Genomic DNA, 61,386 nt, shown 5'->3' on the forward strand with positions numbered 1-61,386 from the left:
AGCAGCGGTGTGATGATAAAAAGAAAGAGGACAAGGCCTTCAAACTCTGCCTCCCCTGCAGAGCTACACCTCAGCCGCCACCTCCCACGCGGCCCCCACAGCCTCCGGCTGTGAACCGCTGTGCCTAACCAGACCAGGGCAGAGCCAAGCCCCAGGGAAAAACCCTAGGCCAGCAGGGTGACCCCCCTCCCAGGCCTTGAGGTAACATGACCTTTGCTGCGGCCACAGCGAAGAAACCATCACTCACATCCGCTGACCCCAAGTGGAAGCAGCCTGCCTTCCCGGCTTCCCCGCGGGCGGGCTAAGTCCATGTTCTGGGGCGACCAGCCCCGTGGACACATGTTCGTCTCCCCTCTCCAAGAAGAGAAGACTTCAAGTTCAGGTGGACGGCCCCTCTCCCCCCAGGGGTCCCCACCCCTATGTTCGCTGTGGTCAGGGCACCAGTTCCCATGTCCCCCAGCCTCAGTCCCCCCTCTCAATGCCCCAAGAGGGAGACTCTGTTCAAGCCACACAGGCAGTGTTACCCACATTCAGTGTGCAGAACAACACTAGGCCATTTCTAATAAAGGCTTCCGCCCTGAAAGGCCAAAAAATAAAAAACTTTGTGTAAAGATTCTCTTTTAAACACACAAGGCCTCCCCTGGCTTCGCCACTAGGTGGAGCGCCGACACCATTATTCAATTTGGCCTCACCCAGCCAAATTTCCCTGCGGTCCTCACGAGCCCCATCGTAGCTTGGCAGGCTGCGTCAGCCCCAGAACGGGTGCTGAGCACAATAGCCAAAGGCTACAGACTCCAGTTCGGAGTGAAACCACCACGTTTCAACTGAGTCATTTACTCTCGAACCAAAGAGAGTACGGCCCATGTTTTAGAGGAGGAAATCTCTTCTCTCTTACACAAAGGGGCGATCCATGTGGTTCCGCGAGATCAAGCTCAACACAAATTTTATTCTCGCTACTTCCTGGTTCCAAAGAAGGACGGCCCCCTACGTCCGATCTTGGATCTCAGGGTGCTAAACAAACATTTGAGGCAATACAACTTCAAAATGTTAACATACAGCACTCTTCTACGCTCAATACGTCAGAATGATTGGTTCACATCAATCGATCTGAAAGATACCTTTTTCCACGTAGGCATCTATCCCCCTCACACAAAATTTCTCCGCTTCGCCCACCGCGGTGTTTGCTACAAATACACAGTTCTACTCTTCGGCCTCTCCCTAAGCCCACGGGTGTTCTGTCTGGCTCCGTTGAGAGTAACGGGAGTCAGAATTCTGACTTATATTGACGATTGGCTCATCATCGCCAATTTGAAAGTCAGAGTTGTGCAGGACACACAGCTAGTCCTGACACATCTGTCGTCTCTTGGTTTCAGAGTGAACCTCCCCAAGAGCAATCTCTCTCCATCCCAGAATGTAATGTTCTTGGGATTGGACCTAAACTCTGTGACGATGCGAGCTTGGCTATCAGCAGACCGCATTTTATCACTCAGAGTCTGTCTCTCTCAGTTCAAACCAGGCTTGAGAGTACAGTACCGCACATGCCTCAGGCTGCAAGGGCTGATGGCTTCAGCCTCTCAGGTCCTTTCACTGGGGCTATTAAGAATGAGGGGCTTTATGAGGTGGATTTCATCCCTCCACCTCAGCCCCATGGGAGATCTCCATCGCCACCTCTCTGTGACACGCGAGTGCTACCAAACTCTGCATCACTGGGAAAACACAGACTTTTACACTCAGGGAACCCCTCTCGGGATCGTTCTCATGAGGAAAGTCGTGACAACAGACGCATCCCTCTCTGGGTGGGGTGCCACTCAGGAGGGACGTATTGTGGATGGGACGTGACCGATCCAGGTACGCTCAGCTCTCATCAATTGTCTGAAGCTACTAAGCATTTGGATAGCTCTCAGATATTTTCTCCCCCGTCTAAGGGGACATTATGTGCTAATCCGCTGCGACAACACGACAGCGGTTGCATATGTAAATCGGCAAGGTGGCATGCGCTCTCTCCAGCTCCACTGTCTAGCCCACAGACTGCTGGTCTGGAGCAGCCGTCACTTTCTGTCGATACGCGCGACCCATGCTCCAGGCATTCTGAGCACGGGCGTGGATCTGTTGTCAAGGGGAAACCCACTTTACGGGGAATAGCGGCTGTATCCCCAGATTGTGGAAATGCTGTGGCAAAGATTCGGCCGTGTGGCCGTAGATCTCTTCACTTCGCACGAAAACGCCCACTGTCCTATGTATTTCTGGCTATGGGGGGAGGACGCGCCTCTTGGCGTGGACGCACTGGCCCATCCGTGGCCCGATGTGCTCCTTTATGCCTTTCCTCCCCTCGCTATCATCTCTCCCACTCTAGCCAGAGTGAGAGAACAGAGCTTGACACTGATCCTGATAGCACCCAGGTGGCCAAAATTGCAGTGGCTGGCAGAGATTATCCCTCTCCTTTATGCACAGCCATGCATACTCCTGTTACGCACGGACCTACTGTCTCAGGCGAACGGGGAAATACACCACCCTCGCCCGGAACGAATAGCTCTTTGGGCTTGGCCCGTGAGAGGTATAATCTTATCTCATAAAAAACACGTTTTCAACGTACAAAAATGCCAAGTTACTCAAAAGTATTGATATCAAAATGACGCCAAGTTACGGTACTACAAACAATATAGGCTATCTTGCCTCACCCAAATGACATAAGATGTATTTCAAAGCAATGCTACCCAATATTTCCTCAGTTCTTTCAAGTCACTTGGCCCTGTGTATAAGCATGCACTACATGGACAGGCCAAACATATGTGTGGATGGCTCTCTCACAGTCAAGATTGATTGAATAGGTGTGTATATGTCCAATTTGTATTGGTATGTATGTATTTCGCTGCCCAGCCTTTCTGTTGCGTGAATGATAGTATGTTTCTTGGTATAAGTGTGTGTTCGTAAATGTGAATGTAACATGCTGCGAGGGAAATGTCCCCATGGGGATAAAGAAGTTCTCTATGTATGTATGTACAATATGTATTTTACATGCAGTATTTATTGTACGTAGCAAATATACAATAACTTGCACATGTACTCAAATTCAGTTCAGAAGCAAGTATAAACATGTTTTCTGGAGAAATATGCTTCCTGTAGTTACTCAGCAGAAGTTTTGTACTTTAATTTCAATGTGTTCCATGAGGCAATTCGAAATATTTGACTCTTTGATCTAACACAAAGTTTGCATGACATTGTAAAATGGTAAGATTACAAAACACAGGACCAAGTGACTTGAAAGAACTGAGGAAATATTGGGTAGCATTGCTTTGAAATACATCTTATGTCATTTGGGTGAGGCAAGATAGCCTATATTGTTTGTAGTACCGTAACTTGGCGTCATTTTGATATCAATACTTTTGAGTAACTTGGCATTTTTGTACGTTGAAAACGTGTTTTTTATGAGATATCATTTCTTTTTGCAAAGCGTTTTATTACGAGAGTGAGAAATGCGAAGTGACCCTGTAAGAAACGGTTGTGGATTATGGCTATCCTTGTGTGAATTTGTACAGTCTGATGAGCGTGTACCGTTTAGCAGTTTCGGTTTGCTATATATGTATAACAGTGGCTGTGACAAAGGGTGCGGTGGCATAAATGTAAACGCATCAGAAAAGGTGAAATATGGCCAGTGTATGTAGGCTACTCACAGATTTGACGGGCATCCAACGAGCCTTGATTGACAAAAGAATCAGCAAGTCAGTAGAATTAGAGCTGCCTAGGTCGCAACTTGTGTACCCTTCTGTCCTGCTCCGTTGTCTGTTATTTCGTGAAGATGCACTTTTAGTGTTTGTAAGGTTTATAAGGCATTTTGATAGGCTTATCTGCAGGTAGGAATCCTATTTGCTGTTTTGTTAAGCTAGAACCGGAAAAGTTGATAGTGGAGAATAGGAGCAGACGCATATGTCCCAGCAGGCTTTGCATATGAGAAAATAACAACAGTGTGAGATAAATTAGGCGAAATGATGAAATTGCGCAGTTGAAACAATATGTTTTTAACAGAATGGGCATGTAGGTGAAGGTTGACATGATCACAGACTATAGTGCGAAGCAAATGAAGTGACCATGAGCGAGCTTAGTTTCCTTATCGAACGGTATATATAACAGTCTGTATAAAGTATTAGTTGTTAAAGTGGAGGGTTAAGTAATGTGTGAAGTCTATTGCACCAATGTGCTTTTCTCATGTTCAGTGCTAGTAGTTATAATTATGAGTGAATCATGATTTTAAATGTAATGTTTTAATGGGGAGTTGCAGAACGTACATACGTAGTAATTGTTTGTATGTGGCTAGATAGAGTACAGGGCGAGGTAACATGAATGTATAAACGTGGCGTTTGCTGATAAGAAGGTTTTGTACGGTAGCCAAGTGAAGAAATGTAGTTAGTAGAAATGGCACAGCGGTGAACTGGTGTAACTTTTTAATAAAAGGAATACATTTGCCGTCATGAAATGCATATGGGTGGCCATGAGTGAGTTTTGGTAAAGCAAATATAAGCGTAAGAACGTTAGTGTAAAAGAGGAAATTATCTGCCTGAGGACGAGGCGGGATTCAATCGTTCAACCGGAGGTTTACCAGTCTGTCACTTTGTTAGGGCAGCACCATGACATAGCTATGCAATGCGTGAAATATCATTAGCAAACCTGTCCGTGGTTTTAAAGAAGAACACAGGCGAGTAAGCGCAGAAGAGCTCCCGTTGAATCCATATGGCTTTGCAATATTGTAGCCGGTTAACAATTGAACGTGCAGACGGTACGTCATAATACAGTGTATACGTTCGGGGAACGGCTGGTAGATATGGTGCAAAAGCAATAATTGAGAAGTAGTAGACAATTATTAGTGAGGGTAAAAGCAGGTTAAAGGAGTAACATGGTGGTTGAACGTGACACTTCCCAGTTGTCTTTAGGCAACAACAAAACATGTGCATAATTTTTTTTATTATTCAGTCATTTCTATGTACTTTAAAACGTATTTTTCTAAGCCTAAATTTCCCATTATGAAAGTTCACCCGAACCATCTGGGCGTGGTAATGAGAACTGTCAGTTAGCTATGATTGACAGACCGTGCCCCGTTACCATAGCTACCCCCATGATACGTGCTGTTTTTGGGAGACTTTTCACAAGCTAGCTAGCTTAGTAGTATATGAAGTATCGATAGATAGCTAAGGTAAGGACGTTGACTTGTATCCAATTATAATTTTTGCTATCTAGCTAGCCAAGTTAAGATAAAAGCGCAACTATAACGTCCTCATAAAAGCAAACTAGCCAGCTAACGTTATCGATAACATTGCCTTATGAAAGCAAACTACCTAGCTAGCTAACGGTAGCTAGCTAGCTAAATGAATATAACCAGAAATAATCTAATAGTCCTTAAAAGGCACTCTAATTTAAGTGAACCTAACGTTAGTCAAATATTTGCATTGTCTTGCCTGTAAGCCAGCGGCGCAAACTATGGGTCTGGAGTTATCTATGGGTTTACGGGGCGTGGAAAGGGGAGTGGTTACTGTGTTCGTGACGCACCAAGTTGACAACTTTCTCAACCGGTTGAAAATAGGACGATAAATTTAAAACGCGTATTTCTCCAAAAATGCAGAACGGACATATTTAATACTTTACTCATTGTGTTTCTTCAATGCCTCTTGTGCTAATAAAACCGAGAAAGTGTGAAAATCACCATCATACTCCTTTAAAGAAACACGTTCCTAGCTGGGCTTGAACCTCGGACCCTGTGTTCCCAAAACTGTAACCTTACCCACTAGGCCACAGACGGACTAGCTGTTTGTACTGAAAATGTTTCAGAGTAAAAAGGTATGGGTATTTTGTGTGTGTATGCAAGTTTTTCATTGGGTCGTGTAGGTGAAGATTTGGCGGGTGTCGGTAAAATGTCCAATGGGGAGACATGTTATTAGTGGGATAGGCGGCAGGAAAAATAAGAATGAGAAGAAGAAGAAGGAGAAAACGCAAAATCCCCTTAGTTTGGGACTTTATTGTGTGGACATGTGAAGTTGTTTATGAAATCTGTTTGTTGAAATGGGGTCAGAATGTACAGAATTTAATGTTTTTAAGGGCTGAGTGTCTGTGGCTGTTGTGGTTATTTCTGTGGGGAACCCTGAAAAGTGCCAAACTCTCGGTGCTGTATAGGTATGGGGCATGCCCCCGCCAAGGCGTAACTTGGCGGGATGGCATACCTGCCATCCCAATTGCATTAGGGGTCCCTTCTCGCGTTGCTGCTACCATTCAATGTGCGAGAGCGCCCTCTACCAGGTCACTTTATGAAAATAAATGGCAGGTATTTGAAAGATGGTTTGCCTCTCGTCAGTTAGTACCTTACCAGTGCTCTGTTACTGACGTGCTGTGCTTTTTACAGGACCTTATGGATAAAGGGAAATCCTTTTCAACCATTAAGGTCTACCTGGTAGCTATCACTGCTTGTCATGTTGGTTTCAAAGACTATGCAGTGGGGCAACACCCCCTTATGCAGTGGGGCAACACCCCCTCATTCGCAGGTTTATGAAGGGGGCTTGCCATTCTCTGCCTGTTGCTAAAAAGCACATCCCTCCTTGGGACTTATCACTGGTGCTGGAGGCTCTGTCTCTACAGCTATTCAAGCTTATAAATGAGATAGAGTTAAAATTGCTGTCTCTCAAGACAGCATTGCTGCTCGCTCTAGCTTCGGCTAAGCGAGTCAGTGACCTCCATGTGCTCTCAGTGCATTTCTCGTGCACAATGTTCTCCCCTAATATGGATAGGCTTTCTCTTAATTCCAATCCAGCTTTCATGCCTAAAAGCTTCCCAGCTTTCATGTGTGCGGTGTTGGAGCTTGCTGCTTTCCACCCACTGCCTTACCCCTCTCAAGAGGATCAAAGGCTGCATATGCTATGTCCTGTGCGTGCTCTCCACACGTATGTGACAAGGACTAAGGCTTTCAGAAAGAGCAACCGGCTCTTTGTCGCCTGGAGCCCACCCTGCAAAGGAAAAGCCATCTCTAAGCAGCTGTCTCATTGGCTTATGGAAGCTATTGCTGTGGCATATGACTCAAAGGGGATAACACCCCCCTCGGGCCTGAGGGCTCATTCTACGAGGGGCATGGCTGCATCGTGGGCCCTATTCCGTGGGGTCTCCTTGCAGGAGATTTGTTCAGCTGCAGGCTGGGCTTCTCCACATACCTTTGCTAGGTTCTACCGCCTAGACGTCACCAGGACTTCAGTAGCCCATGCAGGTCTGGGGGTGAGCTCTGTGTGAAGCTCATGCATCTGCCCTCACCTGCTTTGTGTTTAGTACTTCCTTACATGGGATGTGCCAGACATGCCCTCCCCTCAAGGGGAGAGGCTGCCCTTGCTGGCCTGACAGTTTCACAGCTGTGAGCATAGGGCTATCTGGGTGTTGTCCATATCTCCCCATAGGTGGATCTCGAAACGAGATCATGAAAGAGAACTTTAGGTTAGTAACGTAACACCGGTTCTCTGAAACATCGAGTGGAGAGATCCACCAAGACTGCCCTACTCGCCGCGCACGAGAAGCGAATATGTTCACTGATGAGTAGTAGTGCTGCAGTGTCCTATATGCTCTTACAGGAGGGCGGTGCCTGCTGTAGCATTGGATGCACTACTGTCTGTCAGAGCCAGACTTGGTGCAATTTGATGCTTCTGAGGAGTCATGACCAGATGTCATTCCCCATAGGTGGATCTCTCCACTCGATGTTTCAGAGAACCAGGGTTACGTTAGTAACCTAAAGTTTTAGGTTGTTTCAAATTACGCAAATGTGTTTCCCGATTTTACTGGGTGTCCTCTCCAACTTTGGATTCTGGTTCAATAAATCTGCAATGGTGGCCCTTAATGTTTTAAATGAATGTGTGACCTGGACATGGTCACATTATGCCCCAAGCAACTAGAATTTATCAACCATACCTGCCTGGTTGCTGAATTGCGCTGCTGTTGCTATTCTCCTGCCTCCTGGATGTGTCTGCCTTTGTCCAGTTTGCGCTCCTCCAGTGCCTGCCAGCTCCAGCTGCACCGACTCCTCCAGCCACAGTAGGCAACTTGGTCTTGCGGCTTGCTTGCCTGCCTGCTCTTCACCTAAGCTGCTGAAAGGTCTTCTCCCACCTAGCTACCTGCTTGTCCCTCTGCTCAGCCAGTTCAGTGGGGAGCTCTCCACTCTCCCGATTTGCTGACTGTGTGTCAGAGTTGAGCAGTGCTAGCCCAGGTGCTTGTCTGGTGCGCTAACTCTTATGGATCTTGGCTCTGTTGGTTTGAAAATTATTTATCAGGCAGTTTGCAGTGTGTGCAGGCTCAAGGTATACCCTCTAGCTCCCTAAGCATATCCAAAGGTGAGCCACAGGAATTGGCCCTGGGGGCCACTCCTTTCACTATTTATATTAACAGACATGTTCATAATGTATCCAATGAAAACATTTTCAATCATTTTTATGCTGATGTTGTTATGCATTGTTCTGCTCCTAAAAAGAATCAGGCTCGTCGGCTACAACTTGCTTTTAATACTGTTCAACGCATTTGTGATTTGAAACTTGTTTTGAATGCAGACAAAGCACAACTCATGTTGATCACAGATTCAAAGAAAAAATCACCAAACCCTACATCTATTATTGCCCTCCAGGGCAATGAGACTGAGTCTGTTTATTTGTATAAATATCTAGGAATCTTAATTGATGACTCTCTCACTTTTAAGCCTTACATTCAACAATTTGTGAAAAAAGTAATTCAGTGATAAGTCTTTTTTTCTTTTGAGGCTAAAGAGAATTGCTACTACTTTTGTACTCAATTACAGAGATGTAGTATGCGTGTGTCAGATATGTAATTCACCATTTGTCCATCCTCAGCCAAAGGAATCTTCAAAGTACTCGGCTAGCATAGCCAGGAGAGAAGTCACTGAACAGGAACTGGGGAGGAGGGGTGAATGTGTCTGTGTATGAGTTTGGGTCTGCCTGTTTGTGTCAGAGGGGGTATCCACCCCCACACCCCCCTTCTCTTTCACTAGATAAATTATGCTGCTTTCTTTTAGTTAGAAGTCAGTTTGAGGCAACCTGAGAAGAAGTTTGTAACAGTTAGTTGGAGGTGGGCATCTGAGTCCTGCATCTAGGTCTGGAATTCTACATTTAATCTCTGGTTCTTTTGGAATATTCTGCTGTCTTTTTGTTTTTGAATTTTGGATTACTTTGGGACAAATAAGCTGTGGTTTGGTACCTTCTTTCATTAATTTCTTGTGTGACTGCCCATGTCTGTAACCATTAGATTAAACGTGAATATTTGTTGTAACTTAATACATTTCTTAATTTTCATCTGGTTGTCAGTTACACATTTTGATAAAGGTTGAACCAATAGTTTAATTTATAATTGATATCTTTGATAATAATTACCTAAATAAATAAAATAAATATATTTTACATGCTGGTTAGTGAGGTGTTATAATGGTTGATGCACATGTGTTGGGTATTCAGAGCGCCATCAAACGATTAAAAACCGCTGGGTTAACAGTTAAAATTTCTGGGTTTGGAAAATTAAACATATTTCAATTAATGCTCACCTTGCTAACACATGCATGCATCGTCGCAGTGCCATCATACATTAGATACAGTCTATCATGGCGCATTGAGGTTTATAACAAATTATAAAGCCCTTACTCCCCATTGTTCCTTGTATGCTCGGGTGGGGTGGACTGCATTGTCCAACTGTAGACTTAATCATTCATATACTTTTTGTTTATAAGGCAATTCTTGGTCTGCTTCCTCCTTACTTATGTATTCATATACAAAAGAAAAGTGTTGAACATTACTGTTTATTCTCCCAGCAACTACTCTTTTTTTCATCAAAGCCCACACAGAATTGGGTTTATGTGTATGCTGCTTTGTTCGCTTGGAATTCGTTGAAGAAGGTTTTAAATCTCACTAGTTGATCTCATTAGGAGCTTTTAAGTCCAGGGTGAGGGATTTGGAGGCAGGTACAACAGGCTGTCATTGTTTTGTGTAAGCTACTTGCCTCTGTGTGGTTTTGCATTCGAATGATGGGTTTTCAGTTTGTACTACTGTGATTTTTAATTTTCTTTTTTTAATATAACCTTGTCTTCTGTAAAATTTGTCTATAAGTTTTTTTTTTACATTGTCTGTCTGCGACCATGTTATATGTGTTGCTGCCTGTCTTGGCCTGGACATTCTTGAATAAGAGATATTTAATCTCAATGAGGTTTTTCCTGGTTAAATACAAGTAATAAATAAAATAAAAATAAATTATTAAAATGTTTTTGATTGTGGCTGCGCACATACAGCTGCATTTGTCAGTTATTTTTCCTTGCAACAATACATAAGTCTAAATCAGACTATGAAAAAAACTATTAAAAGAAAACAAGAAAATACAGTAAGAAAGTTTATTCATCCAGGTTCACAGCAGGCAATTTATCGTCCACGTCCTTCATGGATTCAACACAGAACAATGATTTTACTGAGCTTTGAGAGACAATGCCTCCATCGCTATCAGAAGATGCACCCCAAACGGAGTCTTCACCGTCCATGAAGGCAGCTGAACCGGAGGCTAACATTAACCCAGACAAGCCATCCATGGCAGATGCAACTCAAATGACAAACTCAAATGAAAAAAATACTCATCTTTGATACTTGTTGAGGAGAAATGGCCTCTATTTTGTCAAACAAGCCATATTTGACACCTATCATTAGTGTGAGATGAATGTCTCCAAAGATATGGATAAGAGTAAGTGCTCCTATAGGGGAGAGCAGGGCAACATATAACACACACTTTTTTGGTTGATGCATTTAGCTTGAACAAGATATTAAAGGTTATACATGCAGAATAACCATCTCTTTGTTTCCAACAAACAGCGGGAGAGTTCAATAAATATTTCGGGAGATATTGCCAAAAAGGTTTTTTTTTTTTTACCAGTAGTGTTCAGCTACTGTATGGTGTATGTATGTCAAAGAATCCAAATGTATGTGATCATAAACTGTCGTTTAGTGATTAACAGATTGTATAGTTTTGATATAGCATACTAGCTTGCTCGAATTGCTAGCAAGGTAAAAGTGCAGACACCCCAGAGTTAAATCGAACAGGGTTGTTAGCCTGTTGTCAGTCAATTATTAATTAACCAATTGATTGGATTTGTTCAACTCAGACTGGATAGTCATACATTTATTTAATTCAACTTTAACTTTAGGCAAACGTGGTGACATCGGCTGATACAGCTGTTTGGATTGAACAGACATTAAATGAAAACCAGGAGTAATATACTGTGGAGGGGTGGTGTCGTTAGGGTGCCATCTGCGGGCGGAGAGGGAGCGATTTAGCCGGCACTGCAACCCCAGGTGTGTGCAATCACAATTAATTGCTAATTGTTTATATGCTCTGCCTGCAGTGAGACCGGGGCGCTGGAATGAGAGATGCACGCGGGAGCAACATGTCATCTAATCCCTGTCCTTATTGTGCGTGGTTTGTTTGGTTTTGTTTGTGTTTCCATGTTTTGTGTGAGCGCACAATATAAGTCGTAGTGCGTCTAAGAACAATGGATTGTGTAGTTTGTGGGGATAAGGACTGGAGAACTTGTTCCAAATACATGCTTGTGGTAGATTTTCACTGATATAGGTAGGCCACGAATAACATATAAATATGAGTGTGCTCCACTTGGTACACCTAACAGTCTTAATAGCTTTAAAAGTTAACACAAAGTAAGGCAATTCAATAAAATTCAATTGCCTTACTTTGTGTTAACTTTTAAAGCTATTAAGACTGTTCGGTGTACCAAGTGGAGCGTTAGTTTTTACCCCTACCTCAAGGTTAAATGTAACATTTCACTCTTGGTACTTTCGTTACTATTGGTACTTTTTGATTGCTAGTTAATGGTATGTCCCAGAAATTTAATTGTGGTGTGTAATCATAGCCAAAGGACATTTTATCAAAAAAAGGTTGTTTGTATCAAAAAATTGATTCATCTATCTCAAGTAATAGTTTCAGAATTGAGCCCCCGCTATCCCCAACTATATATACTGTATAGAACAGAATAAGTGCATGGTATACATGGAATATACCTTTCATGAAAAGTTTATAAAAGTTACTGTGGCTGCGTTTAATATTCACGGGGTCATGTTATAACAGTTATAATCATGCCATCGTTATGCTAGTTGTACTCCTGTATGGGTCAGTTTCTGCTTGCTAGTGTCATTTGTAAAAACTAGACTTATAACCCACAAGACAGTGTTTTAAATGACATACAGTATACTGTACCTGGAGTCTGTGGCATAAACGCATTATTAATTAATCAAAAAAACACTTTGGCAAGAACATTTACATGCATGCTGCTAAAAAACACTTTTAATAAAACTTTTGTTAATAACTTCTGGAGAAGTTTTCAAATCATCCCGCCACTCACACATGAGAAGTGTGTTGCCATAATACATGAAAACAAATACATAATTCTTGCTCAGGTATAACCACGTACAACATGCATTAGTTTGTGCTCCAGTCTCTCCTACCCTGCTGCCCTCATAATTGGAACCTGGCTACACAGCATGAGACCAAATGCTCTGTTGAAGCCAATAATTTCTTTAGTGTATTGAATAGGCTGCACACAATCTTGTTGAAATCAACAAATGTTTTTTAAAGAACTTTCCTTTGAAATTGACGTTTACTCAGAAACACTGTGGAATGCTTAGGAAAGGGAAACACTCTCTGCAGGGCTTGACACTAACTTTTTGACTCATTAGCCACTGTGGCTAGTGGTTTTTGAAAAGTCACTAGCCATTCAGCATTTTCATGAGTTTCGTATTAATTTAATTACTTGAACTTTGAAGCTCGACAATTGCACTTTTATTTCTTTTTTACTTTTACTTTAGTTATTTCCGCCAGGCAGGTTGGTCGCATGTGTGTGTGTGTTTGCGCGTGTGTGTGTTTGTGTATCTGTCCACAGCTAATCTCGCATACTACTGGGGCGATCAGCCTAATATTTGTTGTGCATGCTGACAGCAGGCCAAGGACCTGAATTATTGAATATTTCGCAAATCGGTCAACGACAAGTATTTTATTTGAATTAATTTCCATCATTGTCCATTGAAATACATTGAGTGCTAACTCCTCACTCCTCCTAACCGGCCACTAGGGGCCACAAGTGATCAACAACTGCTTCCGAAAGGACATACACACCTGGCGGAGATCTACACTCTACCGAGTGCATTCTTCTAGTTTTTAATTGCAATTCTAAAATACCATTGGAGGTGAGAAAATAACTACACCTGTGTAGGCTCATGCATCAAATGCCACAGGGTTAAACCGAACACTGCGACAAGCCTAATTTATTTTATTTTGCAGCGCTAATTAAACTAAAGTGAATCTGAAATCATGAACATCCATCTGTCAAGGCTCATGCTCCTTTACCAAGATATTGTTGTTTTCTGTGTTTGAAATCTTTGACATTATTGTAAGCTTAGCTGTCTGGATCACAGTGCTAAACACAGTCAATCGTACCAGTGTGACTTTACAAGCACAAAACTTTGAACATGACTGTTGTTAAAGACATGTGTGAATACAGACAGACAGGGTCTTGGTACAGAAACCAAAGAGGGGAAAGCACTGGCTGCCCGCAGGCTCTGGATTGCACAAGTCTTTTTTCTGTACTCTAGAAAAAAAGATGACATTTTACTAATGTTACTATTTTTGATAAGTCCAAAGGAAAATTTTACATTCATCTTGCTCATATTAGCACACAGTAAATTTGACTGAGTATTTTCCATTTCCTAAGTTACAAGTATAGCCCATAGAGATACTAATACCCCACATTGTGTGCAATACGATAATAATAATAATAATAATAATTATTATTATTATTATTATAATTATAATAATAATAACATTCCTCCATCACAAAACTTTTGGCATTGTTCTAGCTTCACGGTAAATCGGTGCATAACATAACACATCATTTTTCATCATTTTTCACCACTGTATTGGCATACCTTTGGGCTATTGTTGACTTTATTTTGTAGCTATAATGAAATATGAATTTTTGGTGGTGAAAGAATATTTTTCTATTGTCGATTGTGTCATGTTTTGGGGGGTATAGTTGCCGATGACACTGCAGGGAGGAGGTGCTTGTTAAATGGATGACCTAAATGAATACGCGACAATGGTGGCACTTAGAAACTCTGTATTTTGCATAATTGTCATGTATCATCTACTAATGAAGCTAGAACACAGAGTTTGTTGTTTTTCAGAGTTTGATTGCAGGAGCACTAAACACCCGAGTTGAGCAATATCATGCCCATTACTTAGTGTGACAGGAAGTAGTCTCTCTGCTTAAAGTGGGACAGGAAGTGGGCCCTTTACTTAAAGTGAGACAGGAAGTAGGCCCTTAAAATGAAGTAGGCCCCATACATGTGTGTGTGTGTGTGTGTGTGTCTGTGTTTGTGTGTGTGGGTCTGCCTGTTCCTTCACTTCACACTTCCTTGTAAAATTCCTTCGTAAGCTATGATAACTAATAAAAGGGGTGCTGTGAGGCTGTTTGCATATTTCTACAGCCTCAATCTGCATTTGCAAATTACAGCTGCCTTCTGCGAACAAGCCTGATTAACAAAGCCTGTCAGCTGAGCGCAGGTCAGAGCACACAGCAAGGTAAAACCAAGTGGTTTGACTGTTTCTGAGTGAATTTAGTGTGTGTGATAAGTAAACATTATGAACATTTTCTACTTAGAAGCTCTTCAAATGATTACAATTTAACTGAAATACAGGGCTTAGTCAAAAAGGAAGAATGGGTAAATAATAAATATTTGTTTTGTGAGATTCCAGAGGGTACCACTCTCAATGGAATTAGCTTCTGGAAGTGGAATATGTCTTAGAAAAAAGATATAAACAATATTCCAATTTGAAGACGTTTGGTGCCCTCTGGAGAGGTTTTTGGGACACTTGGGCCCACCTTTGGGAAAATGCATGTCATATTTTACTGCTGTTTTCAGTCCATTGTAAACCTTCACCCTGGAATTGTATATATCCTAGGGTATGCCTAGGGTATAATTGGAAAAAGAAACCTGGTTTTGTCCAGTATCAGAAGTATATATAATTACTACAGAATAAAGAAAATAATTCTGAAAAAATATTTCCTGTATGTTTACGGAGTGAGACTCCCATGGGATCCCAGTGTTTGCTCATTTTGATACGAATAAATAATATATATAATGTATATAATTTTGGAGATAATAGGGTTTACAAACCCTGGGTTTTAAGTGGGGTTTAAGGGGTTAAAGAGGGACAGGGAGTAGTCACTTAAACTGGGACAAGAAATAGGCTCTCCACTTGGGACAGGAAGTAAGCCCTTAAAATGAAGTAGGCCATTTGCTTAAAGTGAAACAGGAAGTATGCCCTTTACTTAAAGTGGGACAGGTAGTGGGCTCTCTACTTAATTTGGCACAGGAAGTAGGCTCTCTACTTAAATTGGGAGGGGAAGGCCCTTTGTTAGTGCTGAGGACATTTCAGTGTTTTTTCAGTGTTTAGATAATTAATCATTCGACATCTTGTCTTAATTGGGTGGATAAACAGTGTTTTTATCCAAGCTTGGTGTTGTAGTTTTTTTAAGCTGTAGTCTTTAAAAGGCAGCTACTCAACACAGTTTGCACAGAAATAAGTGTTGCAATAACTACAATGACCATAATCCATTTCGCCTACAGACACGTGAGCAAAGTGTGTTTCGAATAACAGAATCTAGTACTAGCAGGACACCAACGAGCTGGACCGAAGAGGTTCATGTAGCCTACTGTCCGACTGTAACTAACAACACATATTCCATAACAGCGCTTCTAAAAAACTGGTAGTTTTCATTTTGCAGAATGTTATATGTGCCTCAAAACTGGTCTAATGATTTTGTTAACGTTTCTCGAGAGGAACACTGAAAACAGTAGGCTGGTAGTGTTCACCTGTCAAAGATAAAATCTCTTTACTTCTGCAGCGAATAGTGTATGAAAAGGGAGATAAATTATGAAGCCAACATAGATTATAAAATAATTAAATATACACACCTGAAATTTTCATATATTTTTAAAAACCAAACTGATAATTTATGCAAGTGATTTACTGTAATATGCAGTCACCACATTGGAGAATTTTAAAATAGAGTTTTGAAGTTTTTTAAGTTTGTGTTTAACATTTCAATAAAAAAAATATTCAAAAAGAATTTCAAATGTCATTATTTCATGGTACATTCATATTTAAAAAAAAAAAAAACGAAATCAAAAACCGTGATTCATTTCAGAAACCAAATTGAAATCACACTGAACTAAAAAAAAAAAACATGAATCACTTAGCACTACCCTTTGCTTGAAGTGGAACAGGAAGTGGGCTCTCTACATAATGTGTAACAAGAAGTAGGCCCTTAAAGTGGGACAGGAAGTAGGCTCTCTATTTAAACTGGGACAGGAAATAGTCCAGGTCATAGCGGGGCGGGCAGTGCAGCCCAAGTCCCTGGCACAGTGCCAGCAGGCGTTGGCGGGCGTCATCTGGCCGGTCGTCCCTCACGCTTACGTTGCAGTAGGGCTCCTCATACTCGCCAGAGATAAGCTCCTCCTCCAGCTCGTTGAGGCGCAGCACTCCCTCCTGGTGGAGCTGGCGCAGCCGCCTGGGGTGTGCTGTGGTATTCAGCGCCTGGCGGTGCTGTGACACAACACACATTATGCCGGCGTAGTGGCCCTGTGGTGGGAGGCAGGTGGCTGAGGGCAGGCGGGGCGGCAGGCCACAGGCCACCATGAAGGCAGCCAGCAGGATGTCCACGCCGTAGAGCTGGAGGATCCAGTCGCGCAAGTAAAAGCCGCCCATGCGGGCATTGATCTCAAGGAGGCGAGGCCCCAGCGGCGTCATCTTCAGCTCCACATTGAAGACGCCATCACGTAACCCGCAGGCCAGGCAGCTGTGGTAGGCTGCATGGATCAGCTGCACTCTCTTATCTGGTGCCAAGCCTGTGGGCATCCGCGCAGCCGTCTCAGTGAAGGCAGGCAATCGGGTGGGGCCATTGTCTGATACGAAGGCGCCCTCCAGCCGGCCATCGAAGAGCAGCACATCCACGTCATGCTCTGTTCCACCGACAAACTCCATCAGGGTCATGGCATTCCCCCAACCCAGCCCAATGCCTGGGTAGTCAGTCTCCTCCCGCAGGTCACCTGCAATCTTCTCCAGGTGGGTTAGGGCTTCCTCCAGCGAGCCCACCCGCTTCACACCCACTGCCCCGGCGCCATATTCCAGCTTCATGACAGCGGGAAAACGCACCCTATTCTGCTGCACCGCGTCCTTCAGGTCCTGGGCATTCTCCATGTGGGCACAAGGCACACCATAGCTGGCGGGTGGGGGCGAAAGGTGTGGCACCCAGGAGCAGAAGGAACCTGGCGAGGGGACGGAGTCATCTGAGATGCTGTTGCCATGGTTTTCCGCTGCCTCCCCCTTCAGACCCACCTGCTCCCTCCTGTCAAAGTCCATTATGGCCCTCAGGCTTTCTCCCTCCATCTCCAAGACTGTCTCTATGGTACCCGCCAGCCGGCCGCCCTCATGGGGACCAGATCTCTTGGACGGGGGTCCCTGTAGCCCCAGTAGGTGCAGGTGGGTACGACTCTTTTCTTTGGCAATGTGGATTGCCTCAGGTGGGGCACCCCTGAGACCCAGGCTCCGGCAGATCAAGGAGGCCAGCACCACACAGTCATCCCAGAAACACAGACACCCGTCCGGGCGGAGCCCCGCCGATTCCACCCATTCACAGATGCGCACACAGTGCTGGTCATCTCGGCCATGATCAGGGAGGTCCGGTAAGGGGAGGAAGTGTTCCACCAGGCGGGAGGCAAAGTGGGAGGGGTCAGAGTCAACCAGTAGAATCTGAGAGAGAGAGGGGGGGGAGGAGAAGGAGGATACAGAGAGCAAGGGGAGAGAGAGGAGATCAGGAGAGAGAAAGACAAGGAGTGGTTAAGGAGGAGAGTATAGGAGGGTGTTTGATAACTCAGGGTGATACCATAGCCTATGCCAGAGGTGATAGTTTGAGGTTTGGAGTGATTTTCTGTTTGGGCAGGATATGGGTTAGGGTCCTCTTACCTTTAGACCATACTGATTGGCTGCTTCCCACACAAACTTCTTGCTGTACCCTCCTGCCCCGATGACTAACACGGTCTTCCCCTTCATGAGGTAGCACTGTGAGCGGGCCAAGGGGGAATGCAGTAGGCTACCCAGACACCCCTCCTTGTCCCACCACATACCTCTACCACGCTCGTCCCAGCCACCCATGCCACCCTCCAGGAAGTGAGGGCTCAGCTGGGGAGACGGGCGCAGCCCCAGAACCACTGGGGAGATGATCGAACCAGAGAGAGTGATGAGGAGGTCCACACCTGAAGAGAGAAATAAAGTGACAGAGAGGATAAAGCAAAGGATGAGGAGAAAGTGAAGCAAGGGAGCAAGACGGAGTGAAGAAACATATGAGAGATGCGGGAAAAAGGAAAGAAAAAAAAGATATTTTAACTTGAAAAATAAAAAGTGAAATATTACTATTATGAAATTATGAAGGTAACCAGGGGTCTTGTTACAGACAAACCACGGTTTCCCAACAAGAGACACAGCCACGGAGATAAAGACCAAGGTGCCCAGGTAAGGCACAATCAGTCTTATTGCCTCTCCAGGGCTGACATAACACACAGATGAGATTAAACAATGAGTTGCACTGGTCATGGAGAGCTGCATTGTGGGTTCTGCTGTGTTTTTGTTTTCACCATAAAATCAATTAATTCTGACCCCGGAAACCAAGTGTGGTGTGTTAACCTACAATCCTTCATTGCCAATTACACCACTGGCTTACACCAGTAAGTGTTGAGTAACAACAGAAACCAGCAGACCTTCAGAATCAGGTTTGGGGTCCCCAGCATATCCCTCACAAACAGAAAAGCTGACACATAGGTCCTGCTTGCAGGTGTCAGATGAAACTAAATTTATAAAAGTTAAAAAAATACCCTCCTTTCTGGTGCGTCATTTAGTCCATATGTCTCTGTCACACTGGTATTAGTATTCCCTGCTTGATTGAATGCACGCATGAAAGAAATGTCAGTGACACCTGATGAAGTCGGGGAGCAGCCAGTGGGCAGGTGTGTGGCGGGGGGGGGGGGGAGGAGTACGCGCTAAGATTAGAAACACAGCTATAAATGACCAAGATGACATTTAACAAGGAGAGTAGGAGAACTCTACAGGATGGGAGAAAACCATGGGAGTGACTTGCCCACCTATCACATCGCTCTGAGCACACATCCCGCCCCGTTGTCCTGGTGACATCCCAGACTCGGTGTCCATGACAACTTGGAGGCAGGCCAGGGCAGTGTCAGTTGCCAGCTGCCGAAGGGAGGCAGTCATGGACGGGTCAGAGTAGCCAAGGTCAGACAAGGTGGTTTCCAGGGACTGGGAGATGGAGTGATATCCAGATGGAGGGGTGCCAACTGGTCCAACTTTACACTCCAACTGTAGGAGGAGGGAGGGAAAGTGAAGAGAAAAGTAGAGAGAGATAGATTGTGTAAACTGATATATCAGTCTCAGTCTCACTACTGCAGGCCTGGACTTAGTTGCAACTGAGATTAGCATGCACCACCACTATTATAGTCTGAATGCCAGTAAATGGCGGTAATATTCAGCAGAGGGAAATGAAGTGATATGTAGACATTATAATAGCTTTCTCACATCATCTACACTCCCTGGGGTCTGAAACTCATTCAAATGCATTCTGGTGCTTGCTAACATTGCAACGATGACAGATTTCTATTGGCTTTGTCGTGATAAGCATGAAGTATGGGACCAATATGATCTTTCATTTCCCCACTCACCTTGTACAGCAGGGGGACATTTTGGGGGGAGCGGGTGACGGTGGCACACACCCTGAATGACAGATCAGGAATCTGGGGCCTGCAGTCTGACAGGGAGCAGGGGGAGGCAGGGCAGGGACAAGAGAAATGGTGTACAAACATGCGCTACACTCCCAAATGATATGGGAGAAAAAAAACATGAGTGGATGCCACTAAATAATGGAATAATGCCAGAGAGCACTGGTAAGCACACCCTAATGGTGGTACAACTACGACTGCTACTAACACTATTGCTGCTTCTTAAGCTAATATTACTAATACACTATGGCTAGTGATAGTGCTAACATTATTATCTCCGCCAGGCGTGAGCCTGGAGGGGATTATGCATTTGGTCGCGCGTGTGTGTGTGCGTGCGTGCGTGCGTACAGTGTGTGTGTTTGTGTATCTGTCCACAGCTAATCTCGCATACTACTGGGCCAATCAGCCTAATACTTGTTATGCATGCTGACAGCAGGCCAAGGACCTGAATTCTCAAATATTTTGCAAATCGGTCAACGACAAGTATTTCATTTGAATTAATTTCCATCATTGTCCATTGAAATACATTGAGTGCTAACTCCTCACTCCAACTAACCGGCCGCTAGGGGCCGCAAGTGATCAACAACTGCTTCTTGAAATGAAACACCAGTGATGTAAAATGTCAATTATGTGAAAATACCAGCAAAACAATCCACAAACTAACAGGGTACATTAATGTTTCAATCTGTGGCAATTATTTTGTTGGCATTTTCACGTTGAAATTGACATTTTACATCGCTGGTCTTTTGGAATTGTTCCTGTCCAGATTTTAAACAAAAGTGCCAGACTATAACGTCAATGTTACTGTCTAACACATCCTGGCTGATATGAATGACATTAGCTAACGTGTCACCTAGAGTTACTTCACTGTGTTTTTGGGTTTTTCAGTGGCACTTGGTAAAAACTTGTAATATTTTGTATTTGTCTGGTTGCACTGATTGTGTAGCCTCTATTGTTGCATCAGCAAAGCTAACACGCCTGGCGGAGATCTGCACTCTACTGAGTGCACTCTTCTAGTTGCTACTGCTACACAATGGCCGTTGCAATGGTAACTGGCTATTGCTCTTTCTGTTGTGAATACAGCTACAGCTACCGCTATTGCTACTGCTACTACTACCACTATTGCTTTGGCTACTCTGCTACTGCTACTATAATCATGACAGTTTCTGCTATTGCTATTGTTCAAACTAGTGCAGCTACTGCCATTGTTATGGCTAGGTACTCTCCTACTGCTGCTTACTTCCAGTAAATATGTCCTGCAAATTCATCTGCTGTTTTGCAGAGTTAACTACTGGAAATGCTACTGGAACCGCCTTATACTAAATGAATGACTTAAAGTTTGTAACAGAGAATTGAAACAGCACCTCCCTACCCATTTCCCTTGGATTACCAGAGTACTGCTCCCAGGTGTGGTCTTCTACTCTAGGCCCAGGCTTCAGTGGAGAGCAGTATTCCTCAACCAGGATGGCCTCTCCAGGCATTAGGAGGGGCAGCGTTTGGCTCACCTTTGCCCACACCTCCTCCCTGTTATCCCGGGGCAGGTGAAGAAGGCTGTCATCTGACCCACCTCTACTGCGCCTCACTACCACCTGCAAAAAAATCCCAAAAAACAAGTCACAATGAGGCTGTGAGACCCATACAGAAGTCCCAAAAAGGTCCTCAGCAAGACAGAAAAATATTTTCCATTACTTAGCTTAACACATTTAGCACACTCTTATACTTGTACATACTCTCCATTTCTATAAACTACATTCATCAAAGCCATTCAGTTTCCCTGGCCCAGGGTACAATGGCAACACCCCAACTGGGAATCAAATATGAAACCTCTGAGTTAGAAACCCCATCTCCTAAGCATTATACTGTACTGGTGTGGTCTTGCATAAATAATGAAACCCAATGCATCAGGATTTAACTGTGTTTCTTTATACATGTGTGTTAATTAGTCACTATTGTAGCCTGTTAAGAGCTGTTACGGTGCTAAAATGAGATTGGGGTCCCAGGTTGGTCATTGGGACTTCAAATAGTGAAAGGCTGGGAACCCCCTGTTTAACTGACTTTAGGATGGCAAATTACTCCAATCTGGTTACTATCACACACCCTGTCAGCCTGCCTCAATGCTTCAGACTCCAGGAATGTCGTCAGCTTGTTTCGGATGGAGTCTGTACCCCTCTGCGCCCCCTCCGTCTCCAGCAGGACAACCTCAACGACCCCCGTGCGCCCCTCCCCCACGATGTTCTGCCCCGGGGGCAGGAGGAGTGCCAGGGTTGGAGGGCAATTGATTTTGGCCTTCTGCAGCAGGACCCTCGCGGTCAGCCTGTCGCTCCAGAATCGTTCCAACTCCAATGACCCACCCATCGGACAGTCAACCCCCTGCGTCACCTCCTGCCCAGCCCAGGGGTTGCAGGTCAGTAGGTAAGTGACCCGGCGGGGGGGACAAAAGGTGAGAAGGGTGGTACGGCCCCCAAGGTCAAAGGTCACGGCTTTGTGGACCACAAGTGATGTGGAGGCCCGAGTGACCCAGGAAGGGGAGAGACATAGGAGGGAATCGCCTGGAGAGAGAGAGAAAGAGAGAGAGAGAGACAGAGCAAGTGTGAGAGAGTGAGTGAGACAGAGAGTCAGAGGTGTTACACTCAACATTTGATTGTTGCATGTTCTGTGAGCCGCAGAAGCTTGTGTGATCAGGAAAAGAAGAAAAGAAAGGGATGAAGAGGAGGGGGGGAAAGAGAGTCTGACATTCTTGAAGAGAAGGTGAAAAGTCAAACTGGGTGAGAGACATTCTTGGCAGATCCACTGAGGTCAGAGAAAAGGTCAGCATTCCAGTCAGAGCAGCCACTAAAACTATAATAATTATAACTATTATAATTTATTTTTATTTTTATGGGATTAGTGGTGCTGGGTTCATATTTTTGCATTGCAATAAGAGTAGTTTGTGTGTGTGTGTGTGTGTGTGTTCGTTCGTGTGTTTGATATATAATTAGGCAGAACACGTGTGGTAATGCCTCAGGGGCTGGGGTTGTATACTGTATGGCTACAGGTTTAGGGCTTACACAGGGTAGGACTTTGGCCACTGTGTTTTGGTTGGGTAAGGCCCAAGACATTAGAGCATGTGTTGTTTGTAATCAAAGCATTTGTCAGATTCCTAAACACAGAGATAGGCACTCAAAGTGGGGCATGAGCATAATGTCGGGTCCTTTAGAGGGTATATAAACCAGTATTTTGTTTGTGCTTTGTGCATTTTCGGCAAGGTCCCAAAAATGAATTGGAGTGAATTTGGAGAATGAGAACCAGGAGGAATGGTGATGCTGACAATGGTCAACAGGAGCATCTGATGTTGCTAGTATTCACGCTATGCAAATACAGTGGAATATGAAATATCGTTTAACCCTTCAAAGGCGTAAGATCACAAATATGTCTTAACTGAACATTCTAATATTGATGTAACGATCTCTGCTGGTAATTGAAAGCAATGGAGTTTGACTTTGACTTGACTCGAACATTACACATAAATTACAAAAACAAAAAAACTACTCTTTAAAGAGTAATTTCACCCACTGTTTCAGCCTGTCTCTGCCTACTACACAGTTTTGAAAAATAGGTCTCATTTGCATAAAGTATTCTATATACAAATGAATTTGTGCAGCGTAGCTGCGCCTGGCTCATGAAACTCAGAACATACTGCCAAACTAGGCTTTGAAGTCCAAATATGAATCAAGATTCAGCAATTACATGGTCTGTTTCTCACCTCAAATGTTTTCAGAAACAAATTTAGTGGACTGTTTAGGTTTAATATGAGAGTTTAGGAACAGGCTGCCATGTTTCTCCAATTTGAAAAACGTTGGGCTAAAACCAATCTAGCCAATCAGGTGCTGGCACTGTTCCATTGTATTAAAAACTAAACAGACAAATTTGTGGGTGGCAACACATTTTTGGCTGTATATCTTGATTGACATCTACATGACTTAGTAGGACCTCCAAAAAGGGATGCTGGTATCACGATGGAGGTGGGGGCCAGAGTGGAACACAGAAAGCATTTTTCAAACATTAGAGGGCAGCACTAAAATGTTTTCCACCAGTTTTTTTTTTTGGCCAAATGATATTATTTCAGAAATTTTGAAATAACAGCATGGATTAAAAGGCTTCATTATAAAGTATGCATACACACATATTTACAGCAAAAAGTTATCTAGCTTGTGATTACCCTTGAACCAGAATAGAAGACCCGTGCATTGAAGGTTATTGCTGCACAAATTTCTGTCTCTGTGAACTTCCGCAGGCCAGTGTGATTACAATAGAGCTTTTAGTTCCTTTTGTAAAGTGTTGGGTGGTGCGTTCCTACACTGTCTCGACTTTGACTCGATGGAAAGAAGCTTCAGTTCCTAACAGTGGGTTTCCTAATGAATTAATGAATTGAGGCTTTAGGGAACTTCTGGTCTATCCTGTGTTTGAGAAATGAAGGCAAAATACATATTCATGTATAAGTACATTTCCTTGGGCCATGACATCCCTGACATTTAGATCTAAATGTCAAATCACATTTAATGACCTGATAAATGTCATTGCATCCGTACTCTGAGATCACTAAATATAGATGCACTTTTCATGCAGATGGCTTGGTATATGTGCAGGGTATTGTAGGATTGAGGTGGTCCTGTTCCTATTTTTAAAAATGACTGGCTCAGTATTTACTGACCAGGTAAAAACTAGTTCACCCTTTCGGAGGTCAAGTAGGTGGCAAAGACCTTTTTGTAACCCATTATACTGTGAACGAATGTATTGTTGGAACATCAAGCTCCTTTGCTAGCACTAAACTTAAAGCAGATCTGCCCAGCGGGTAACCAGCTGAGGTTATTTTACGTTATGCTCTGAAATTTTGAATCTCACCTTGCATTTACAGGCCCCGCCCCATAGCTGAAGCCTCCACAGTCGATTTGCGACAATGCAGAGAAGCAACAGCTACCTTCTTTTTACTCCTCAGGCCACCAGCACAGTGATTGTGTCCGAGGAGGAGCAAATTTAATTAACTTCAGGCAGGCCGCACTCTACCGATTCGACCACAGAACTCATTGTCTTGCCAGGGCTATCCAGGCGGAATGGTTGTGCAGTGGGTACTACCTCACGGGTTCGAACCCCGGCCGGGGCCTTTCTGTGTGGAGTTTGCATGCTCTGCCCGTGTCCACATGGGTTTCCTCTGGGTACTTCGGTTTTCTCCCAGTCTAAATTGCCCCCAGGTATGAGTGTGTGAGTGAATGCTGTGTGTGCCCTGCGATGGAGTGGCGAACTGTCCAGGGTGTATTACTGCCTCTTGTCAATGCATGCTGTGATAGGCTCCAGCACCTCTTGTGACCCTGACCAGGAATAAGCAGGTATAGATAATGGATCGATGGACAAGGGCAATCCCGCCAACCAAGATCCTTTATAACGAACTTATGGCTAGTTTACGTGATGGTTGGCGGTCACAGTCAGTGCTGGCAGGGTCTGGAATAGATACCGGATTGGGGGCGGGTCAGGACACTTGAAACCAGTGTCGTGAAAGCATTGATTTCCCAGCAGCCCTGTTTTAGCCTGTCTGAGAAATCAGGGTGTTTAATGACGATCCTGAGGAACATCCTAACATTGCTCTGGACTATTTCACAGAAGTGTGTGTGTATGTGTGTGTGTGCAAGGCGGGTTTTGATTGGTGGGGTTATTTTGAGTATTTTTAAGGATTCTTACCTGGGCTTACCTGACCTGCCTCTAACAGGAAGGAGAGGTGGGGGAGTGGGGAACCCAGCACACAGAAACACAGCTCTGAGTAGTATTCACCTGCTCACAGATAAAAAGAACATCTCTGAACAACCACTTAATCCACTTAACCACCACAACTATGAGAGAAATTTAATATTTGGCATCACACACACCCTGCCAGGAGAAGGACCTCAATTAAATTGAAAAAGCACAATCACTACAACGTATATTGTCAACAATATGTGTGATTCTGTTTCAGTTATCAAAAGAAATTAATAAGCCAGTTCATTAAACTGAAGGGGGGGGGGGTAGTGGTGTTGTTTTGTGTATGCTCTTACCTGGTACGTGTCCACCACGTGTCCTGTCCTGGGTTTCAGGAAGCCCAATCTCTCTCAGTGCTTCCTGTAGCATCTGATACAGACCTTTCTCCACACGGTCTGGATCTGACATTGCACAGCTGCTCTCCTGATGCATGATAGGACAGCTGCTCTTCTGATGCATGCCTGGATAACTGAGAAGCACGCTACCAGGGAGGGAACTGACAGAGAGCTGGGGAGAGAGAGAGGAGGAAAAACAGAGAGAGTAAAAAAGAAAGAAAAAGCTCAAAGAGTACTCTATACTAGAAAAAGAAAACTTTGTTATACCAATTAAAATCTTGTAAAAAATCTTTGATAGGGTTATCCAGCCCATTGCGCTTTATGGAAGTGAGGTTATGGGGTTCACTCAGCCAGGAGACCTATTCTAAATGGGACAAGCATGTAGAATTTTGTTGAAACGTCCTACAACAACAAATGAAAACACCAAATAATGCATGGAGGGCAGAATTAGGCCATTAGCCCAACTAACACAAAACACAGAACGGCTTCATACCAGCACTGTTTACCAACAAACCAGAGTAAACCAAGTTATGAAACAGGCCAAAATCTCATAATTGCAGTTTTGGGATGATGTTACCAAAACACAAAAACTACATTGCTATCGAACCATAAAAAGAGACTGCACATTAGCTGAGTGTCTCTTCTCTGTCAGAGATACAAAGCAGATCCTGACCACATACAGGCTGGGTGACCACACACATGCAATTGAAAAAGGCCAACTCTGGAATACATAGAGAAGAACACTGTCACTATAAGACAGGAGAGGTGGAAACAGAGAAGCACTTTCTCCTACATTGTGGAAAATATTCAGCAATTAGGACACATTAGTTCAACAAACTATAAATCCTACTTGGAGAAGGGACAACAGCTCCAACAGCAGCGCAGTATATCTTTGCCAGTCATAATCTGAAGGACACTGGTTGACGACCAAAAATATATTAAATTGATAAATTTATTATAACTGAATTTATTTTCACTTTATTTTTTATAGTTTTGAACATTTATTACATATTATTATTATTATTATTATTACTCTGATATAGTGGCTGTTGTAGTTATCACAGATATAGCAATTATTGTGCTTAATTGACATTCATGTTCTGATGTATTTCTGTATTTCTATATTTCTATAAATATTTTGGCAATATTGTGTATTTCTTGCCAATAAACCATTTTTTTAGAGAGAGAGAGAGAGAGAGAGAGCACTAAAGGATGGACCTCACAGATAACAATACAATACAGCAGCAATACGTTGATTAGGGAACTGGGTTTGCATGCTACAGGTTGCAGATTTTGTTCCCAGGTAGGGTGCTTGGTACTTGTGTGGGTGATTGCAAATGTGGATGTACTTTTATATCCTGTTAGATGCACAGCGCTGGCTCAGTGAACTGTGTGACTGGCATGTTCATCTTAATGTCACACATTCTGATATTAGCTTTAGGAGGACCATGGTATCCCATGTGCCCTTCATTCAAGAGGCTTAGATTTCCAAACACAGCAAGTGCTGCAGCCCCAGGAGGAATCTGCCCTTTTGGCTCTGAGGTTTTGATTTTACCCAGTCGACCTGTAACTGAGATGGGAAGGAGTGGGAGAGAGAGAAAAGGAGGTGGAGAAGTGGTTGTTAATTTAGGAACACGGTCTGATTTTGGGACTCTGTGATCCTAGGCTGTGACCCCCTCTCTGACTGACAGTGTAACCATAACTACAAGGGTGACTGCAGCCAGCCACACTTCACTGGCAGCAATGACAGCTGCAGTCTCAGTAATAGAAACAAACATGCACACACTCTCTCTCTCTCTCTCTCTCTCTCTCTCACACACACACACACACACACACACACTTTTTCTCTCACATGAACTCACACACAAACACACACACACTCTCTTTCACACACACATGCATGTACACTTCACATACACACACACGCACATGCATACACACCCCCATGTATGCATACACACGCACAGACATACACCGACTCTCTCATACACGTACATACATACAGACAGACACACACAAAGACACACATACACTCACACACAGATTTTCTTTCTCGCTCTCTTGCACGTGCACGCACACACACACACACACACACACACACTCTCTGTCCTGTGGCTAGTCAGTGTTAAGCCTGATATAAAGACGATGACACACCAGTCACTGTCACAGTGCATTTAGGAGAGAAGGAAGCTTATGGAACCTGCTTGCCAAGATTCTCCCTGCAGAATCCTAAACCAAATGTGGGGGAAGGAGTGGGTATCTGACGGGGGAGACAGCAAAACACCCAACAGCGCAGTAGTCGGGCAATGGCTCAGTTTCACTTTGTGTTTGATTTAGGAATAAAGACACACGTTCAGAGCGATGACACAGGTGAAGTTTTACCCAATCGAAGCATGTAAAAAAAAATGCATGTAAATTCAGGATGACAACAAAATATGTTCTTACACAATCAAAAAATATAACTGCACTATGGTCAGGCATCTAGGCATCTTATTTCCTACCCAGGAATCAAACCTGCAATCTTTTGATAACTAGCCCACTGGGGCGTGCAGAGAGATCTAAAAAATCTGCCTGTCATGGGGCTGCCAAAAAGAAGAGATTAGCGAATGCTGGGGCTGGGGGAGGGGGGAATTTATGATTGCAGGTAGCAATAAAAAACAATCATTTTTGACTTACCCTGGTCCTGGTGTCCTGCTGAATTCAGTTCCCTGAATAATTCCCTGGTATGTGGCATGTAGGCAACAGATTTCAAATTAACGTTTTCTATGTCTTACTGATATTCATGGTTTTGTGACTTTAAGATAGTTGAGATATCTAATAAAGAATATGAACATTTAACCAGATGGCTACTGCACCATACAATTAACCTGACTGTTCATTTTAAGCAGTGAAAAAAAGCACTGAATTCAACAGAACACCTGCCTAGAAATCTAGGCATGGAAGACTTTAGATGAAATTAAAATAATTATGTCCATCTGAACTCAGAGGTTCAAACCTCCATCCACTCTCAACAAATGCTGATGCCTTCTGCCTTTTCAAGTTCACTCCATGATTAATGTTCAGCTTTAAGCATTATGTTATCACCACAGCATTTCACACAGACAATGTTCTGAAACAATTATCTTCAGCTGCTTCATATACAGTTTGTGTGTTAAGTAGCCAATAGACAGGCTAACTATGTAGACTCCATAGCCAAGTGTTACCATTAACAAGAGTTACACTCAATTTCAAACAGGCAATTATTATAATTGACAGCAGCTTTGTTGTCCATCTTTGTTAATGTGTTATAGCTATCTGTCCAAACTTTGTTGAGTTGGAACAACGGAAAAAAAAATTAGTTGCAAGAAAGTTTGTGAACCCTTTCAAATTACCTGGATTTCTGCATTAGTTACTCATTAAATGTGGTCTGATCTTCATCTAAGTCACAATAATATGCAAACACATTCTGCTTAAATTAAGAACAAACAATCAATGGCACTTTTCATGTCTTTAACACATTGTCTAAACATTCACAGTTCAAGCTGAAACAAGTATGTGAACCCCTGTATCTAGTAACTGGTAGAACCTCTTTAGCAGCAATAATCTCCAACAAATGTTTCCTATAACTGCTAATCAGACTTGCACAATGGTTAGGAAGAATTTTAATACATTCCTCCTTACAAAATTGCTTCATGATCTTTCTTGGATTTCTTGCATGAACTGCCTGCTCAGGTCATGTCACAACATCTCAATTGGGTTAAGGTCTGGACTCTGACGTGGCCATTCCAAAACATGAATTTTCTTCTGTTTAAACCATTCTTTTGTTAATCTACTTAGGTGTTTAGGGTCATTGTCTTGTGGCATCACCCAACTTCTATCAAGATTCAGGTGACTGCTACCCTGACATTCTCCTGATTCTTGATACAGGGGGCCTTCAGTGGCGTAGCCCATAGAGCCCTTTCCACATGCTCATTGCGAGCCGCGACATCCGACCGCCGACCTTTGTCACATGTCTCTTCCTGTCTCTCTACACTATCCTGTCTAATGAAGCTGAATAAATATTTAAATAATAATTCTTGATACAATTTTGAATTCATTGTTCCCTCAAAGATTACAAGCCGTTCAAGCCCTGAGGCAGCAAAGCAGCCCCAAACTATGATACTCCCTCCACCATGCTTCACAGTTGGGACAAGGTTTTGGTGTTGGTGAGCAGTGCCTTTTCCCTCCAAACATAGCATTGTGCATTTCTGCCAAAGTGTGCAACTTTTGTCTCATCTGTCCATAGAACATTGTCCCAGAAGTGTTGTGGAACATCCAGGTGGACTTGCAAACTTGAGACATGCAGCAATGTTTTTTTTTTTTTTGTATAACAGTGGAAATCTAGAAATCTGAAATCTGCTTCAGCATTGCACTCTTGCCATGATCTTTGCAGGATGCCCACTCCTAGGGAGAGTAGCAACAGTACAGAATTTTCTCAATTTATAGACACCTTGTCTTATTGTGGATTGATAAACATCCAGGTCTTTAGAAATGCTTTTGTATCTTTTGCCAGCTTTATGCACCAAAGAATCTACAATTCTTCCAAGGTCCCAGGGCCGGATCTAAGGAGGGGGGCAGGCCCCATCCCCCAAACGCCCCCGGCCCCCGGCCCCAACCTCACAATTTTTCCTTTGCCCCGTCAAACTTTCCCGATAACTAGCCCCTAGCCCTACATGAAAAAAACAAGTTCTCACACAGGCAAGTAGTATGTTATTTCTCAACAGGAACATCGCATTTTGAGAGAGAGCAGGGTTGCCAGAGTGGGGTAGTTCCCCTAAATGTAGGTAGGGTATTTAAAAATTCATAGGGGGAGTGATGTTCAGTGATTCATAGGGGGAAAATGTATGGGAGTCCATGATAGATATGGGAATTTAAAATAATATGGGGAAAATTTGTGAGGAATTTGTATGGGAGTCAATTGAAGATTTGAGGTGTTTTTTTTTAGGATGAATTAATTCACGCATATGGCAACATTGAGGTACTCACAAATTAGGTCTAGTTTCAACTCAAGCAATGAAAGCACAGTTATTTCCTTTATTCAAACATAATAGGCTGTATGAACTCTTCACAACTTGATAATTTGAGAAGTAAACATTGTTTTAACATTGGTGCAGCCGAGGCAATTAGATCATAGCCGACAATCCCACTGCAGTTATGCACGGCACGGCATTCAGTAGATTTCATATAAATTATTGATTATAAAATTAGGACAGGCACCGACTATGAAGATAAAGAGTGTAAAACTGAAACGTCAAATCGTTTCAGTTTTACACTATACAGACACGTTTTTGGCTAGTTAATTTACAACCTGTTTGATCCACTATATAACATCTGCACCGCTAAAGCAACAAAGTTATAAGAAATTGTCACACACTGCTAATTAATGTGCTCTTTTTAATAAAATAAAACAGCCTATAGTCAGATTATATTGTTATCATCAACCCTTCTGTTGTTTGCAAATTATTCAGTAGACTAACTCATGCCACTCATTTGTCAAGTAACAGTAAATGCTACTTGAGTTAATTGCACAAAAATGTGCCAATATAGGCTATTCGTTTTTTAAATTGGCTAAATGTTTAGAAACTATCTGTGAATCACATAATAACATTGTCGGCCTGTGCTGGGTTCCTGTAGGAATACGTATAAAAAGCACAGTTAGGCCTACGTGACATTTTCTTTCGCTAGGAAATAGAGTCTGAAGTCGGAATCAGTCACTGCATGACTCGTTCTCATTCGCAGGAGTCAGGGCGACAGCTGTGAAGGAACCAGTGAACGAATCTAGGAACAAATCCTTTTAGGGAACTGAGTCAAAGGATTCATGTCCCTGAAAGGAACTGGAACACCCACCACTACACTCTACCCAGAGAGGCTAGCATTACTTATAAGTCATAGATGCATATTCTAAGAGCATCTTTTTAAAAATCAAATTATTATTGTTTCAGGTAAAACTAATAAATCAGTCACTAAAGCAGAATTTCCAACAATTAAAATGCGGTCACTCCTCGCTCTCTCATACACACTCTCTCAATGAAACAGTTACTCTTATCCAGTCATTACTCTCTGAAAATGCCAGTTCAGATCATTTTAACACAGGGATAGACATATTTCCCATATATGATAATCTGAAGGAAAGAGCAGCTTTAAACAGACACTCTTCAGCTCCAAAGGAGCAGAGATCAGTGTGTGAGGAGGAAAAGGATTGGGCTGTACCCTAAAATAAACTATCCAGTATATAAAGTGAAAATTCATCCAGTATTAAAACCAACACAAATGGACACAAATCAAATACTTGGATATGGTGCTTGGACACTGGTCCTCCCAGTCAACAAGTAGCATATACGCACTCAGACACACACACACACACAAACTCTCCCACATACATTCAGACACACACACAAACCCACACAGAGACGCGTTATGTTAACATAACTGAATAAGTCACTCCATTTAAGAGCATTTGCTAAACACCAACAGTGTAAATGTATGCAGTCATTTGCATGCACACACACACATACACTCATATCACTTGTTCCATGAAAAATTTAAGAACTTTTTTTATCTTTCATCCAGACTCACCATTGTTAATGTGGGGCCGAAGCAGGACTCTGTAAATGACAGACAGTGGAAGAGTGAGAGGGTAAAAAGAGAGAGGGAGGGGTTGGAAAAAAGAGACAGGAATATAGAGCAGGAGAGAAAGAGAGACAGCCTGAGAGGGAGGGGGGAGGATTTAAATAAAAATACAAAGATGACATGAACATGTAGTTGTGGTTAACATTTATACAAAACAAGTGCAGATTTTTGTTTTGAAAGCATAGATTATTGATTCGAATTTGGTTAAGGGGTTGACTGTAATTTAGCTTTTTTGTACTGTAAGTGATTGCAACTCCATGGGGTGTAATGGCTAAAAGCCATTTTACCAAACTCTGTGAAAGTTTGAGGCACAGTATGAAGCAACTTGCTACATGAATGCAGAAGAACAATGGTTAAGAAGAAGTCCTGATAAATATAATAATGAAATAATGGAAGTTTTCCAATAATATATATATAAATAAATTTTATAAATAACTTTATAAATAAAAAGGTGCCAATTTATCCATCTGTGGTGAGCTAGGGAGCTACGACTTTTGCTTTACAATGGTGGAAGTGGTGAGTGAGATAGTTAGCATTGGATATAAAATGCAAAGCACCATGATAAACTGTATCCAGGGCATGTACTTGTGGAAGTGTACAAGTGTAGCAGGATTAATACTGGTATAATTATTTCACTAGATTTTCTATTCTATTTTGCTCTATTTCTCTGTGATCGCCTATCTGGTTTAATTTGTTGGTTTGTTTTAATAGTCTTCCTGTTTTGAGGTATTTTTGGATTTTAGTTGGGAAAGGGGAGGGGGGGTGACTAGCAAAGGATTTAGCAAGCTGTGCATCCATATTTCTTCCCTTTTTCCTCGGCACTCTGAAGAGCAAGGTTGGTGTGACGTGCTCTATGTAAGTGTATTCATAAAAACTGATAATATCAATGTACCATTGAAAATTTTAATCCCCTGCCTCACACAAGTTATACATGTTTTTTTAATCAGTCTATTTGTGTCAGGGTTCTGTGTCTTCCCCCCCTCGTTGTTCTCTGTTGGGCCGCCAGATGGTGGCACCTCGGTTTTGTGTTCAGTTAATTGTTTTATTGTTTTCTATTATCTAATCATTAGTTGCGTTTTGTCTCGTGTTCCCCTCCCTCTCTGTGGCTTGATTGTTCATCGTGCCCTCCTGTGTCTCGTCTGCGTCTTCCTATTTAAGTCTCCCTCTCCCCGACTCAGGCGCTGGAATGTTTTGCTTTGCTTTGCTTGCTTTGGTTTGGTTAGGTTAGTTTGGTTTGCTACCTGCCTGTCTGTTTGTTCCTGTACCTGCCTGTTTCCTGGTTACCTGTTGTTTGCCTACCTGTGCCCTACCTGCCCTGTTTCCCTCGTTTTTGGATTTTTCTATTCTTTAGTTTTTTCTTGTGAATTTTTGAAGTATTTTGTTGTTTGTAAGTTTTGCCCTGCGAGTTCCTTTGTTCCCGGTTTTTGTTTATTAAAGTCTTTGTTTTCCCATTTTTGGACTTCTGTTTTTACTCTGCGTTTGGGTCCATTCCCGCACCTACTCCTGACAATTTGACGTAAATATCTTTTTCTTGATGTTTTTGATTTAAGTTTTATATGAAATGATAAATGGCTAGCTTGCTAAGTTTTTATAACTCCTGCAAGGTTAAATAAGAGTTTTGCATCATTAATATTCCATTATGAAAATGCACTACTAAAGCTACATTGAATGCATTAAGAGTGAATTGTTGCATGGTTTATTGACAGGTGGAGAAGTTGCTTCTGCTTTTAAGAACATTGCATTTTCCCTTTTTTCAAATATACTCTTATGCAGGTATACATTCTTTTTCTTAATTTATGTGGATTTACTTATTTTTTATGTGCTCAGATATGGCGATTGTGGAATTTTGTAAAAGCATTTTTTAATCACTATGTGTATCACTGCTATTTATCTGGTCCACATAGGTGCGCTTTTTGTGTTAGCCACTCTGTATCACTGCTGCTGACCCCTTTTTCCTTGGCACTCTAAGGAGCAAGATTGCATCCAATAATCCCTGTTGCAGCTACTTCGTGGTCGGTCCTCATCTTTTCATTTAAAACAACACAACGCAGAGTGAAAATGAAACAAACCTGGTTACACAAACATAAAATAGTGTATGGCCATAGTCAATTATAGGCAGGAAGGTCGCAACCAGCAGTCTCCTTCTTAATGTATATGTAAAACATAATTTTTTTTGTCAAATAAAAATCCAGATTATTTTACCCAGCTTTTAAACAAGGTTTTCTACTTGACATGAGTTTTTTTTTTATTTTTTATTTTTTTTTTTATAAAGTTTGTGGTCCAACCATATTCCTAGATTTTTATAGGATTTCTCAATCAGAGCATCCATCCATAGTGTTAATAGGCTCTGGGTTACACATTTGGAGACACAGTTTTGAAAAAATACACCATCTTAGTCTTATCAGAGTTCAAAATCAGTTTGAGGTTACACAGTTTAGACTGGAAAGAGTTTCATTATTCTTGCAGGTTCTTAATTGATTCTGAGTCAGCACAGGTATAAAGAATAGTGTCATCCACTTAACCCTCTGGGGTCGAGAGCTCCGCCGGCGGAGCTCGACAAGATGAAATTAACTTTCGTTTCTATTTGGATGATTAACTTCACGTGCTGTTATCATACAGACGCAACAAAAACATTGACAGAAACCTTAGAATCGCGACTTTCCAATGCGCCCATTGGCAAATAATATAAATTGTTTTAAATGTTCCAAATTTGATTAATTAGATCATGTATGCTTCGCTAAACTTTACTCATTACTATGTGAATTTCGCTCAGCAGGAAGTCCGCCCAAATCGCATTCACATGTTAACAACATTATAATTACTCTCCATAGAAGGAGAGAAATGCCAAGTCTGCGAAAGCGGGATAGAATGTCACAGAGTGTCGCCTAATTCACTTCTTTTGAGGTGAACATTTCGTTTAATTTTGGAAAATGGTCCGTCCGGAAGCCGACACTGATGGAGAGCGGTGTCATTTCAAACAGCGAACTGATCGAGCTGAGGATCAACTTCATGCGTAAGTATATTTCTTATGATCATATTGGTAAATATGTGTACTGTATTGCAACGTATCTGTGTGTTTGTAGGAATATCCAGCAATGTGCGCGTTTGTGAATTCCCACACTACGAACGATTTGAACTATTGCATCTCAAAATTATAGGCTAGGCTCTCTGCGTCTGGTTGTGTTAGAAGTATCAGGTAGACTGTATGTTTTTCGATCATATTCGTAATAAATAGCTCATGCCTGGCGTGTAGTGGCGTGGCTAGGATTCTAAAACTGATGTCCTTGCACAATCGATATTAGCATACTCTAAGTAAGTTCGGGAAATAGCAATAAAATAACCACTTAGCTAAACAGACCTAGCCTAGTTCAGATTGAGGCATTGTTATTGATGAGTTGCGTGTAGTTTAGTTGGAATATCAGTGTTTATTTAGTTAAGCTAATGTTTTTTCGTTGATAGCTTGCATTATTTGTAAATGTGTGCTGTATTACATTCTCTGTGTGTTTGTAGGAATATTCACTAATATGCGCGCTTGTAAATTCCCACACTACGAATGATTCTAACCATTGCTTCTCAAAATTATAGGCTACCTCTCTGCGTCTGGTTGTGTTTGTTTGGTTCTTTGTTTGCATATGATGCCACATTTCATAAATTTTGTTTTCATTAGTTAGTGGTTTGCCCCTTTTTTGTAAAGCACATTTAATTTTCACCTGTTGAAGGAAATGTGCTATATAAATAAAGTTTGATTTGATTTCACATTTCCTAACAATTTTGTTTTTATTATATTTGCAGAGATGTTGATCAGGAAACACGGCCTAGTTCACCACTAGCTAAGAGGCCAGGCAGACGTTGCAAGAGTACACCAGTCTCATCTCATCTTCCATGCAGTTTACTTCAATAAATGTTCTAAAATCAAAAGTTGTCTTTGTTTCTGTCTTCTAAATGGCTCACTGAGTCTTTGTCTTAGTGGTGGGGAGGCATGCAGCCAGGTGTGAATAGCCTACTTAGCTGGCAGGTATTCCTACCCAATGCATATTCATTACAGAAAGGCCATTTGCCCTCCCATTCTCACCTGGTGTTGAAAAATAGTAGTCACAACACTAACTTTTAGCAATTTATTTTATATTTCTCATTGGATTTGCTAAAATATTTTGTCATCTTTTGATACCCAAGACCATGAAGAACACATTTCAGTGACCAAAAGTCTTATTCACAATTGTTTAGTGTGTTTTATTACAACATTATTGTGCATGTTCAAAACTACTGTTTACAGTTTGTGTGTTTTTAGAGCAGTTTACAATCCACACATTATTATGACCTACTTACTGCTGCCATATTGTTGTAGCTGAGTTTGTGTTGAAAACAAAGATATGAAACACTTTGGAATCACTGTATATAAAGTTGATGAAATTTACACAAATGTCAGAGCATCGAACAATCACCAGTGTGCCTCATTTTACCCTTAGACCCCAGAGAGTTAAAGGTGGATGTTGCCATTTTTGATTGATTCTGGCCATTTTTGCTTTATATTATTCATATAAATGGTATAGTATAGGGTCCAGGATGGAACCCTGAGGGACTCCACAGGAGATTAACAGTGGAGATGACTTGTGGCCATCAATACATCCATCCATCCATCCATTATCAATACCCCTGCTTATCCTGAGCAGGGTCGTGGGGGGGCCTGCAGCCTAAAACAGAGGGTGGAAAATACAGACCAGAACAAGACCGGAACACTGGACTGGACTGGACTAGACAGAATAGGACTCAGATGGGACGGAACAGGACTCAACAGGACTGGACTCAGAAAGAGGGACTGGACTCAGAAAGAGGGACTGGACTCAGGAACCGGACAGGACTTGAGACGGAACTGGAGGAACAAGACTCAAGACTGGACTGGACAGAAACAGGACCGGACTCGGAACTGGGGCTGGATGGAAACAGGAACAGGAGCAGGACGGAGACAGGACTCGGGGCTGGACTGGACAGAAACGGACGGGATCCGGACTCAGGACTCAGGACTCAGGAACGGGACTCGGACGGGATCCGGACTCAGAAACAGAAACGGGATCCGGACGGGGATCCAGACTAGACTCAGGGACAGGACTCGCATCGGGACTCAGGAGCACTCGGAGCTGGACTCAGACACACACTGAACAAGAATCAAAGACACACACGGAACAAGACTCAAAGACGCACACAGAAATGGACTTGGACACACACGGAACTGGACTCAAACAAATGGTAAATGGTAAATGGACTGCATTTATATAGCGCTTTTATCCAAAGCGCTTTACAATTGATGCCTCTCATTCGCCAGAGCAGTTAGGGGTTAGGTGTCTTGCTCAAGGACACTTCGACACGCCTAGGGCGGGGTTTGAACCGGCAACCCTCCGACTGCCAGACAACCGGTCTTACCTCCTGAGCTATGTCGCCCCTAACAGACACGGGACTGGACTCAGACAGACACTACACCGGAATGGACTCAACACAGACATGGAACGAGACATACATAGAACTCTCTTCTGGCTGGACTACCGGCATCTGCCATCAGACCCCTGCTGGACTACCGGCATCTGCCATCAGACCCCTGCAACTCATTCAGAATGCTGCAGCTCATCTGGTCTTCAACCTCCCCAGACACTCCCACGTCACTCCCCTGCTCACTACCCTCCACTGGCTGCCTGTTATAGCTCGGATCAAATTTAAAACATTGGTCCTAGCATACCGGGCAGTCAAGGGATCAGCCCCAGCATACCTCCACAAGACATTCAAACGCTACATGCCAGCCAGACCCCTCCGTTCTGCTACCTCAGGACGCCTGGCACCTCCCCCTCTTCGCACCTGCACTTCCAGAACACGTCTCCTGTCTGTTCTGGCCCCACGATGGTGGAATGACCTCCCTGTGGAGGTCAGAACAGCTGAGACACTGACCCACTTCAAGCGACGACTGAAGACTCACCTCTTCAGGCTGCACCTCTCCCCATCCCTCCCTACCTCCCTGTAATCTCTTAAATGACTGTAAGCTTAGGGTTGTAACTAGGTAGCTGTTTCGTAGGTGACTTAGTTAATGCACCTGTCTTAACTATTGCTTGTATTTTTCCATAGACTGCGTTGTTGCTGTTCTCGTTTGTGTTAGTGTTAATCAAATGGTAAATGGACTGCATTTATATAGCGCTTTTATCCAAAGCGCTTTACAATTGATGCCTCTCATTCGCCAGAGCAGTTAGGGGTTAGGGGTTAGGTGTCTTGCTCAAGGACACTTCGACATGCCCAGGGCGGGGTTTGAACCGGCAACCCTCCGACTGCCAGACAATCGGTCTTACCTCCTGAGCTATGTCGCCCCGTAATCAGTTTAAACTTCAGGGTCCAAGTTGAACTATGCGGTTGTTCCCTGCACTTGGACTGGTACTTCTCTCTAGGATTTTCGTCATACTTGTTCCTTGTTATGGTTATACACTTTGTTGTACGTCGCTCTTGATAAGAGGGTCTGCCAAATGCCTGTAATGTAATGTAATGTAATTAAACAGGGAGACCTAACAAATGGGCAGACAGACAGACAAGCAGACAGGGAGACACACAGCAAGACGGACAGACACGCCAAGAGACAGATAGGGAAAGAGAGGAGTGAATACAAAGACTGACAAAGTGATTGACAGAAGGGCAGACAGGACAACAGGCAGGCGAACTGACATACAGGCAGACATGCGGGTATACAGACTGGCCGACGGGCCCATGGCCTGGGGGGCTGCCAGGCAGGCAAACAAACTGGCCGACAGTCAAGCAGGCAGACAGACAGACAGGCAGGCAGGCAGACAAACAGACAATGCGGCAGGTGGACCGGCTGTTAAACAGTCCGGGGTACGGATCGGCCCCATCCCCAAGGGGGAATGCCCTCCAGGGCGTGGCTGCGGAGATGCTCCAGGGAGCTGGAATACAGGAGGGCAGTTGTGCTGATTTGCAGCGGCCACGAATGGAGTCGCCGAGGGAGGCACACCCAGGCGCTAGGGTGGCAGACTCCGGGTAACTGGATGGCCGGGGTTTCTGGACCCTGGGCCGGGGAAGCTCTGGAACACTGGGCAGGACAGGCAGCCCCTGCTGGACACTGAGCAGGGCAGGCGGCACCTGCTGGACACTGAGCAGGGCAGGCGGCACCTGCTGGACACTGAGCAGGGCAGGCGGCACCTGCTGGACACTGGGCAGGGCAGGCAGCGTCCGGCTGGACACTGGGCAGGGCAGGCAGCTCCTGCTGGACACTGGGCCGGGCAGGCAGCTCCTGCTGGACACTGGGCCGGGCAGGCAGCTCCTGCTGAACACCGGGCAGGGCAGGCTGTTCCTGCTGGGCACGGGACAGGGCAGGCAGCTCCTGCTGGACACGGGACAGGGCAGGCAGCTCCTTATGCTCCTGAATATACTCCTCCCACCAGAGGGCCGAAGCCATGAGAGCCTCGAGGTCTAAAGATCTGCCCAGCCCCGAGTGATATATCCCACCCTGGAGGGCGTCCGTCAGACTGTCCCGAAAAAACTCGCACAGAGCTTCTTGAGACCATCCACTCCATGAGGCGAGAACGCAAACCTCGGTCGTGTACTCCTCCACTGTATGCGACCCCTATGGAGTTACTTTTGTGTCTTTATTATGCAATCAAACAGAATAGATTTGAGAGCAAAACTTTCCACACTGCAATCAAAAAATTGATTTGAGAGCAAAACTATTGACACTGCAATCAAAAAATGTTTTATTGCAAGTAAAATAAATTTGTGATTAAAAATGTATTAATGCGAATCAAAAAGTTTTCTTTGCAAATCCACAAGTTTTCTTTGCGAATCCAAAAGTTTTGCTCGCTGTGTTTTGCGAATCCAAAAGTTTTGCTCGGTGTTGAGCTGAATCTCGTGGGCAGGACCTACGCTGAAAAATATAAGACACGTCTCTATTAGCCAGTCTCGATCGGAGTGACAGGCTGGTGACCAGCATGAGGAGGTGCCAAGCTGTTGTGGCTGCGTATGGTTCTTCCACCCGCTACTGAGGCTTCTGACTGTTTGTTCAATGAATAAAGCCTAAAATTACCAATATGTCTTGTTCGTTCCTTGTTACTGATAGAAAGCTCAGTCATCCAATCCCCCAAACAACTCAAAACAATAGAGTCAATACCAACAGGAGAATACACTGTTTGACATTGGCAGGGAAATTTGGCACATTTCACTTGGGACTCCACCCACATAATCAGCTGTGTTGCTCATCCCACAAATGCATGATCCTTACAAATGGGACATCATTGTAAAGGGAAATGAACAGGCTTTCCAATTATATAACATACAATGCTAATAATACAGTGACAACAGAGATATGATCAACCAAACACAAATTTCCAAACTTTTTTTGAGGAGTTTATATTATACATATGTACATTACACTGCACAGCACTTCACTGCTTCTTTTGCACTTCTGGTTAGATGCTAAACTGCATTTCGTTGTCTCAGTGCTTGTACTTTGTGCAATGACAATAAAGTTGAATCTAATCTAAATATCAATCATGCCAGCAACTGCTCAATTTAAGCCAACAAAGAAGTTCGGTCAATAGTACAGAATATACAAGGTAACCAATTGCATTCAACAAAACATTTTATTATATAATATGTCCAGGGAGAGGATAAAGGTCCAGTCTGTTCCCCGAACCATGGACTTCCACTCCTGTTGTTGGTAGTGCCTGATCTGGGCTCTGCTGTCACGACTGCCGCTCACAAACCTCAGACTGGACACACACACACACACACACGTCATTATAGTGGTTGAAATATAAAATATCCAAATTATTCAGCTCCTGCACTTAATCATTTTATCCTAGAAAACAAAACAGGGAGATAGCGAGTTATGGAGTTGATCATGCTGTCTACAACAGCACACATCTTGTATCTCTTCTCCATCTCTAACATTTCCATTCCACAGCATGCAAGCATCCTGCTCCAAGAGCTTTCATAGGTGCCTCAGGATTCGGATTTGGACTTTTACCACCCCAGTTTTCCATTTTATTTTATTCTATTTTATTTTATCTAATTGCTAGATTCATTTTATATTCTATTGTTAGATTCACCTTTATTATATTGTATTTATCTAATTGTTAGCTTCGTTCTGGAGCTAGGCACCTAAGCATTTCACTATACATTGTATTGTGTATGATTGTGTATGTGACAATAAAACTTGATTTGATTTTGATTTGATTTGAATATTTTAGAGGGTTTAGAGTTCACCCACCACAGTTTCAGAAATTTGTGGGAAACTTTGTATTTTAGTATAAATATCACATATCTTACAGGGATTATATAAGCAGAAATCGTTTCAGTGTCTAACTGTATCTTCAAACATCTTCAACTATTTAAATGCCATTGGCATTAAGTTTTGGATGCTACATATATAACTGACAATTACATACCTTGTTGCTTTTTGGATCCTTTATAGATAGCTGGCTTGCTAGGTCATCAAAGCTAGTCTCCCATGCTTTCACATGTCAGCCCTTCAACAGAAAAATATGTGAAGTAATTAGCTACCTGCAGTTATACTTTCTTTTTACTGTGATCATCCACATTTATGCTGCTGATCTTATCACCTTTCATTGAGCTAACTGCCTAACAAACGATGTGTGTAATGACTGAATTAACCAAGGAACAACCTTGCTAGATACAAACTAGCCATGTTATCTAGTTCAGCTAGCTACCATTCATTGTAATCAGATGTACTAATATGGTCGAAACTAAGTGTTGCTAATACATCTAATAACCTGATAAAATTTGTATGCCAATGAACACCAATAACAGCAATTAATTTGAGGTAAGTGTTGCTTACGTTAGCTAACTGCATTTAGAATCTAACGAGCTATTATCTTACGATAAACAATAACTAAAGCTGACTACATAAAATACCACTATTGGCTAAACTGATGAGAGGTCTGTGTGTGGAGTGGGCGTGGTTTTGCGTTGGCTGCAGAGAGAGAGTGGGCGGGGCGGCTCTCGGACTCTGCGCCACAGCTGTTGGGAATTGCTAATCAGCACCGCTGTTTAATTATATGATTGAGTAACAATGCTGATTACCTTGACAGTGAGCCTGGGTGCTCAAAAGGCGGTCTCCGGAGGCAGACGGGAGCTGGCTGGAGACGGGGAACTGCTGCACTGCGAACTCCGTTTGATTTAGTAATTTTGTGTATGTAAACCGAAAGCCGTGTGTCGGCTGGAAAAATAAATGAACGAACTTTCGCTCAAACAAAGTCTGGTCTCTATCTCTAGCTCTTATACTGAGCGGTAGCACTCACATTGCCACAGTCCACTAATGCGTTAAAATGTCAAAAAATGCAGTCATTTCATCAACTTACCAGCAAGCGTGCCTGAAAATGAATGGGGTTCAACCTTTACAGTCTCTGAATTCAACGTTGGAACTATACAGTGGCCAATAGAGACGTGTCTTACATATTTCAGCATAGGTCCTGCCCACGAGATTCAGCTCAACAGCGAGCAAAACTTTTGGATTCGCATTAATACATTTTTAATCAAATTTATTTTACTTATAAAACATTTTTTTGATTGCAGTGCCGATATTTTGCTCTCAAATATATTCTGTTTGATTGCATAATAAAGACAAAAGTAACTCCATAGACCCCTGGCGTATTGGCGTATTCTCACAAGCCTTCGCCCTGCCTCCTGTCCCAAGGCAGGGCTGGTCCCGGAGGGCCTGCCAGAGACTACCAGTTTACTCCAAACCGTTGGCATGCTGGAAAAAAAAAAAAAAAACACGGGAGAGAGAGAGAAAAAAAAAAAAAAAAACTGTGTTGGGTCCAACGCTGGCTGGATCCTTCTGTCAGGGTGATGCGGGGTAGGAACCAAGTGCAGAGTAAAACCAGATGCAAAAAAGTAAATTCAAATAAAGACTTTACTTTCAAAAACAAAACAGAACAAACAAAGGCCACGAGGGGCAATTCCAAAAGAAAACTAAAAAAAACACAAGAAAACAAATAATGGAACTCAAAACAAGCAGAGAACTTGAAACACTAGAAAACTCAGAAACTTAGCAGACACGGGGAACAGAAACAGTACAGCCAGAACACAGTCAGGGCAGAACACAGGAGGATCCAGCACCCAAGTCAGGGAAACAAAGAACTTAAATAGGCTGGGTCACACTTGGAGACAATCACAGACAAGGAGCAGGCGGGTGCAGAATGAAACAAGACGAGACACAGGTGAAAACAATGATTGAATAAATGAACAGAATAACGAGACGTAGGTAGACCAAACTAAGGAGCGCGAGACAGGACAAAAACTATGGGGAGGTGGGAACAGAGGAGGCACAATCGTGACAGGATCTATTTAACGTTTCCCATCACAAATGCCTCAGCAGAAAGATCCTTTTCTAAACTTGCATTAATAAAGAACCGTCTCCGCACTACTATGGGGCAAAATAGACTAAATTCCTTGGCCGTAATGTCACTTTCAAGTGACATAGCAAGAGCACTTGACTTTACTACTGTCATTAAGGATTTTGCCATGCGCAAAGCATGAATAAAACCATTTTAACTTGCTAAACTCTAAGCCATTTTTAGGCAATTCCACCTAAATTTACCTTTAAATCTGTGAGTTGTGTGTAATGTAAAATGTAAATGTTTAAAATTGTTATTTGTTTTTTTTTGTGAACTTTGTGGCTGCGTTTAATTTCCTTTTACACTGCTAAAAGGAAATTAAATGTACCTAATGTAAATTTGTAACAACATTTTAAAACTTTTTCGTGTATGTAATAAAAGGGAAAGTTTTATGTTATCTTCCAGCTTACAGTATTTAAAGACCCTGTGCAGTCAAAATCATGATTTTAAAATGCTTATATTGTAACCAAAGACTATAAGGTTACTTACACATTGATTTCAAAAGTATTTCATACATGTATGTAATGAATTAGATTTTTTTTCCTAAAAACTATACAATGCTCGACATTGCTGCCTGGCAGAGTATTTGGTATTGGTGGTTTTGAGACCAAATGTGTGACGTCGCAAATGTTTCTAATTTGCAATGACCAATGTGCGGTGGCCAAAACACTCACCCAGTATGAACATTTATGTAGTGTGTGCTCCCAAGTTCAAAGCCAATTGAACGGACCAGTTCCGGTAAGCATCCGTTCGGGCTAGATGACGTTCCGCTATTAATCGAATCAAGCCTACAAACTATAATGTTACCGTTAACCTTGTCTCCCCAATTTACTTGCTGTCTGGCTATTTACTTGCTGTCCGGCTGTCGATAATTTTGCTAATGTAGCAATGAGCTGTACTTATCTTGTGTAAATATAGCTAACATTAGCTGGCGAGTGTAACGTTACTTTATTCTCCAGACTGTTGTAACGTTACTGCTGCAAAAAACTATCGATAATGTTATGTGCATAGGTTGTCCTATAATGTTAGGGTCCTATATTGTAGGCTGTAAACGGTGGGCTCATATATACGGCTCAATATTTCTAATGCTGTTATTGCTGTACTCATTATCCATTATTAGTCATATGATAACTAGCTAACAACTGACGTTACGTGGAGTTAGCGCTGATCCAGGTCAGTGGGAGTGAGCGGCCCGGGCTGTCAATCAAAAGTGAATGCATAAATAATTAGGACAGAACTGACACGCCGAGCCAGTCTTGAGTCTGCTATATTAAGAAATTCAGGTTTTACATCAAAGTAGGTTTTTTATCTTTTCAAAGCCTAATAAGTAGAAAAAATACATATATATTGTAATTTAGTAAATAAAGGAACAATTTAAATGTAAATTGTGAAAACGGAGGCTGCACAGGGACTTCAATAATCATTACTTAGCTTAAAATAATATTTAAAATAACCTGGATCTTTATTCCAACATCTGACATGCAGCATTCTCAGTCTTCTTCACACTCAACCTAATTTCACTCTACTATTGTAGTTATTGTAGATCCATTCCTTATCCTCTACTCTGGGAGTAGAGGAAGGAATGGATCTACAATAGTTTATTTTTCATTAAAAGTTATGTTGTGGTTTGTATTTAGCTATGGTCCTACAGTTGCACTGTTTGTCCACTAGGGAGTACTACTCCCATCTCCCATCCATTACGCAGTAGGAGGGATGCACAGCCATTAAATAAAGGTTGAATGAAGGAATAAATGTTAAAAAAGTGTGCCTTGCTACTTTAAGGAGCACTGTGGGATTTGTTTTGATGCCAGTCATGCAGTGACTTTAAAGAGCTGTTCAGTCATGCACACTGTGCACTGTTCAGGGCACTGAAATGGCATACACTACTCTGTATCGAGTGTACCTGGATGACGTCACTTCCAGTGCACTGAACAGTGCACAGTATGCACGACTGAACAGGCCCTAGGTGGCGGTAGGGGGAGGGGGGCCTTGGAAAATGTTGAAGCCCCTGGGCCCATAACGTCTGCGGCCCTGGCTGCTGTAGCCCATCTGCTTCAAGGTTTGACATGTTGTGCGTTCAGAGATGCTCTTCTGCATACCTTGGTTGTAATGAGTGGTTATTTGAGTTACTGTTGCCTTTCTATCAGCTTAAACCAGTCTGGCCATTCTCCTCTGACCTCTGCCATTTAACAAGGCATTTTCGCCCAGAGAACTGCCGCTCACTGGATATTTTCTCTTTTTCGGACCATTCTCTGTAAACCCTAGAGATGGTTGTGCGTGAAAATCCCAGCAGTTTCTGAAATACTCAAATCAACCCGTCTGGCACCAACAACCATGCCATGTTCAAAGTCACTTAAATAACCTTTCTTCCCCATTCTGATGCTTGGTTTGAACTTCAGCAGATCGTCTTGATCATGTCTACATGCCTAAATGCATTGAGTTGCTGCCATGTGATTGGCTGATTAGATATTTGCGTTAACGAGCAGTTGAACAGGTGTACCTAATAAAGTGGCCGATGAGTGTATTGTCTGGGACAATCCGTTTGTGAAATATACGCGCATTTGTGATACTTGGATACCTTCCAAAATAGCTGTGCGTAATACCACGTGTTGTTTACGGCGTTGTCACCCTTTTTAGTTAGGGTGATTGAGAATCTGGCTTGATTGAGAATTCATTTATTCAGTAGGAGAGAGTATAAGCTTTCTAACGATGTATAACATGTCTAATTTAGCTTTTGGAATAGCGTTTTATATGTAAGAAAGGCATTGTTATTCATGCTGAATATTATCAGTATTATTCGTTATTGTATTGGAATATGTTCAGTATATTCGTAGTGTATCGATGTATTTGCAGTTGATTTATGACAGTCCCGTTAACCATTCTGACCACAAAGGTTTCTGGAGTGCAACTAGCTCGTTTTTCAGAGTAGCAATGTTTTCCAGCACTGTCACAAGTGGAGAACGTTCTGAAGTTTGCCTTTCCCTTGAGATTTCGTTGTCACAAACTACCCTTCATAATCAATAATAATGCTGAATGTCCTAATGGTGTCGCTAGTAGAAAAGTCAGTATAAAGACATGCGTAGTAGATGCGAAAGTGGCTGATGACTGGTGTGGAATGCATATGGCTAGATAAAAACCTAAGTTCGTTCTACGTCGTTGTGTTGTCTTTCTTCTACCCATGTGCCTCAACAGAAGGCTTGTACCTCAACTACTAATGCTACAATAGTGTACAGACAACACTACAGTGAGTTACTTTATTCTGTTGTTATACCATAGTTGTTATGTGTTAACAGGTGACGTAACGATGTAAGCCAGTGCAGTCTATATTGGCTATGTATATGCCTCACGCTAGTTCCTTTATATCAGTGGAGCGTATTTCATTATTTAATGATTCAGATTAATAATTCCTGTTTATCCCTTAAATGCTGTACTTTGTGTGCACCGGTAGTAATTCAGTTATCGCCATTTGTGTGTATGCTAGCTCCTTACGATGGTGTGTCTATGCTCGCCTCCTGTAATTCGGCTATGCTGATAGTGGCCTATAGCTTTCTTTATGGTTAGATCGCCATCCTGTGGAACAAAGTGATACTGCACTAATGTGACAAATGAACCCTTTGAGGGAACTTATTTGTAATATTTCTGTTATTATTTTGTCCTTTCTTGTTTAGACCACACAGGTATGCAACTATTATATATGCAAGCCTTAATACCAAGATTGATATGATTCATATGATTAATTCCTATGGACAATAAAACAAAGGCCAGGTGTGCACTGTTAACTAAATAAATATCGCAAAGAAGATTCAGCTGTCCATTTCCTTCCTTCTGTCCTGACCGGCACCCCTCTGTGACACTACTACACCTAACCAGCAATAGTCATACAGTCCTTCACCTCCATTTCATTATAGGTCAGTGTAACCGAAAATTTTCTTATCATCGCATTCACTTACGCATTCACTCTGTGGTAGCAGTAAAAGATGCTGCAAAACGTTATCAACAATTTTTCGTAATTTCTTGGAAAATACTATTATTACTGAGGACTACTGGGGATAGCTAAGCCAAACGTTTGCTGATAGACCTAGATCTGACATCGTTTTCTGGAGCAAAAAAGAAACGAATAGAATTGTCGTTGATTTACTGTTTATGTCCAGGCCAGGCGCCAGCCGAGTACTGAAGAGGGGGCGTTTGAAATACCGAAAGGGGGGCGATGATGTAACGCAAAGTATTCCCAGCTAGAAAAACATATGCAGCCCGATGTTGCTACTACAACCAACTAAGACCATTTGTGAGCTACTTACAGATGGCAGAGTATTAAATAATCTTAATATGAAAATATATTACTAGGCTACATAAAATAAAAAGCAAAATACATCTTCAAACACTTCGCTCATCGATAGGCTATGTAGCCTGTCTTTTAATGGCTGGAGTAGCCACCACCACAAATATAAATGATACGTCTTAGATACACCAATTCAGCAGTTTTACCGTGATTACAGACAAGTTACAATGACACCAAGTAATTCATTGTGCCTGCTTTAGCCTACTAATATAATGCTCATAACGCTCATTGCGACCTGTTGATTAACAGATGCATAATAATATGCTAGGTTAGAACAGCCTATACTGGTGACACAAACAATAACAATACAAATAAAGAAATAACCAACTAACTAAGACAAATTATCTAGCCCTCAAAAGCATGGGAAAATATTTCACCTTACCTTTACTCAATAGAGCTGCAGTCTTCTATTCGATAAGTGGAACCTCCTCAGCAACAACCAATCAAAAAGTAGCTTTGCGTAACAGACTGTCCTTAACTAAAATATTGCTATTGTAATATTATCACTAGAAAGCCGACACACTTGACTTGGGTGTTGTGATTTTTAAAAATTTATTTTAAAAATATATATTTTTAAATTTAATTAAAATCCTTTTTCACATTCATCTTGACTGAGGGGGCGGGACAGTCCAGGTGAAGGGGCGTCGCCCCCTCACGCCCCCCCGGTGGGGCCGGCCATGTCTCTGTCTCAATCTACTGAACACAGATAAAATTTCATCATTGCTATGTAAGTATTACTGCTCAAAATATTACGATTATATACGTTATTTTTGAAATTAAGTGTCTTTAAATAGGTTAGTGGTATTATACAATGTGGATATGTCACACTGTAGTGTAAGCGTTAGTTAGTAGTGTAATAGTTTTTGTGATGCATGCAACAGTAATGACGTGAGAGTTGGAACATTGCCAAAACATGGTGGACGATTGAAAATTGTTTTCATATCGTCCCATCTCCATACAAGAAAACGTACGAGAGTACAGAGTATAGAAATACATATAAGAGTTTATTATTACACATTTAGCTACTGTACAGCATTGTGTGACAATATTTTTAAATTATGTTTAAATCTGATATCAATGTTTCATCTTAAACCTTCATAAAGGGCTCATTTATATGCTTTACAATGGACAAAAAAAAGGTATTATATTCCTTTTTGGAGAGATTTTGGATAAGTTTCTGGACCCCTAGCTATTTTAGACCACTGTACTGACAGCTTGTAATTCCCACTTGAAAATGATGTAACAGTGAGTTTCTTGAGTAAAAACAGTTGATTTGTAGTGAAATACGTGAATTTGTCTTAATTTACAGCAATGTATAATTTAGGCATTTTGGGTAGATTTGGAACCGCTGGGTACAGTGCTTAGTTTTTGCTTCATAGATCTTTAGTAGTTCTACATATCCACCCTTAGATTTTTTGAACTTGTGGTCAAGAAGTTTTTGATCCAGGACATGTATACTGTAACCTGCTGTATATATGCAATCTCCCAGTATTTCATTGCAAACTAAAAAAGAGCAAATTCATTTTAGATTTTTTGCCTAGACAATTGCATTTGTGGCACTTTATTTGTTCCAAAATTATGAATATAGTGTCATCTAAGCTAGTATTGTAAATGGTACAAATGTCTTGGTTCATTTAAGCCATTTTTCAAGTCTCTGTGGTGTTCACATCTGGAGTTATAAAGCTTTAAATAGGGTACCCCCTAAATGGGAAAGGATTGGCCAGATTTGGAATGTGCGCTAAGGGGTTAAGCCAAATAACTTCATTAATTTTGTATATAGTCAATATGTAAGGACTAAACCACAATGGGCTGTCCCGTTATTGGAAAATAATGTACGACAGGGGTGGTGAGGCGGCCGAGGCGAAGCCGAGGTCACTTAACCACCACCTCGGCCTATGCTACTATCCAAATAAGGGACGATTCAGTATTTTGCGGGATGTTGGCAACCCTAAATGAAGCCAGTAACTAGAACTGTGATTCATCATTGCCATCAATTGCAAAATTGGACATTGAAAAGGGGAGGGGGAGTAACAACAATTCAAAATCGAAAGAATAATGTTGCTGTTTTAACTGCTTTAGAATGCTGGCCTTTGTAGTGCATTGATTTTAGAACTGTTTAAAGTGTCCCTTTACTGAGAATTAATGCCCACCCTTGGACCAATCAGAATTGAGTATTCAGCCAAGCCGTTGTATAACACTATAATAATAATGTCAAGAAGAAAATTTCGATATGGCCCAAGCCTACTATGGACAGCTATTTGAAAGGCCAAAAAGTTTTTGCAGTCGTGGGGAAATCTATCAGTCTTTGGCCATAATCCTCTGCTCGCTCAGCACATTCACTCTGCAAAGGAGACGTTTTGATAAAGCTACAAACTTGTGATAGATACTACTAAATTGCATTATGGAATATGACTGTTAAAATACCTTACCACTTACCTTCAATGCTTTACAGATGGAAACCCATTATCAATTCATAAACAAAAAGTGTATGCTTGTACTTCACTAATGTATTTCATAATATTTCAATTTGCTCAACCATAGCTAGAGGATGTTGGCACCATTACCCTTTCAGTGTTTCTGTTAGTCTCATTTTGCTATATTCATTTAGTCTTTATGTCTGTGCCAAAGTGCCAGGCAATCTACCTGGCGATGTAATGGAACGATCTCCCCCCAGTAGTTCATAGTTCACCTCTTCTTTTTCAAATACTTGTACAAATACTAATTGCCATTAGCAAGTCTATGGTAAAACTTACTCAGTAATCCATGTATATTAATTAGGAAGCACTCTACCAAGTCTCAGCTCCTAACTTCACGCTATAACCCCCTTGCTGCCTTTTATGAATTCCTCCATATAAATTTCTCTTTATGTGAAAGTTTATGCTTATATACATACTTGGATTGAAATGCCATTACTTTAGTGCCAAGTCGTCTTCTGCTCTGGATCCACTCATTGTTCCATCTTTGGTATTTCTCTTTCTGTTTTTTTTTTAGCTCCATCTCAAGTAGCCTTATTTTCTATGTAATGAAAAAGAGGGAATTAACATGTGAATTTTATATTTGTGCACCTATTAGAGGCCTGTTTTTAACCATTCAGTGCTTCTGTGTTTATAGTAGTTGTTAATTGTCCCCGCCAAGGAAGTTTTGTAATGACATCTGTCTGTCTGTGTCACCAACATATATTGAAATATAAAGGTCAGATTGGCATGAAATTTGGTATTCAATTCAATTTTATTTGTATAGCACTTTTTACAGAGAACTGTCACAAAGATGCTTTACAGAGTAGCAGGGCAAGAAACAGAGCAAAACTAGAAGAGTGCACTCAGTAGAGTGTAGATCTCCGCCAGGCGTGTTAGCTTTGCTGATGCAACAACAGAGGCTACACAATCAATGCAACCAGACAAATACAATATTACAAGTTTTTACCATGTGCCACTGAAAATCCCAAAAACGCCTATTCAGTGAAGTAACGCTAAAAGTGGTGACAATGTTAGCTAATTTAATTCATATCAGCCACGATGTGTTAGACAGAGCTAATATTGACGTAATAGTCTGCCACTTTTGTTTAAAATCTGGACAGGAACAATTCCAAAAGACCAGCAATGTAAAATATCGATTTCAACATGAAAATGGCAACAAAATAATTGCCACAGATTCAAACATTAACGTACCCCGTTATTTGGCGGATTATTTTGTTGGCATTTTAACGTTGAAATTGACATTTTACATCTCTGGTGTTTCATTCCAAACGGAAGCAGTTGTTGATCACTTGCAGCCCCTACCGGCCGGTTAGGAAGAGTGAGGAGTTAGCACTTAATGTATTTCAATGGACAATGATGGATGGAAATTAATTCAAATAAAATACTTGTCGTTGACCGATTTGCATAATATTCGAGAATTCATGTCCTTGGCCTGCTGTCAACATGAACAACAAGTATTAGGCTGATCGGCCCAGTAGTATGCGAGATTAGCTGCAGACAGTTACACAAACACACACACTGTACGCACACACACACGCGACCAAACGCATAATCCCCTCCAGGCTCACGCCTGGCGGAGATAAAGGAAACAGAGCAAGCACCAGACCTAAACCCTCAAATAGCAAGTGCATAAGGTAATAACTCCCAGTCGGGAGAAAACCCTATGTACATGCATGCTCCCAAGAGGAAGAAACGTTGATTTTGGTCACCCCATGACCTTTCCTCTAGCACCACCATCAGGCCAAACTTTCAATTTTTATATCTCCTGGAGATTGTTAGGCCATGGCAGAGATTTTTATTGAGATCTTTTCTATGCTTTAGCTATTTTTTCTCCTGTAATTATGTTACACGTCATGACCGACTGTTATGCCCTCCCTGCTGTAATTGTTACAGCATAGAAACACGTTTTCAATGTACAAAATGCTCATACATACAAAGCACAGTTAATATATCATTAAGACTTGCTAAATCCAACCAAACTGCCCAGGAAATACCACCATAGATGTACAAAATATTAAAAGTTTTGTAATTGTACTAAAAATGAGCTCTTAATAATCACTGGTCGTGAACCTCTGCACGCATTATGCTCTCCCAGTGAAACTCCTCGCTGTCAGGTAAAAGAAGTGGCTGGCGACTCCACATGTATCGGAGGAGGCATGTGGTAATCTACACCCTCCCCTGACCAACAGAGGATAGTGCATCGACCTGGACCGTGATTCACACAGGGAATTGGTATATCGACTAAATTAGATTACATTACATTACAGGCATTTGGCAGACGCTCTTATCCAGAGCGACGTACAACAAAGTGTATAACCATAACCAGGAACAAGTATGACGAAACCCCTAGAGAGAAGTACCGGTCCAAGTGCAGGGAACAACCGCATAGTTCAACTTGGACCCTGAAGGTTAAACTGATTAACACTAAACAACGAGAACGGCAACAACGCAGTCTATGGAAAAAATACAAGTAGTAGTTAAGACAGTTAATGCACCTAAGTCACCTATGAAACAGCTGCCTAGTTACAACCCTAAGCTTACAGTCATTTACATGGGGGTAGGGAGGGATGGGGAGAGGTGCAGCCTGAATCGGTGAGTCTTCAGTCGTCGTTTGAAATGGGTCAGTGTCTCAGCTGTTCTGACCTCCACAGGGAGGTCATTCCACCATTGTGGGGCCAGAACAGACAGGAGACGTGTTCTGGAAGTGCAGGTGCGAAGAGGGGGAGGTGCTAGGCATCCTGAGGTAGCAGAACGGAGGGATCTGGCTGGCATGTAGGGTTTGAATATCTTGTGGAGGTATGCTGGGGCTGATCCCTTGACTGCCTGGTATGCTAGGACCAATGTTTTAAATTTGATGCGAGCTATAACAGGCAGCCAGTGGAGGGTAGTGAGCAGGGGAGTGACGTGGGAGTGTCTGGGGAGGTTGAAGACCAGACGAGCCGCAGCATTCTGAATGAGTTGCAGGAGTCTGGTGGCAGATGCCGGTAGTCCAGCCAGAAGAGAGTTGCAGTAGTCCAGGCGGGATAGAACCATTGCTTGGACCAGGAGCTGGGTTGAGTAGGTGGTGAGAAAGGGGCGGATTCTGCTGATGTTATACAGGAAAAATCTGCATGCCCGGCTTACTGCTGCGATGTTCTTGGAGAGGGACAGCCTGTTGTCCATCACCACTCCGAGATTCTTGGCACAGGGTGATGATGTCACTAAGGTGTCCCCTAGGGAAATGGAAAAGTCGAGGAGGGGAGAGGATAGAGCAGGAATAAAGATTAGCTCCGTCTATCCTGGGTTGAGCTTCAGGTGGTGATTGTCCATCCAGCTCTGTATGTCCCTCAGGCAAGCGGAGATGCGGGCAGGGACCTGTGTGTCCGATGGGGAGAAGGAGAGAGAGAGTTGCGTGTCGTCGGCATAGGACAAGCCATGGGCAGATATTACAGGGCCAAGGGATCTGGTGTACAAGGAGAAGAGAAGGGGACCGAGGACTGAGCCCTGGGGAACTCCGGTGGCGAGGGGACGGGGTGGTGATACCTTACCCGCCCAGGCAACCTGGAAGGAACGGTCAGAGAGGTAAGACTCAATCCAGTCAAGGACTGTGCCGCAGATCCCTGTTGCTGCCAGGGAGGACAGGAGGATAGAGTGCTCCACAGTGTCAAATGCAGCGAAGAGGTCTAGAAGAATCAGGAGGAAGAGGGAGGCTGCTCGTGCGGCATGGAGTGACTCACTGACCGAGAGGAGTGCAGTCTCGGTCGAGTGGCCAGGCCTGAAGCCAGACTGGTGGGGATCAAGCAGGTTGTTGTGAGAGAAGAAAGCAGAGAGTTGGTTAGATGCAGCACGTTCAAGTGTTTTGGATAGGAAAGGGAGGAGAGATACCGGGCGGTAGTTCTGAATGACTGAAGGATCTAGTGTGGGTTTCTTCAGCAGCGGGGTGATGTGGGCCCTCTTGAAGGATGAGGGGAAACATCCAGAAGATAGGGAGGAGTTCACGAGGGAGGGAGGGAGGATGTCAGGTGTGATTGCCTGGAGGAGAGATGAGGGGATAGGGTCGAGGGCGCAGGTGGTAGGGCGGTGGGTGAGCAGAAGCTGGGAAACTTCAGAGTCTGAGAGGAGAGAAAATGTGGAGAAACAGGGGGCGGAGGGCGCGGAGGGGGAGGAGGGGGCGGAGGGGGCAGAGGGGAAGGAGGGCGCAGAGGAGCTGCGGATGTCTGCAATCTTTTCGTCAAAGAATGCTGCAAAGTCATCTGCAGTGAAGGAAGACTGGGGTGGAGGAGGTGGCACGCTGAGGAGAGAGGAGAAAATAGAGAAAAGTTGACGAGGGTTAGAAATGGAGTTATGAATTTTAGTTTGGTATAATTTTGCCTTAGCGGCAGCGACAGCAGAAGAAAACTCTGTCAGGAGAGAATGATAGGCTGAGAGGTCAGATGGGTCCCTGGATTTGGCCCACTTCCTCTCAGCAGCACGGAGGCTGGCCCTGGAGGTGCGTAGGATGTCAGACATCCATGGACTGGGAGGGGATGAACGTGCTGGCCTAGGGACGAAGGGGCATAGGGAGTCGAGTGCTGAGGAGAGAGATGAAGTTAGGGTGGAGGATGCAGAGTTAGTGGACAGCTTGGAAAATGGTTGAAGAGTGGGGAGGGAAGCAGTCACTCTGGGAGCAAGAGAAGAGGGGGATAGGGAGCGGAGGTTACGGCGGACAGTGACAGTGGGGATGGGAGGAGGAGAGGGAGGATGTGGAGAGAGGGGGAGGGAGAAGGAGATGAAGTGATGGTCAGACGTATGCAGGGGGGTAACCGTAAGATTGGAGCTGGAGCAGATCCTCAGGAAGATCAGGTCTAGGAGGTTGCCTGCCTTGTGGGTTGGGGGAGAGTGTTGTAGGGAGAGGTCGAAGGAGTGGAGTAGTGGTAGGAAGTGCAGCAGACTGGGAGGCCTCTAGTTGGATGTTAAAATCTCCCAGGAGGATCAGCGGGGTGCCGTCCTCAGGGAAGGAGCTGAGCAAGGTGTCTAGCTCATCCAGGAAGCTTCCCAGGGGCCCCGGGGGACGATAAATAACAATAATATAGAGGTTAGCAGGGTAGGTGATAGAGACAGGATGGAATTCAAAAGTGGATATAGACAGGTCAGGGAGGGGGAGAACAGAGAATTTCCAGGTGGGGGAGATTAGTAGACCAGTACCACTACCACGGCCAGATCGCCGGGGGGTGTGGGAGAAGGAGTAGGAGGATGAGAGGGCAGCAGGAGTGGCAGAGTTGTCTGGTGTGATCCAGGTCTCTGTGAGGGCAAGGAACTGCAGGGATGGGAGGGAGGCATAGGCAGAGATGAAGTCTGCCTTGCGCATAGCAGACTGGCGGTTCCATAGCCCCCCTGTGACCGTGAAGTTCTCACAGGGGGTCAGCGGGGGGTAGCAGAGGTTAAAGGGGTTCCGTTGTCGAGGGGGGCCACGTCGCTGGAAGCGCCATCTGAGGGGGAGAGCACAGACTGGAATGGGGAGCTGGCTCATAAACTAGGAGGGAGCGACGAAAGCGTCGCTCCGAGTGTACCTAATTAGCAACTGAAAACCTGAGTTGAATAACGCGCTGATTACACAGGTTCAAAGTCTGTAATAGTGCAATAATCGCAATCTATCAATTGTAAGAATCAAAGTGGTAGATAGAAGCCGAACACAACCTAAAAACAAAGAACAGTTGCCACACAGGGAAAAGTTTAAAATCTAACGCGGTATGTAATTAGTAAATGAATGCAGATACTTATCCAACTCTAGCAGGACGGATTTTGGCAGTTCTACGCACCTGGACGAATTATACACTTACTACCTAAACTGCGAGTTAGCAGGACTAATAAAGCGTCGCTCCGAGTGTACCTAATTAGCAACTGAAAACCTGAGTCGAATAACGCGCTGATTACACAGGTTCACAGTCTGTAATAGTGCAATAATCGCAATCTATCAATTGTAAGAATCAAAGTGGTAGATAGAAGCCGAACACAACCTAAAAACAAAGAACAGTTGCCACACAGGGAAAAGTTTAAAATCTAACGCGGTATGTAATTAGTAAATGAATGCAGATACTTATCCAACTCTAGCAGGACGGATTTTGGCAGTTCTACGCACCTGGACGAATTATACACTTACTACCTAAACTGCGAGTTAGCAGGACTAATAAAGCGTTGCTCCGAGTGTACCTAATTAGCAACTGAAAACCTGAGTCGAATAACGCGCTGATTACACAGGTTCACAGTCTGTAATAGTGCAATAATCGCAATCTATCAATTGTAAGAATCAAAGTGGTAGATAAAAGCCGAACACAACCTAAAAACAAAGAACAGTTGCCACACAGGGAAAAGTTTAAAATCTAACGCGGTATGTAATTAGTAAATGAATGCAGATACTTATCCAACTCTAGCAGGACGGATTTTGGCAGTTCTACACACCTGGACGAATTATACACTTACTACCTAAACTGCGAGTTAGCAGGACTAATAAAGCGTCGCTCCGAGTGTACCTAATTAGCAACTGAAAACCTGAGTCGAATAACGCGCTGATTACAGAGGTTCACAGTCTGTAATAGTGCAATAATCGCAATCTATCAATTCTAAGAATCAAAGTGAAGCCCAACAACCTAAAAACAAAGAAACCCAACACAACCTAAAAACAAAGACCAGTTTCCACACGGAAAAGTTTAAAATCTAACGCGGTATGTAATTAGTAAATGAACGCAGATACTTATCCACTCTAGCAGGACGGATTTCGGCAGTTCTACGCACCTGGACGAATTATACACTTACTACCTAAACTGCGAGTTAGCAGGACTAATAAAGCGTCGCTCCGAGTGTACCTAATTAGCAACTGAAAACCTGAGTCGAATAACGCGCTGATTACAGAGGTTCACAGTCTGTAATAGTGCAATAATCGCAATCTATCAATTCTAAGAATCAAAGTGAAGCCCAACAACCTAAAAAACAAAGAAACCTAACACAACCTAAAAACAAAGACCAGTTTCCACACGGAAAAGTTTAAAATCTAACGCGGTATGTAATTAGTAAATGAACGCAGATACTTATCCACTCTAGCAGGACGGATTTCGGCAGTTCTACGCACCTGGACGAATTATACACTTACTACCTAAACTGCGAGTTAGCAGGACTAATAAAGCGTCGCTCCGAGTGTACCTAATTAGCAACTGAAAACCTGAGTCGAATAACGCGCTGATTACAGAGGTTCACAGTCTGTAATAGTGCAATAATCGCAATCTATCAATTCTAAGAATCAAAGTGAAGCCCAACAACCTAAAAAACAAAGAAACCTAACACAACCTAAAAACAAAGACCAGTTTACACACAGGGAAAAGTTTAAAATCTAACACGGTATGTAATTAGTAAATGAACGCAGATACTTATCCACTCTAGAAGGACGGATTTCGGCAGTTCTACACACCTGGACGAATTATAAGAATTATACACTTACACTTACAACTGTGTCATGGACCATGCTAACCAATTTTTGACTATTTCTTTCTGTAGTGTCAAGTCTGTATAGTCTCAATTGTCCAATGCATGCCTTGTGTCCCCTATACTATATGGCATGCCACTGTTTTGTATCAAATGAAGTTCCTTGTATATTGTGTTTTAATTCTGATGAATATAAATCTAATTCTCACTTCAATTCCAGGGCTTGCATGAGCAATTAAAAACAGGCACCAAGAGGTCCAACAGGATGTACCTGTGGGAGAATCCCACGGCATCCCTGAATCTGAAACAGAGATTGAATCCAAATATGCTTCATTTTGATGAGAACCAGGTAAATTGTTCTGACATTTGTTTTAATTTGTTCTTGTAAAGCTTAACAATTCTCTTTAGTATTACCTAAATGTAAAGCACTTGTAACCGAGCATTTGAATAGTGCAATACAAACTAAGTTATGTCAAATTAAATATGTATATTTGGTAAATCTTTTGACTGTCAAGCTCATGAAGCTGATAGCATCTGCAATCTGCCGGAGGACTAAGAGTGTTATCTTAACCTAACTAAGTGCTACGTTGTAACCAGAGAAATATCGACTGTTAATTCAAACTGGTATGCCATTATAAATGACTCTGTATACAAGTGGCAACATCTTACTAATCAGTGGTAATTGCATCAGTCCTTTGTTTACTTAAAAACACACACCAGCTTGCCAAAGTGGTTAACCACTGGCATCTTCACTTTCAATCTAACTTGTTTCCCAAATAAAAGAGGTCAGGTGACTTCCGTTCCTGGAGTGGAGGTTACGTGAGTTTCGGTCCTTGATTTGGAGGTCATGTGCATCCGGTCCCAGCATGGAAGTCCTCCTGGTGGAGGTTGTCCAGTGTGCTGCAGGCCTGGAAATCGAGAGCTGTGGTGCACTAGATGCCATATTGGTTTCTGCAACTTCTGATTCCTCCTGCCTCTCCAGTTCCTACAGTATGTACGCCCTATGCTTCATCCTGTCGTTACCATAGCGTGTACGTAGGAACTGGAGAGGGTAGGAGTGGCCAGTCAGTGAAGCCTAGGAAGTATTGGGAAAAACGGCCTCTACTGCGCATGTTCACAACTGTTGAGGGCAAAAGAGCTTGCTGCCCATTGTATTCAATGTAGAAGGTGATTTAACAACCGAAGAAAACCACATCGGGCTATTTTTTCGTGATCATAAATTTCACTATGTGCAGCAGTTTCTGAAACAATGGTCCAGAAGTCTTAGGAAAATATTTATTAATATGTGCATATCTTATTACATAATGCATATTTGTCAACCTGCTTTTCATATGAAACGTGATGGTCGTCAATCAAGTTTCAAATTATCACCAGGGAAGTTTTATTTTGCCTTCAAAAGTCTGATATTCCCCATTCACTTTAATGGGGAGCTATATTTTTCGTCCTCAACAGCAAAGACATGTGCAGTACAAGCTTACCTCCAGGGATTCACAGTTTAAGGTTTGTTGAGGGCGTGCCCGTCTAGTTAAATGTGCATGTCTATGGTCGTTACCTGCTATAATGCCCCTCGCTGCGATGCTTGAAACTGCAGCTTGTGCTTGTGTTGCATTAAGAATTTCAGGTGACTATGCGCAGCCCATTTAACATTTAATAGCTTCACTTGACTATCCATAATTACATTTTAGATATCTTCAAATGCATTTTGACTAGTCATAATTACGGTGTGACTAGTTAGAATTATAATTCAAGATATTTGCAATTATAAACAATAGTAGCTTGTGTGCAATCACGTGACTATTATGATGAGCAAAATTCAGATGGAGGGCAGGAAGTGAAGAATCTATACTGCGCAAATTGGAAATTGGGGAAAGTGAGTACATAAAAGGGTTGGATGAACGTGCACGCAGCAGGTATCGTCAGAAAATTGAAATGCATTATGGATGTGATCCATACAAAATGAAGAAAAGCGATTTTTCTCACAACTTGACCGATTAATCTATTTTTGTATGTTTTTGTTGAGTTGTCGTTTTATTTAGGGTGAGGCCATGTATAAGCCCCTTGGGTTTCTTGCGTCTCCCTGCATTATTTCACTGTTTTTAAATCTCTTCTGTTTCTGTTTTATTATTCCATTTACCATTTATTTAGGGTGAGGCCATGTATAAGCCCCTTGGGTTTCTTGCGTCTCCCTGCATTATTTCACTGTTTTTAAATCTCTTCTGTTTCTGTTTTATTATTTTAATTGTGCTAAATAAAATAAAATCTAAATTTGCCCGGTGTGGAGGCGATCGACATTACAAATTACCTTGTCCTCCAGACCTCCTACTACACAGCTAGCCAGATGACAGGTGACATACAAAGAGGGTTAACAGTAGCTTCACGTTGTTTAGTAGTGTATGGTGATAGCTAGCTAGCATCACTAAAAACAAATCTTCCGGTAGCTAGCTAGCTAGCTAAAGACAAAAACACTGACAAAAAATACAGACCAGGATGGTGATATCGCAGGAAACATAGCTAGCTACATCTGCAATATTATCACCCTGTGGTGTTTGTTCTGCAGCTAGTGTTTCACAGTTTTACCTAGCTAGCTATCTCCCGGTAGCTAACTAAAACTGCAAAACACTAGCTGCAGAACAAACACCACAGGGTGATAATATCGCAGATGTAGCTAGCTAAAGTCGCTCCTCCAGACTTACGACGGAGGTTTTTGATCCATGTCGGCCGCCGTTTCTCTGTGAGCTTTTTAAACTCCCCTTTGTGTACCACTATTTTCAGGACTCGAAAGTAGCCCTTGTTTTTTCCCGATTTGATCGGTTGGAAGTTGGAACACAGCCGTAAACAGCGCAAGCCATAGGCATTGCTGCAGTGTTGGTGGTCGTTGCCTCCAGTTGCCTGCCCTCCATCTGGAAAGCGCGCCAGTTTGTGACGTCATATGCAAAGAACCTATTCAAGATATCTCCAATATATTTTCACTAGTCAAAATACCTTTTAAGATGTCACAGACATCGTCATTCAACTCGTCAGACATATCAAATGATAATTAAAGATATCTGTAATTCAGTTTTGACCAGGCAAAATTATATT

At 42.7% G+C, this 61,386-nt stretch overlaps 1 protein-coding gene across 2 annotated transcripts; it reads right to left on the minus strand.

Annotated features, from left to right (window-relative positions):
- Positions 1 to 10,372: 10,372 nt before the first annotated feature.
- LOC135259518 (carnosine synthase 1-like) lies at positions 10,373 to 32,659 on the minus strand. Of its 2 annotated transcripts, none has more exons than XM_064344015.1 (9): positions 32,603 to 32,659; positions 25,970 to 26,180; positions 25,620 to 25,709; positions 22,005 to 22,456; positions 21,298 to 21,496; positions 19,851 to 19,936; positions 19,260 to 19,491; positions 18,088 to 18,377; positions 10,373 to 17,874 (listed from the first exon to the last, which is right to left on the minus strand). In XM_064344015.1, exons 1-9 carry the CDS (start codon positions 32,603 to 32,605, stop codon positions 16,417 to 16,419), a joined length of 3,021 nt encoding a protein of 1,006 aa, XP_064200085.1. In that variant the 5' UTR covers positions 32,606 to 32,659; the 3' UTR covers positions 10,373 to 16,416. The 2 variants fall into 2 exon arrangements, with proteins under 2 accessions (XP_064200085.1, XP_064200083.1); XM_064344013.1 differs by having other exon boundaries at positions 21,280 to 21,496.
- Positions 32,660 to 61,386: the final 28,727 nt, after the last annotated feature.

The sequence above is a fragment of the Anguilla rostrata genome, chromosome 7 (assembly GCF_018555375.3).
Source record: "Anguilla rostrata isolate EN2019 chromosome 7, ASM1855537v3, whole genome shotgun sequence".
NCBI classification, from domain to species: domain Eukaryota; kingdom Metazoa; phylum Chordata; class Actinopteri; order Anguilliformes; family Anguillidae; genus Anguilla; species Anguilla rostrata.

What these genes read in the sequence shown, in the direction of transcription:
- LOC135259518 (XM_064344013.1), bottom strand. An exon ending in TGCTCAGAGCGATGTGATAG is followed by an intron (nt 18,378 to 19,259) that starts GTGGGCAAGTCA and finishes TTCTCTCTTCAG; the next exon opens with GTGTGGACCTCCTCATCACT. An exon ending in CCAATCAGTATGGTCTAAAG is followed by an intron (nt 17,875 to 18,087) that starts GTAAGAGGACCC and finishes TCTCTCTCTCAG; the next exon opens with ATTCTACTGGTTGACTCTGA.